The sequence below is a fragment of the Podarcis raffonei genome, chromosome 3 (genome assembly GCF_027172205.1).
Source record: "Podarcis raffonei isolate rPodRaf1 chromosome 3, rPodRaf1.pri, whole genome shotgun sequence".
Taxonomy (NCBI): Eukaryota; Metazoa; Chordata; class Lepidosauria; order Squamata; family Lacertidae; genus Podarcis; species Podarcis raffonei.
This window is the reverse complement of record NC_070604.1, coordinates 67,621,723-67,682,670: the sequence shown is the minus strand read 5'-3', so window position 1 is coordinate 67,682,670 and position 60,948 is coordinate 67,621,723. Positions and strand designations below refer to the sequence as shown.

At 41.4% G+C, this 60,948-nt stretch overlaps 3 protein-coding genes across 4 annotated transcripts in view; 2 read left to right on the top strand and 1 right to left on the bottom strand.

The window, feature by feature from the left end:
* Positions 1-769: 769 nt before the first annotated feature.
* LATS1 (large tumor suppressor kinase 1) lies at positions 770-18,489 on the top strand. 2 transcript variants are annotated; one of them, XM_053382145.1, is made up of 8 exons: positions 770-980; positions 5,543-6,020; positions 8,628-8,778; positions 10,296-11,770; positions 15,160-15,742; positions 16,080-16,262; positions 17,080-17,186; positions 17,315-18,489. In XM_053382145.1, the coding sequence occupies exons 2-8, from the start codon at positions 5,670-5,672 to the stop codon at positions 17,819-17,821; spliced, it is 3,357 nt and encodes a 1,118-aa protein (XP_053238120.1). In that variant the 5' UTR covers positions 770-980; positions 5,543-5,669; the 3' UTR covers positions 17,822-18,489. The 2 variants fall into 2 exon arrangements, with proteins under 2 accessions (XP_053238120.1, XP_053238119.1); XM_053382144.1 differs by having other exon boundaries at positions 770-1,336.
* A 6,203-nt stretch (positions 18,490-24,692) lies between these two features.
* On the top strand, positions 24,693-43,825 carry KATNA1 (katanin catalytic subunit A1). Its single transcript, XM_053382136.1, has 12 exons — positions 24,693-24,818; positions 25,229-25,320; positions 32,277-32,450; positions 33,919-34,076; positions 34,408-34,591; positions 35,655-35,776; positions 38,374-38,479; positions 39,252-39,410; positions 40,559-40,685; positions 41,169-41,303; positions 41,757-41,883; positions 43,481-43,825. The coding sequence occupies exons 3-12, from the start codon at positions 32,280-32,282 to the stop codon at positions 43,677-43,679; spliced, it is 1,488 nt and encodes a 495-aa protein (XP_053238111.1). The 5' UTR covers positions 24,693-24,818; positions 25,229-25,320; positions 32,277-32,279; the 3' UTR covers positions 43,680-43,825.
* A 6,842-nt stretch (positions 43,826-50,667) lies between these two features.
* Positions 50,668-60,948, bottom strand: part of GINM1 (glycosylated integral membrane protein 1) — a 15,565-nt gene continuing 5,284 nt past the window's right edge. The window contains exons 4-8 of the mRNA XM_053382143.1: positions 58,667-58,818; positions 54,767-54,923; positions 54,093-54,223; positions 51,982-52,145; positions 50,668-51,570 (exon numbers count right to left, since the gene is read on the bottom strand). Of these exons, the coding sequence (XP_053238118.1) occupies positions 51,468-51,570; positions 51,982-52,145; positions 54,093-54,223; positions 54,767-54,923; positions 58,667-58,818 (707 nt within the window). The 3' untranslated portion in view covers positions 50,668-51,467. The remainder of the gene's footprint in view (positions 51,571-51,981; positions 52,146-54,092; positions 54,224-54,766; positions 54,924-58,666; positions 58,819-60,948) is intronic.

Here is a 60,948-nt window from a genome sequence, read left to right as displayed (position 1 = left end):
TAAACAACTACCTGACATTCAGAAGACATCTTAAGGCAGCCCTGTTCAGGGAAGTTTTTAACGTGTGATATTTTACTGTATTTTTGGTTTTTATGGAAGCCGCCCAGAGTGGCTGGGGAGGCCCAGCCAGATGGGCGGGGTATAAATAATAAATTATTATTATTATTACTTAGTTCCACCCAATGGGCGCAATCCGCTCCCCTCGACATCGAGAGCAGGCGAGGAAAGTGACCCATGAATAGAGACTGCAGCTGTTCCTTGCAGCCACCTACTGCTCGCCGGCAACCGAGCAACGAAACTAGTTGCAAGAAACAGCTGCCGCAGTCATCTCTCGCTCTCTCAGCGGCACGCTCATATCATTGCCCAGGCCCTACTGTTTGGCCCGGCTTGCTCGCCCGGCTGAGCAGCCGCTTTCCCTCGCTTGCGCTGCGTGCTCCTCCCTGGCAGAAGCAAGCGGAGACTGAGGCTGCTGCTGCTGCTCCTTCGGTGAGAGGGAGCCGTCTACCCGCAGCAGCCTCTCCTAGAAGCAGCAGCAGTTCACAGGCACTGCGAGAGAGGCACGCGCCTGCCTTCTCCCCACTGCTCGCCTGGCCCAGCTTCCCTCGCCAGTTGCATCACCCGCCTCGCCCCCCCCCCAAGAAGGCGGAGGCTTCTGACTCCTCGCATTCCAAAGCGAGGGGAGAAGAGGAGGAGGAGGCCAAAAGCCGGCGAAACACGCAAAGGAAGACGGGAAAAGGTTTTACATCCGGGAACCTTGGGCGACAGGCCCTCCGACAAAATGGCGGCCCGGAACTGAACCCCGGAAAAAAGGGGGTGGGTGGGAGATATTGCAGGGGGGAGGGGACGAGCAACTGCTGCCATCAGCACCGGCGACCGAAGCCTTGCTGGCCGCTGCAGAGACGCGCCGCTCCCGCCCCTCTGGGAATCGCTCGCCTTGAGGCGCTGCCGTCTCCTCCTCCTCCTCCTTCTCCCTCAGGCAGGTGGGTAGGAAGGCTTGGCTGTAGTTCCGCCTCAGGGAAGAAAACTCGGTGGCTAGTTAATGGGGAAGGCCCTGCGCACCGCACGCCTTGGCCTGGGGTGTTATAACGGGTCCTTCGCTGCCACGGCAAGAACGTCGCTGCCTCCCTGGCGTGGTGAGCGTCTCACCTCCTTCCTCCCCCCGCATTCCTCCGTCTCCGTACAGCTTCTCTCAGGCAGGTTTCTGGCCTTTTTGGTGTTGTGGGCGTTCCTTGTTAGACCATCCGTCCCATTCAACCTTAGACACCCGCTTGCAGCCACCTTATTTATTTCCTGCTCTCCATCCGTTCCCCACTTTTTCATGCCGTGCTGACGAGAAGTAAGTGCAACGTCTTAACGAAGTAGCTGTTCTCTTTTATTTCTCCATTTGGTATTTTGTTTTCCTGTCAGATCTCTCTATCTTGCTGACTGGTTTTTTAAAAAATGATAATTAAAGAAGGGTAGTAGTTAACATTCTCCAAGGGCAGATCAAAATTGTTTGGAAACCTGCCTACTATTTCTCCACAGCCAGATCTGTATTATAATTTTTTTTATGTTTCATCTTACTGCTTGGAATAATGATTAGATGAAAAAGAATGTCTGTTCAAAGTATAACACCAATGTGAATCTGAGATTAATCTGCAAGATCAAATCACTTAACAGAGAACATTATCTAACTGATATGATGCTGATAGCCTTTTCTTTTTCTGGTTTACAGTACTGTATAGTACTTTGCTTAGGTACAAGTTTGAGTTGAACTGATCTATAGTCATAAATAGCCTAATTGTGAAGAAAAACCTGCAGTTGGAGTTTTTTTCTCTTTAAACCACAGCTCCACTTCAAAGTATTTTGGTATTGATTGTCATTATTAAATATTAGGTGCTTAACATTCTGCTGTATGCTATACAAATAATAAAACAGGCAAACCTTTGCCTAGATGGCTTACTATATTGAGCCCAGGGTGGAGAGAGGGAATATTGTAAACAAAAAACACAGAACCTCAGATATATAAATTTTACTTAAGGGGGGAGGAATGAAAAGATTATTGTGCTTTATTTTCTTTTGTTTTAAAAGTGTGCCTCAATGTGGTGTTTTTGAGACATAATGATTGTAGGTATTAACAGTTATAAAAGTTAGCTGTGTCTTTTGTCCTCATAGTTTATAGCATGGGTAGGCAAATTAAGGCCCGGGGGCCGGATATGGCCCAATCACCTTCTAAATCCAGCCCCCGGATGGTCTGGGAATCAGCATGTTTTTACATGATTAGAATGTGTCCTTTTATTTAAAATGCATCTCTGGGTTATTTGTGAGGCATAGGAATTTGTTCATATTCCAACACCCCCAAATATAGTCCGGCCCCCCACAAGGTCTGAGGGACAATGGACCTGAAAAGGTTTGCTGACCCCTGGTTTATAGTATTGCATTGGCATTTATGAGCTATTGGACTTTTGCTTCATTGTTATAGGTCTCCTAACAGCTTGATCTTACACATGTTTATTCAAGTTTAATTTATTTAAATTGGGCGTACTCCCAAGTGTGTTTGTGATCTAAGGTAGTGGTTCCCAAACTTGTTATCTCCTGGACCACCTGAAAATTGCTGAATGTCTTGGCTGACCACTTAATGATTTTCTATTTGTTTAGCAATTGTAATGTGCTGTGCTAGATACTGAAGTATTTCTTTAAAATTATATGGAATTCAAATTTTAATACAATAACTTGGCACTCGGGACTCGATAAGTGGAATCAGCAAATACTGCATCTCCCATCCCTCCATTCTACCTGCGAGAATGTTCAGTTTGCAGAGCAGCAGCTTCCTTTAATCAACACATTTCCATTAGAGAAGCCTTTTCATTTGTAACATGGCAGGTCTGAATCCAGCTCTTTGTGAATTAAAACATGACTAGTGATGGACGCGGGTGGCGCTGTGTGTTAAACCACAGAGCCTGGGACTTGCCGATCAGAAGGTTGACAGTTCAAATGCCCGCGACGGGGTGAGCTCCCGTTGCTTGGTCCCTGCTCCTACCAACCTGGCAGTTCAAAAGCACATCAAAGTGCAAGTAGATAAATAGGTACCGCTCCGGTGGGAAGGTAAACGGCGTTTCCATGCGCTGCTCTGGTTCGCCAGAAGCAGCTTAGTCATGCTGGCCACATGCCCTGGAAGCTGTCTGCGGACAAACGCCAGCTCCCTCAGCCAATAAAGCAAGATGAGCGCCACAACCCCAGAGTTGTCTGCGACTGGACCTCATGGTCAGGGGTCCTTTTACCTTTACCTTTAGTGATATTTAGCAGGAAGAGAAAAATAGTTTTAAACTTTAATATATTGAAAGAAAACAGAAGGGACACAAGCCAATTCCTATCAGCTTTTAAAAAATAAGTTAATACAACATGTAATATTTTAGTGCACATATAGTGTTGAGCATTTCTAGTTGATTCCTATTCAAAGAGGTATTTTCATATTGGCCATCCCAGTAGGATTTCCTTCTTTCTTTATTACAGGTGTGGCTCCCACATTCTTACACTACTGCATTTGAAAGTACTATGCTTCAAAAGCAAATTGCAGTGTAGCTGATACTTTGGTGGGTTTTTTAAGCCCACACCTCATTTGAAATGTGGAACTAAATGTGCCATTGGTAAACTGTGGACAAAAACTTTAGAAGCTGTTCTTTTTTTCCATTGAGGACTGTTCAGGCTCATTGAAATCAAAGTTTGATTTTCCATTGACTTAAGTGGGAAGTAGATCATTTTGTTGAAAATGCAGACTTTAAGTAGGTAGTCCTTTTTAAAAGGTGAGTGGATAGTACTACAGGTCTTTGCCTCTTGTGCACCTACTATCTTTGCAGTATTTTAACTGGATTGATGGCCTATGTTCTTAGCACTACCTTGAACATCCTTCATTGAAAGCAAATATATAGGACAACATCCAGTGATGTCTGCCTGATTGTGCAGCAGATTTCTGTGTATGCCATGGGACTCCCCTTCCTTTGCTCCCTTAGCTCCCCAGAGGTGACTAGGGGGACAGAGGATAGGGCAGCTATTGGGAGGTGGGGCCAGGTACATCGAGATGGAACTAAAGATAGGGGAAATACTACAGTTTTGTGAGACACACTTATTTTAGGGTAAACCTCATTGAACAAAGTGGGACTTCTGAGTAAGATTGTGTTAGTAATCTTGACTATGTCCTACTTCAGAAATATAATTAGTCATTACATAGTGACACTACATCATTCCTATAGAGGAACCAGCAAAATGTTACCTTCAGGAACAGTTATTTTACCACATGCAGCTCAATCCAATGCATGATTACTTATTGAATGGAATATGACTGGCTCCCAAAGTAGTGTATATTGAATTGCATTCCTGTGCCTTTGACAGTAGCTTAACATGCTGAAAGTAAACAGGTGAAGCTCTTCATAACATGGCTATATCAATTGTGGGGAAAGCAGTTTCCAGCCAGTGTACTTAGAAGTGGCCTTATTCCTAAGTGCATTGGAGTACAGCCTTCATAGAAACCCTGCTTTTCATATCAGGCTACTGCTAAACTGACGGAAGCAGGAAAATAAAGTTGGTAATCCTGCTGCTAGTCTAGAAAGATGCCTTGGGGGACAAGTAGAATTACCATCTTTTCCGCACTGGATTATTGTGCCTTTACAGCTGCAAGGAGAAGCAGATTTTCAGTAGCTGTAACTTACCTAGGAATGGAAAATCCAGTTTTGGAGCCTGATCTGGGTATCAAAATGAACTTTCATTAAATTTGCAATAGGAATAAAAGTTTCAAGTATCCATTTCACTGAGGATTGGTAAGGCTCAGAGACCAATAACATACTTGTCCATTTCAGAGAGTGTAAAACTCAACAAAGCAGTTGCAAAAGCCTATTGTAGAGCAGAGAAAATGGTAGTTATGTTGTGTTTTATAAATCCAGATGTGCACCAGATGAGTTAGCTTCACTTAAAATTTTCAGAGGGGAAAAATGGACTACTGCTACTGAAAGTATACCTCCAACAAAGCTTTTCTAAAAGTGCATTTCAGGGACACCCCACCCCCATTTTAAAAGCAGTTTAAAATATTTCTTTCTCCACAAACTAGACATACATTTAATTTTCTCCAACAGAAATGACTTCTTGCAAAAAGAGGTCTGAATTTTTTTGCATAATAGTCTTGGACTTGGTTAGTTTGTTTTGAGAGTCTGCAGACAATGCGAGCAGTATCCCTAGTCTTTGACAGCACACAGAACACTTATGTTGGGTGAGTTATACATGCATATCTTTGAAGTTGTGTCTTCTTTATAGAGTCTCTCCATGCCTGCTTCCCTCAATTCAGTCTAGGTAATAAAGAATAAAGCATTTTGCTAAAGCTGTCAGATCAAATCATTTGGAAACAAACATGTAAATAAAACTCTGGCTGCAATCCTATGCACGCTTAATTGAGAGTAAAACCAAATGATCCCAGCAGGAGTTATTTTTTACTAAGCATGCATAGGATTTTGCTGTTGGCAGGAAAACAACAATTAGAAAATGTTATAACAATGACATTCATTTATTTATTTAGGTTGGCTGACCTAGGTTTGAATGAATGGTTATCCTCCTGGAATCAAGGTCAACCGTCAATTTTGAAGTTGCCATACAACTTGTTGAATATATTGAAGGTGAATCTTCGTTAGAGGTTATACAGTTTCATGAAGAGAAGTGAGAAGCCAGAAGGTTATAGACAAATGAGGCCTAAAACTTTTCCTGCCAGTAATTACACTGGTAGCAGCCGGCAAATGTTGCAAGAAATACGAGAAAGCCTTAGAAATTTGCCTAAGCCCTCTGAAGCTGCAAAAGTTGAGCAAAATGTGGGTAAAATATCAACTGATGATCCCAGACAGGGTCGAAATCCCCCTAAATTTGTGACCTACCATAAAGCATTACAAGAAATTCGGAATTCTCTGCTTCCCTTTGCAAATGAAACAAGTTCTTCAACAAGAGGAACATCAGAAGTTAATCGGCAGATGTTACAAGATCTACAAGCTGCTGGATTTGATGAGGTAAAATAACAAATTTAAGTGGTTACTTATATTAATGATAGTGCAAAAGCCATATGAAATCATTGTGAATGTTTTGCTTGTAATTTGTTATTGGGGACTCAGAAAACAGTGTTGCTGGTAATATTTTGCTGCTTCCTATGCACATTCCTAGTATAAGCTTAATGTTCCTGTCTAGAATTCAGTCCAAAATACAATGTATAACTTTGGCTTTCTAGTTAGTTCTATTGGTTTTCAAAAGGATTTGTTTTTCTTTATTGATTGTGGTTCAGGTCTTTTCCACAAGCATTTCAGATTGCTAGCAACCTCTTATTTGATTAAAGTTAATACCATAAGTAATGTTAATGAGATGATTATTTTATACACTGTTGCTCTTTTTGTGTTTTCTATTTCTTGTATTTTATTATTTTTGGGATTTCATTAGTGCATAAAATTCAAGTGCTTTAGATGTTGCAACAAATCAGCCCAAGTACCCAACTCTTTCAGTGTAACTTGTATACTTTTAAGATGCATCTTGTTTTTGAGGCTGCATTCCTAACTTGCTTACCAGAGGAAGTCCCTTTCCCATATTTCTCTCTTCTCTGGAGTCTGTCAATCATCTGCTTTGGATCATTTTCTCTTTATCTCTTTCCTCACAATCCTGTTATTTTGTTTTATGCTGAACCTGCAGCTTCACTTCTATATTTATTTCCATTTCTGATAACTCTGCTTGAGTTTTTGCTATTTCTGGCTAGATGTGTTTCCATTCGCTTTCTCTTAAAGTTTCCCAAACTGGGCTATTGGTCTTTTCTACTTCTCAACGTACACTATATTTATTTTCTTTTACTTCGCATCATTCTTCTCTTTTATGTTAAAGTTGTTTTTGATTCCTCTCTTTATTCAAGCTGTTTCAAAAAAATTGTTCAAACATTAATATAACTAAGATGTATTTTTTGTTGTCTTCTTCCACTGCCAAGGCACTGGTGTAGTAATAATTATTAATTTATAGCTTTATACCTTTCCTCTTCTCAGCTTCCTCTGGTCTCTTCCATCCTTTTAACTCTGCTGCCAATTTAGTTCATTTTGGCCACTGTATTTGTTGTTGTTTCAATTACCTTCATTGGGTTCCTTATCAGAGACAGTTTAACCTGTCACTTCCTTTTCTTAAACCTCTTCTTTATCTATCTATCTTCTTATCTATCTTTTATTTGTCTTCTCATAGTCTTCACCTCTTGCTTTACTTCCTCTCACACCCAGTGCTTTTTTGTTGCCACTGGTGAAAGGAATATGTAATGAGCTAGGGAGTAGGAATTTCAAGGGAAAGTGGCAGGATATCCCCTTGCAGCTATTTCTGCTGCCTGCAACATACATCACTGAATTGACAAACTTACTGCATGATGTAAGGGAGAGTTTTCCCTCTGTTTTCTTTCCCACTCCCTTGCAGCTGGGAAGCATCCCTTTGTCTGGGTGGCAGGAATGGATTTGGTGGATAAATATATCCTCAGTTGGGTTGCTGCTCCTGTTTATTCCAGAAAGTGAGCTATTGAAATCAGGCACAACTACCCTCTAAAGGAGAGCACCTTCCCTCAGTCTTCTGACGCGTCAGGAGACAGCTCAGACATTAGCTCTTTACCTTTCCCCCTTCACTCTCTTTTTTTTGTCTGCCTTGAGTTTTTCTTTAAGACCACTCTCTTATGTATTCTAAAGAGAGAGAAAGAAGCAGCTCAGTGTGCTTTTGATCCCACCCGGCCATCAGTCTAATCCCCACACTCACTCTTTCCTCCTAATCCCGCATCACACTTTCTCCCACACTGCTAATCCTCAACCTTAAAATACATTGTACCAGGAAGAATAAATGTTAAATTCTAATAGAGCTTGGGGGAAGTTTTCCTCAAGTTTAATAGCTAATTGTACAACACTATGCACTAAGAAGCCTAAGGCTACAATCCTGTACCTGCTTATTGAAAGTAAGCCAAATTGAATTTAATGGAACTTACTTCTGAATAGGATAGTATTGCATTTTCAACTTCACAGTGTTATCGGTATTGGAGTTAGATAAAATGTCATTTAAAAGTCTTAAGCAGTGACAAAAAAAGAAGCACCAAGCTAGATAGAAATATAGTAAGGCACTTCCGTGCATAAGAAAAAGGATAGATTGCAAAGAATACATCAGCCTTTCCAAGAGAGTTGATAATAACTTAAACTGTAAGTTCAATCATATACTGTACAGAAGTGGACTCATTGTGTCCATTGGGGCTTACTCCCAGAAAAGGATTGCAGTCTTAAAATTCTTACAATATATTGAATTTTTATTTAGTCTTTGAGCCTTCAATTATATTCTCCATGGAAAAGTATATAAGAAGCCCTGCCATCTGGAACGTGTAATTTGGAGGGAGATACCAGCAGGAGAGGGTTGATACATCCTTTCCCAACTGCCCACATGATTTGCATAATTAGCAAATACTTTGCATAGTATGCAAATTAGGCCACATTTGGGGAACTGAAATCTAGATCTTAATCTAGTCATCATCATGATGCATTAAAGGTTTGAATGTGTTCCTTCCACCCTTTTTTGTTGTGAGTTATTGGAGGTTTTATTTTAAACCCTTTCTCCTCCCACTCCCCAAATAGGATATGGTTGTACAAGCTCTAAGACAAACCAACAGCCGCAGTATAGAAGCAGCAATTGAATTCATAAGTAAAATGAGCTACCAAGATTCTCGGCGAGAACAAATGGCAGCGGCAGCAGCTAGACCTGTTAACGCTGGCACAAAACCACCAGGTAGGTGTAAAGAAAAAAAGGTAAAGTACCGCTGGATGGTTAAGTCCAGTCAAAGGCAACTATGGGGTGTGGCGCTCATCTTGCTTCAGGCCAAGGGAGCCGGCGTTTGTCCACAGATAAATTTCTGGATAATGTGGCTAGCATGACTAAACCATTTCTAATATATGGCCTTGGAAACAAGAAATGAAATTGGCCACTTCCGCCATGATTGGAAATCTTGTGGCAGAGGACAGAGAGATAAGCTTTGGAAGTTCAACATCCAAACAATAAAGACAAGACTTTTTAAAAAGTAGCATTTTCATTTATATATGCTATAAAATTTTATGTTCAGTGTTACACAATCTTACAGCAAACTACTGCAGCTCAATTAATTTTGTGTATTCAGTTCATTTTGACATCGGGTTGGATGGAGATGGTGTTATTTAACTTCTGAAGTGGATATTTAATTAAAGGCCTGTTGAAACAGGGTGCGTGTGTCTTTTTGCTATTGCTTTCATTCTAACTCAATACACCAGGAAGCCCCAGGGAAGTAAATTGAGAATGCTTCCTCATCTCATCTGGCTAGCTCCAGCCCCATTTCTCTCCCACCTTTGGGTTGGCATCTGGAGAACTGGGTATAGCCAGAGAAAGGCAATACATAGAGATCTGGACCAAGTTTTACAGCAATGGGTCACTTAACATACTATATTCCAATGTGCATAACTAGCCCTTTTTTAAAAAAATGAAAAGCTGCCTCAGGAAAGGAGTGTTCAGAGTGAAAGAGGGAGGGATGCTTAGTCCATTCTCCACCTGCCATGTCTGTGCTGAAAATCAAATGCCTCCTTCCCCCAGAGACTTTCTTGTGGAGTTCCACAAGTTTCTTTGTCCTATCATACTCAGAAATTAACCAGAAAAGAGAGAAAAGCCTCTTGAGCATAGGAATAATTTGGTGCAAATAAATAGCTGGATAGAAAAAATAGTGTCCTCCTGTTGCTGCTTTCCTTTTGGGGAAAAAATCTGTTTGGGCTCAGTTACATGCAGTTGTTTGTAATATGTAGTTACACAAAATATCCATTTCACAGAAGAAACACCTGTGATGTTTCGAGTCCTCCCCACCCCAGACAGGTCTCTTAATTCCTCAAATAAGAAATAAAACAAACAAAGTAGGCAATACCCCCTAAAAAAATGGACAATGCCTCCCAACAAAACAACCAAGAGAGGGAAAATAAACTTAACTTTTAAAAATAAAAAATTGGTTGGGAAAAGCATGCCTGAGGGTATAAACCCTTTAGGATCTTCCAGTCTTTTTCTGTGCATATATTTGAATTCATGCCCCTTATTCCTAGAAGTAAGTTCTTTTAAATTAATGTTTTTAAACTCAAATGAATCATTCATATTGTTTTTTCAAAGTTATATTTGAACTTTGCTTCTGTTTCCATGAAACATCACATTTATTAATCCTATGAAATTCCTGTTCTGAAATAACAGTGCACTGTGTAATAAAAAGCATACTGTTGTTTTCTTTTTAAAACAAATAGGGGGAGTGCAGCAGTCAGTCAACCGCAGGCAGAGCTGGAAAGGTTCTAAAGAATCCTTGGTGCCTCAGAGACATGGTCCTGCATTGGTAGATGGCCTGGCATTTCATTCCGAGAATCCCATTTCTCAGCCTGATGGAGGCAGACCCTTGTCTGGCTCTGGAATAACAGGATTTGCTCAGGCTCATCCTGGTAATGGACAAAGAGCAAATCCGCCACCTCCACCTCAAGTAAGGAGTGTAACCCCTCCTCCTCCACCTCCCCGAGGAACAACTCCACCTCCTCCTTCCTGGGAAACAAATTCTCAGACAAAACGGTATTCTGGTAGCATGGAATATATGATCTCTCGCATTTCTCCAGTGCCACCAGGGGCATGGCAAGATGGCTATCCTCCGCAACCTATAAATCCATCATCGATGAATCCTTCCACACAGGGACAAAGAGGTATTAATTCTGTTCCTGTTGGCAGGCAACCAATAATCATGCAAAGTTCAGTTAACAATAAATTTAGTTTTTCATCTGGAAGGGCTGGAATGCAAAATGGCAATTGTCAGACTGATTATATTGTTCATCAGAATATTGTGCCTGGTAACTCAGCGAATCGTCAACCACCACCACCTTACCCCATGTCTCCGGCAAGCCAGCAAAGCCCCACACCTTTGCAAATGCAAGCAGGAGGCTCTGCAGCCCCATCATATCCTAACGGGAACATTCCTCAGTCTATGATGGTTCCAAACAGAAACAGCCACAATATGGAGCTGTACAATATAAATGTTCCTGGAATCCCAACATCCTGGCCCCAGTCGTCCTCTGGGCACGAAATTCCAACTTGGCAACCGAATATTCCAGTAAGGTCAAATTCCTTCAATAACCCTCTTGGAAGCAGACAAAGCCATGCTACCAATTCACAGACTTCTGCCACCACAGTAACTGCTGTTACTCCAGCTCCTATACAGCAGCCAGTAAAAAGCATGCGTGTACTGAAACCAGAGCTGCAAACTGCCTTAGCTCCTACTCACCCTTCTTGGATGTCACAACCAATGCAGGCTGTCCAACCCATCTCCTTTTCTGAGGGACCATGTACAAATATGGCAGTCCTGTCACCTGCGCCAGAGGCTCCAACATATCAAGGTCCTCCACCACCGTACCCAAAGCATTTATTACACCCAAATCCACCTGTCACTTCTTACGAGTCTGTTGCAAAGCCTGGCAAAGAGGATCAGCCCAGTTTCCCTAAAGAAGAAGAAAGTGAAAAGAATGAGAACAGCGAGGGAATGGATAGAGAAAAGAAGCAAATAACAACTTCACCAGTCCCTGTTAGGAAAAACAAAAGAGATGAAGAAAGAAGGGAGTCCCGCATTCAGAGCTATTCTCCTCAGGCTTTTAAGTTCTTTATGGAGCAGCATGTCGAAAACATACTGAAATCTCACCAGCAGCGACTCCATCGTAAGAAACAACTGGAAAATGAAATGATGCGGGTAAAGCCTTTTAATTATTTAATTCCTATTTCCGTGTTGCTTCTGTGCGGAATATTTTTCAAGCCTTCTGATTGTATCATTGTGTCAAATCTCTGAGGTGAACTAGGCTGACCTTCAGTGATTTACTCATGGCCAAACACTCTGAATCTGAGATCTTTCATACCCAAATGCCAGGAGCAGCTGGTGTGATGGGTTAGAACTGTGGAGCCATCTTCCTGGCAGCACCCGTGCTGCAGCTTACCAGGGCAGTGCTTGGGTGGAGCATCAGCAAGGTTGGGGCTCCATGAATGCACCAATGGGAGTACCAGATTGACTTTTTGACACTCCAGTCCAATGACATCCAGGTAAGCTGCAGCAGAGTTGGTTTCTGAAGGACAAGTCTGTGGCTCTAGCGTACCACATCAGCCATTACTGTTAGATGCAATACTATCATTTGCCACAGCCCCCCCAAATTCATACTTAGATAATTGTTGAATCTGAGTTGCTTCCCTTATATGTATTATATCATGCAACAGTATCAAGGTAGATGTGTTGGGTATTTTGTGTCTAGGAAGAAAAGTTATAAAAAATTGTTTCTGAAGTAATGTTGCATGAGCAAAATATACTTAAGCTCCTGCAAGGAGCTGTTTCAGGTTTTTTGGTCATTTCCATAGCAGGCGTTTGTGACATATGCTACTAACTTACCTCTTCCATGTGCGCAGTTGATGATAGTCTAGCTCTGTAGGAATGCAGCATTTGTTATAGTTCTACATTTACTCTCTTTTGAAAACTATAAATAAATAATTAAATATTATACCTAGCAGATAAATGGCTTTGATCCTGAGTTGCTGTTTGACTACCAGAAATGACTCTGAGCCTAAGATCCAAGCCTGTATCTGTACAATCTCAAATTCAGTTCCAGAATATATTTGCAGAATTTATACTTTCACCTTCAATTAAAGTCCCAGGGCAGCATTTCCAGGATACTGTTTTGTCCTATGGATTTTTGTTGTTCACTCTGTTTCTCTCTTTACTGTAGTAGTGGTAGAATCCAGCCTCAGACCACAGGTGTTGTTACATATCTCTTTATGTAAGCAGTAAGCATCAAGTTCTGATGTGAGATGTAGCAATTAGCTTTGTCCAAGCAATTAGCTTTGTTTCAAGCACAAGAGAATTCTAATAAGAATGGCTTAAAGATCCTAATGCAGACTTCTTCAACCTCGGCCCTCCAGATATTTTTTGACCTACAACTCCCATGATCCCTAGCTAGCAGGACCAGTCGTCCGGGATGATGGGAATTGTAGTCGCAAAACATCTGGAGCTGCCGAGGTTGAGGAAGCCTGTCCTAATGGAAGGAATCTCATTTGCAGGGGGGGAACCCTGAAAAATCGAAAGCTCTTCTAACAATCAGCAATAATGCTGCTCTAGTCAGGGTATCAGGCTGGAATCACAGGAGAGCTTGAAGCTCTCTAGCCATTGTCTATACCTTTGTAGGAAAGGCCTACCTTACTTTTTGAAAACAGGATTCTTGGTCAAAAAAAGAACCTATCTCCTTATGTCTGCTGAAGCCAAGTTGGTGCATTCAAGAAACTATAAAAGGAATGCATGCAATCAGGAAGCACTGGAAAATGGGTAGAAACAAGTGATCTAAAAATGCAGTATGCCGACTTTCAACTTTATTGCTCAGAAGAGAAACAAATTGTTGATGCCATGAGAGTTGGGAATGGGGAAGTCGGAAACTTATTTATATGTGCCCAACCAAGAATATACACAACTGTAGTCAGAAGCAGGCAGCTTCCCTAGGAATGTGCCAAAGAGATTAAGTATTATTTTCCCCAAACTCTAGCAACACTGATTCTGCTAGGACCATTCCTTCTGAATCTGAGCTTTGCAGCTATTTTTTGTGGCAGACATGGGCCTAGAAGTAAGTGACTCAGTAGACTGAGAGATTTAATAAATCCTGTGATGAATACAGGCTAACAAGATATAAGGGTTTTCCTTAATCTTGCTAATTTTATGTTAAGCTATTTGATGGAATGTAAAAGGCCTCTTTGAAAGAAAACAACAACTGTATACGCTCCAAAATTATGTGACGTAGGAAGGAACTGTTTTAATCAGTTGTGAGTTCTTTTGATTTGTTACAGACAGATATATTTTGACAAAGCAGTGGAATTGCCTTTATTACCTGTGTTAAAAATAAGCATTGGAATTTCAGCTGCATGTTATTAATTTCTAGTTTACACTTTCACTGGAATCAAGGGTGAACCACCTTTCTCTGCTTCTGTGACATTCTTTAGAAGTGCAGTTTTGTTTTCAAAAAATATCCCTGTTAAATTGTATCTTTATGTAATAGTAAGCTAACTGATGTGTAAATCAAATTCCAGTTCTTGCTTTTTCTACATGTTCATTCTTAGTCTCTTTCCTTTTCACTTTCACTAACAGCTGATTTAACTATTAAGGTGTTGGAACCTTTCCTGACATCTCTACCCTTCGTTACTGGGTAGGCAAGTAATATTTTGGAGACAAGTGTTGCATTTACAGAATAGCATGGACTCTTTCTTAGGGACCCTGCATGCTTACTTGCATTTGAATTAAGCATGTATTCTTTCACCGTACTTGAATGTATTTATATCAGATTACTAATCTTCCTTCCTTTTCCTGTTTTATAAAATTATTTATGGTCTGCAGTAGCACAGGGATAATGATGCAATTATACTTTTGTATTTTACTTAATTCTGTATACTTAAAAGTGGCTGGTTTATTTAGTACTTTCATTACTTATTTTGCCAGACACTTATTTGTATAACTTTCCACCCTCCTTTTCTTCTAAAGATTGTGTTCAACACAATTATAAATTGAGTCCTTTAACAGTGAAGGGTAGAAAGTCACATGGGAAGAAATAGTGCAGTTTCTTTAGTAAGATTTGAATCCTGACAGGAGACGACTACTTTTCTTGTCATGTAAATAGAAGAAATGTGAATGAGATCTGGCTTTAGCTGACTATTAAGAACATTTCTATGAAGGAAAGTAGTCATAGCCATCCTCTCCCCCAAACTCTTAGCAGTAACAGAATGTTGTGTTCAGCTTGCCTATTTTCATCAGTCAAGACCCTCATCAAACCAATTGTCCTTAAATCCTGAGCCTCATTGTGCATGGCTCTTAGTGTATGGCTTTGTTATAATCACTCCTTTTAACCATCCCTGAATACTACATTTTGTGTCATATTTGTTCTGAAGTGTTTTCATTGACTCCTAACATATTGCAATACAGAAATTAAAACAATAAAAATGGAGGCATTATTCCCTATTTAAGGACTGGTGCTTTGCTTGTCCTAAACCTGAGTTTGTAGACATTTTCCATGAGCAATTCTTCATTTTTTTCACTTGTCAAATTTCATGTTTGTTGCATAGGTTGGGTTATCCCAAGAAGCCCAGGATCAAATGAGGAAAATGTTATGCCAAAAGGAATCTAACTACATCCGTCTGAAACGGGCAAAAATGGATAAATCAATGTTTGTTAAGATTAAGACCCTTGGAATTGGGGCATTTGGAGAGGTGTGCTTAGCAAGAAAGGTGGATACAAATGCCTTATATGCAACAAAAACTCTACGTAAAAAGGATGTGTTACTTCGGAATCAGGTTGCTCATGTTAAAGCTGAACGGGATATTCTTGCAGAAGCTGATAATGAGTGGGTAGTTCGTTTGTACTATTCATTCCAAGATAAAGACAATTTGTACTTCGTTATGGACTATATTCCAGGAGGAGATATGATGAGTCTGTTAATTCGAATGGGGGTCTTCCCAGAAAATATGGCCCGGTTCTACATAGCAGAACTGATCTGCGCAGTTGAAAGTGTCCATAAGATGGGATTCATTCATAGGGACATAAAACCAGATAATATTCTGATAGATCGTGATGGCCACATCAAATTGACTGACTTTGGGCTTTGTACTGGCTTTCGGTGGACACATGATTCCAAATACTACCAGAGTGGTAAGAGAAATGTTTGCAATAATGGCATTTTGTTACTGCATATTAGCATATATAGTAGCAGCGTTTACTTGTATTTACTGGCAGGTTTTCCGCATTGCTGCCTGATTGAGCACCATAACATTTTGTGAAGTCATTATCAAAGCAGAGATAGTCTCAATCACCCATTATATAATATTAGATGTCTTTTGTAATCTTGTCCCACTTCAAAAAATATTAATGACTATTGTGAAATGACATCATTTTAAATATATTTACAGCAAAGATGAGCAAGATTTTGCTTTCCAGTCACCCCCTTCACAATTGCTTCTATTGGTTTGCAAAATGTTTTCTGTTGCAGGTGACCACCCACGTCAGGACAGCATGGATTTCAGTAATGAATGGGGAGATCCAGCAAGCTGTAGATGTGGAGACAGGCTGAAGCCACTTGAACGTAGAGCAGCACGTCAGCACCAGCGCTGTCTGGCACACTCATTAGTTGGGACACCAAATTATATTGCACCAGAAGTATTGCTGCGGACAGGTAAATGTTTCCTGTTGTTCCTTTCCTTGGCAAAGTAATTTGGTGCTTGTTTCTGAAAATGATTACCCAAAAACGCAAACTGGTATAATAAGGAAGCACCGCTATAATACAGGACTGTATACGGTGATACAAATGACAATTTATGGTGCTATATTTTGTAACACAACATAGTGTATCAATGTGAAGAACTCTTCATCCTAATAGGGGAAGATTACAGTTATTCAACATTGTATAGATTCCTCCGCTTGTGGTAAAGTACACCTGGATAGAAAAAGCACCTATTTTTAAGGTAGCTTCTCATTTCAACTACAAATGCAAACATGAACAATGAAGGTTTTCCCCTGTTTGGTGAGCCTACCATTTTTTTCAAAATGTTTTTATCATACAGGTAACATTGTAATAGGACTGTACTGTGACACTTTATGATCTTAAATTTTGTATTATTGTGCTACGTGTGATAGAGCTCCTGGCTTTTAACAGTCCTGCTACATTAGACTTCTGTTTGTATGCTGCCTTTCCACAAAACAAATTATGTTCAATAACATTTCATCAATAATTTATATAAGCATTGAATATAGCAACATTTCTGAAATTGAATCAAGCCAAACTGCATACACATTAAAGTGCCACATGCAAAAGCATCACTAACCATCAGCCCATTTTTAAGACCTGAAAATAAAGTTACCGGTACATGCAGTAGAAAATTGAAAAACATGATGGAAAAAAATGAAATGAAAAAAAAATAGCTGGTGTATTCTCAAATTAAATCTAGAATTTTTATTGAAATACTGAATTACTGAGTTTTCTTTTGTTTCAGGATATACACAGCTGTGTGACTGGTGGAGTGTTGGGGTGATTCTCTTTGAAATGCTTGTTGGACAACCTCCCTTTCTGGCACAAACACCATTGGAAACACAGATGAAGGTATCTGAGGAAAATCTACTTTCGAATGTGTTTCAGAAGTGTTTCTTCACTTATTGGTGAGGTTAGGTGTTTTATTACTGAAACAGTCTTCTAATTTTGTTGCACTTGTTTGTGTTTTTAATCTAAAGGTTATCAATTGGAAAACATCACTGCACATTCCACTGCAAGCAAAACTAACGCCAGAGGCATCTGACCTTATTATTAAGCTCTGCCGTGGGCCAGAAGACCGCTTAGGCAAGAATGGTGCAGATGAGATAAAAGCACATCCGTTTTTTAAATCTATTGATTTTTCAAGTGATCTGCGGCAGCAACCTGCTTCCTACATCCCTAAAATTACGCATCCCACAGACACATCAAATTTTGATCCAATTGACCCAGATAAATTATGGAGTGAGGATAAGGAAGGGAATGTAAATGACACACTTAATGGGTGGTATAAAAATGGCAAACATCCTGAACATGCTTTTTATGAATTTACATTTCGAAGGTTTTTTGATGACAATGGTTACCCTTACAGCTATCCCAAGCCTATTGAATATGAATACAGTAATTGTCATAGATTGGAGTCAGAATCAGATGAAGATGAGGAGAGGACCAGAAGAGAGGCCCAAAATCATGATCTAGTTTATATTTAGTGGAGGACTTAAACCATTCTTTGGGATTTCCAAGATGTATGCTACAAGAGAACCTGAAAAACAATTGGAAAGCTGGTTTTCTGCGCACTTGGGGTGGAGAAAAAGGATGCATGATCATTGTTGATCTAGTGGTTTTTCCTGTCTTTCTTTTCTCCCTATAAACACAGAAGTCCTTTTTCAAGCATTCATTTTTTCCAGCATTGTTAAAGAGGAATATAGGAAACAGTAATGTTAGGAAAAATAAATTGTAAAATAAATAGTTACACCTTTGTAAAGTATTCAGATTAGGAAACTGTAATTTCTTTAGGAAATTAGATACTTGTCTATTTGTATATAGACCACATACATTTATTTTCCTCCCTTAATTTTTCATTTTTTAAAATTGCCTTAGCTTGACCAAATATCATTAATACCATGTACTTACTAAACTGATAGTTGTTTTTCCTGACTATTTATCAAATTCTCACTCTAGATGAGACTGCAGAGAGTAAACTAGTAGGGATTTTCTGGCACTCTGTGGGGGTTGTGGGTTTGGAACAAAGAAGCATAGGATTATAATCCGAAACCCATTTAGAAGTAAACTGTTGAGAATGTAGTGGGACTGACTTCTGAGTAAACATGCATAGGAATGTTTGTGTTTCTTCTGACAATAAATGATGATGTCCACATATTAGTAATTATTTTAATTTTGTTTGATTGTTTTGTGAAGCATTACTGGCTTTGTGGTGCCATAACATAAAATTGAGGCGGGGTGTGTGTGTGTAGAGTGATACTGGCCTATCATAAAATGTCTTTGCTGGTTGATCTCATCCTGCATTGGAAAAGACTGAAAACACTTGAGGTCCTGTGATACATACTTACTATGAATGCTTATCCTATCCCTGTAAGAAACGCCATAACCAGGTTCCCTGCAGTTCCATTATTACTGTCCTTGTGCTGTATCATTTCAAACCAAAGGGCTTGTTTTGAAACAGGTGGTTCAGTTCCTTACTCCCAGATTCATTAACTAATTTGAACTGAACTAGTAATCCTGTTTACTGGGGATTAGGTATAATTTTATCTCTCCAGTAGACTGCTTCTGGGATACCTTTGAAGTTGCAGCCTCTTGTTTCATCATTCCAAGGATAACATGCTAAGTCCTGGTTTCCATGGTACATGTTGGCTTGAAGATATTTCTTGCTTCCTGCATAGAGGGCACATGCTGCTGTTGCAGGTAACTGTAGAAGGTAAATAGTTCTTCATCCCAGAGCTAAAGGAAACTAAAGGAAAAACGGCAGATCATACAATTTTGCTTGCTTGATTTATTTAGAAAGCAGTTCCCCCCTGCACAGATCATTCTAAACATCCTGCTCTCTAACACAGAGATGCACAAATAGTTACCCTTTCAAACCCATATGCTAGCCTTTCCACCCTTGAAGAATTAGCAGATTCAACATCCTGTAGTAGTCATACAACTACTTAAGAATATGTATATATCTCTCTGGTTGTGAAAAATAATGTGATGTGCTCTGAAGAATCTCCTTCCCTGACTAGTGCTTATTCTTTTGCAATGAGTTAATTTATTATTTATTATGATTCCTTGCTTTTCCTCTGATAATGACATAAATGGCTCATAAGAATCTTCTAGATAATCTTGTGCCTATATAGGATAACATGGTCAGGGCTGCTTGCTTTCAGCATTAGAACCAGATCTTGTGCCTTTAGACCATTCTCTGGCCTGCTTACCTCTTGAGCAATAGGCATGTTTAATATTTCTCTATTAAAAACAGTAATACTCATGGAGTATAGGCTACTGCAAAATGCATATAGATATCTGTCTTCAAGAAAAACAATTGCCCCAACACCTTTATCATTTAACATTCTGGTTTAGAATTTACCTTGTGTGGGTCCTACATATGATGGGTGTAAAAAAACCAATTCATGCACCCTCCCTTACCTGGTATATAGCTTTTAGTCTTAACTAGACAATCTTTTGAAAAGTTCTGTGGGTGGCCAGATAGTCTTGTCTTGCTCCCCTACACTACAAAACATAAGTTCTGTGTTTGAAGCTGAAGTGTGAATCAGACCTTGGAATGTCTAACTTTAGCATTATATAGGATGCAGTGTACAGTTATTGTAACTTTTGAGGTGTGTTTTTTGTAAAAATAAAAAAGTCCTATTTTAAAGAGGATTTTGAAGGTTGTCCCTTGTTTATTATTGATCGGAGTTCCAGTTAAACTGGCAAGTTATTGTTTTTTGTCCTGCAATAAAATATAATATATTCCTGGCTAAAGCCAGATAAATTTAAACTGCTATCTACAGTTAAGTACATATGTGAACTTGCTTTCTCAGTTTCAAAACAGAATATTCATCATCTAAACTCATAGAGAAAACAGAGATCTTATGTATCCCGAGTTCTCAAGTCCAGGAGATGGCCTGTTTTGGAAGAGGTTACCCTGTCCTAGGAGCAGCAGGTCCATAGCTTAGGGGTTCTGGATTCAACTGAAGTTTCAGGTAGCCTTAGTGGCTATGAGTGTCTTTTTCCAGCTATGCACCATTTGGAAAATAAATGATTTGGTCACCGTATTCCAGACCCTGGCAACTTCCCAATTGGATCATTGCAATGCACTCTCCATTGGTCTGCCCTTAAAGATAACTTAGAAAGCTCAGTTGATCAGGATTACTGGCTGGGATTCCATTTTCAATCATATAATCCCTTTTCTTAAACAGCTGCATTGGTTGTCTGTTCATTTCTGGGCCCAGTTTAAGGTGTTCATGTTAGTGTTTAAAGTAAATGGTGCTTCCATCACGGTGTTGCGTTGCACCAGAAGTGGTTTAGTCCTGCTGGCCACATGACCCGGAAAGCTGTCTGTGGACAAACGCCAGCTCCCTTGGCCTGAAGCGAGATGAGTGCCGCACCCCATAGTCACCTTTCACTGGACTTAACCATCCAGGGGTCCTTTACTGTTTACCTTTAAAGCCCTAAACTACTTAGGCCTCATATACCTGAAGGACCATCTCCTTCCCTGCAGACCCTCTCAGGTGTTAAGATCGGCAGAGGAGGCCTCTCTTTATAGTTTTGTTGCCCCCAAGAACTTTGGCTTAGAGGCTTAGAGAGGGCATTCTTGGTGGCAGCCCCTAAACTGGAACTCCCACCCCACAGAGGTGTGTCTGGGACCCTCACTACAAAGTTTTTGAAGAATGCTGAAGATAACACCTCTTTATCCAGGCCTTTGACACTTGAGATGTATATTTGTAGAACCTACCCTACTTTTGTCATTAAAAAGTTTACAACAAACTACAGAGTTGTATTCTAAATTGTTGTGACCCACCCTGAGACCTTAGGTTGAAGGGCAAGTGATAAATAAAAATTAACCATAATAATAATCCAAATGTTAACATATCAAAAGTTTTAGGTGCACAAATAAGGCCTGTTAAGTTTTCTAAATTTTGCCCATTACTGTTTTCAGCTAAGGAGTGTTGATGTAACATTCACAAATGTAGACCCCAAATTAATTATTTTAATTAAGCTTGTTAATATTTATATGCAGAGAAATTAGGAATGTGATGTGTGACACTGCATTTTGGAACATTATAAAAATAATATTCTGCCTCATTTGTTTCCTACTGTCCATCCAAAACATTCCTACAAATGCTACTTTTTCTTGGGGAAGGAGAGTGCTAAATTAGGATAACTGGTGTTTGTGTGAGTCCTCATATAAACAGAATGTCATGCTTTCCCACTCTTTGTGACTTATAGTCTTGGTGGACCTATTATTTATCAGTAGTCAGGCTGGATTTATTGTAGCATCAGTTTTTATTACCAATGTACTTCATCAGTTTGTGTGTCTTTATTACCAAGTTGTGCCCTTGGAAAAACAGAAGATATGCTCATAAGCAATTGTGATGTTATAGTTGCCTTGTGTCCATGTGTAGATTTTCTCATACTTTTTTCAAAATAGTCTCTGGTGTGAATTTCGAATATTTTATAGACTGCACAATTTACATTTTTCTTCGTAGAAGAAATTCTATTTTTTTAGTTTTGTAGTATTTTCAACAAAAAAGTTTGTGACGGGACTGAACAAAAGAGAGAGAGAAAACATAAACTTGTTCCACACTTGGTTTCTAAATAAACTTTTCAGTTAAAACGTTAAAAATGTCATTGCTTTGCTTTTCCACATACACATATGACCTGTATTTATATAAAATGTTCTATAATCATGTAATTGTATTGTAAATACGGTTGTACTATTTGCTTACATTCTTTCCTTGGGCGGGCCCTCTTGCTGATTCTTTTCTACCTTATTCGTAACCAACCCTGCAGAATGTTTGACTAAAACTTTTCTCTCTTTTTTGGAGACTTAAAAAAAAATCTGTTGTTGCAGTATGCAAAGCTGTGATGGAGAACCAGTTTTTTTTGGATTTTGTTGATATTGTACATCTGCTAGAGAATGCAGTGTGAGTGGGTTCATAGATGCTGCTGCTGTTACCCAAAGTACCTGTTAATTTTTGGCTGTAGATCTCTGGTATTTTAAACAAGACATTAGTATTTGCTGTAATGCAGCCAAAGGAAAGCAATGGTATATTTGGGTAAACATCTGATAGTAAAACTTTAAAATGCCTTACTATACCCTCCAGTGAAAGGCACTATTCAAGTTTACTTTTATATTGCATTTTGTATATATTCCTTTTGTATTGTAAACACTGCTGGTAAACATTACACTTTTATTAAGAAAATTCTGTAGTGTGAGAGAAGTGCCTTGACGGACAGTGTAACAATCATCTTTACATATTTCTGCATGTAATAACTATTTGGTAATCCATTAAATTCCTTGAGTGTCTTATGGATCTCTTTCCACTTTTTAAATCGGTTTTCTCTAATGTACCATTTGCTGAGGTAATACAATTTAAATTCAATGAATAAGCTGCTAATCAAATATAAGTTTATATTGATAAAAAGTGTTGGTTTGGTCTTCCTCCTCTTTGTTGAATGGAGATATTGAAATCCTGTTCATTCAGATGTTACGCTGTATTTGTTTATACTGGCCATGATTACCTGGCTCACAGAGCAATTCAAATCCTTAACAGGGAGCAACACACGGATGGATCCATCAGCTCATCCAAAACTCTGCCACATGGGTGAAGGGTGGTTTTCATACATTTTCCCTTGCACTAGCATTAGGCTTGTATAGCTGTCAGGGACCTACGGGTCTTTGGATCTCGGAGCTCCAATGCCTCTAATGTCCTGGGGGTTTGGGGGAGGGGGCTTCTCTGGGTACCAGCAGCAGTATCTTCACACCTGCCCTCACAGAACTTGGAGCCACTGGTACACGCACCCCCACCAGTGGTGCTCTTCATCAGCTGATAGGCCTGCACACCATCCCACTACCATTTGACATGAGCATCCAGGAGTTAAGATTTTGCCCCCAGTTGTTATTTACTGTATTTCTAAATGGGGTCCGAGGACAGTGTACAAATAGAGTATAAATCTTACCGTGTAATGGAATTCCCCCCCCCCCCCAAATACAGGTATTTTGAAAACCACAGTTCATAAGACTTGTAATTTCTTCCCAACTTGGGTACAAATCTAAGACCCTATCCTATTGGTCTTTATTCTAAAGTAACATGAAGTAGCATTCCAAAGTACCAATATAATAAACTATAAAATCAAACCTAAAAAAATTAAATACACAGCACTTTATTCTGCTTTTCTATACACACCTGAAAGTAAGCCCAGTTTAACTGTGAGGTTTACTAATTGGTAGATGCTCTGGACTGTTGCATTGCTATGATACTGCAGTTTGTGAAACGTATGAGGCTCTGTGAAATGCTATGAGTGTAGCATGATCCTACTGCTGCTGGTAAAGTAAGGTAAAAAGGTATTTCCTTGGCTTTGCTATGCCACTAAGCCAAAGAAGGAATCTACCCTCCACATGTCACCTCCCATCAGGCAGCAGAGCCAATGATCAAGGATAATGGAAGATAGCAACCAAAACATCTGGAGGACCCCTTCTCAATATCATATAGTCTTTAATTTCATGAAAACAGAGGGCAACACCAAACCTGCTGCCTCAATGCCTTCCACATGTGCTGAGTCAGAAATATTTTGGGCAGCAGGTTGCAGGACAGCCTCAAAGATGCGCTCTCCCAAGCCCACATTCCCAGCATGTTCGCACTCCTGTTTCGGTGACGTCTGTGCTGACTTGGTCATATTCACGAAATGGAAGATGGCAGGATCCTCTCAGGGTCATAGTTACAGGCACCAACCAACCTGTTCGCAGACCAACTCTGCCTTACAAAGACGTCTGCAAACATGACAGCCAGGCTGGCAACATCAGCCCTGCCCTGTGGGAGTCCCTTGCAGATGACTGCAGTGCCTGAAGGCAGACAGGCAGGTCCACTAAGCTAGTTTGTACACACTCAGCCCGCTCTCTATCCTACATTCAGACGTGCAAGAAGCCTTGTCAGAGATAAAGGGCACATTCCAAGCAGGCAAGAAGGCGCGGGTGCCAAGCGAGGGGTGAAGCGGCAGGGTGAGGCTGTGGCTGGGAAAAACTTCCAAGAAGGCACCTCGGCCTAGCGATCCCCGTCCCTGACATGAAGAGGTCAGGGACCACCAGCATCCCTTCCCAAAGAGAGCGAGAAGCGAAAGGCCAGCCGGATCCCTCCCCCTCGAGAAACCAAACAATGTGGCGGGTGGAGGCGGGGAAGGAAAGTAAAAAAGAAAAAGCGGGCAGAAGGGCCCGCCTAGCAGTGACGCCATGAGTTCTGATTGGAGGAGAGAATATAAATGAACGAAGGGGGGAAAGAATCCCACGCCACTCAGTTTTCTGAGGGGGAAAAAAGAACCGCCGGGGCGTGGGGACGTTAGGACGCCGTGGGGCGGGACAAGAGCTGGCGCCTGCGCGCTAGCGACAGCGCCTCCTCGCGTAGTGGGCGGGAGGCGGCGCTGAGATGAGTCGGGCCCTAGCGCCACCGCCGCGGTCGCCGCCGTTACGGAGCTGAGCGCGCCGAAGAGGTGAGTGAGCGTCCGCTTCCCCCTTCCGCCAGCCTCGCTTTCCCCGTCCGTTGAGCCCGGAGCGCCCCTCCCTCGCCGCCCGCCTCCTTCGGCGTCTTCTCTAGGCGGCTTCTGCGCCCCCCAATAGCATCCGGAGTGGGATGTCGCCCCCCGAGCGGCGTTGGCGGGAGGGCTTTGAATGGGCTTTGCTGGGCAGCCTCTCCTCGTCCAGGAGGCCCGAAAAGAGGCTGGAGGGGAGGCGCCCGCGTCCCCAGCTCCCGGTTTCCTGCGGCTCCAGACCCTGTTTCGTCTTCTCCTCCTGCTGGATACTTTCTTTGCATTCCCTTCCCTTCCCGCCCCCCAGCACCTGCCCGTGTGAGGCATCCCGCGGGTGACTGGAGAGCCCTTTGCCCAGTTACGTGTTCTCTTAGGATTTCAGGTGATGCGGGAGACGTCACTGTCGGGCTACTCGTCCTGCCATTCCTTGGACTGCTTTCCGGAGTAAACAACACCTGCTTTTGGAGTAAGTCAGTCTCTCTTTTTCTGTGGTTGGGGGCGGAGTGGGGACATCATCGTGAGTATTGGAGCGGTGGGGGGAACTTCTTTCTTCCCTGTGCCATAGGAGTGTGATTCCCAGTCCCAGCAACTGGTGCTCAGAGACATACTGCCTTTGAAAGTGGAAATAAAACCCCTGGCCATTGTAGCGAGTAGCCATTGAAAGCTTTATTCACCATGGATTTGTCTAATCCTCTTTTAAAGTTATCCAGGTTGGTGATGCTACCTCTTGTGTGAGTGAACTCCATAGTTAAACTACGTGCTGTGTGTGAAGAAGCCCTTTCTTTTACCTGTCCGGAATCTTCCTGTATTCAACTTCACTGGATGTTCCTAAGTTACGAGAGAGGAAGGAAAAATTTTCTCTGTCTGCTAGTTCTCCATACTATACTGTTATAGATTTGGGAGTGCTCCCCGCCCCACAAATCCTAGAAATTAATAAATGGTAGTATTTTGATGATTTGGGATGTGAAAGGAGAAGTGCAGACTGCAGAGGAATTTCTGGGCTAGTCTATGCAAAACAGGGCCACTAAGGAAAAATAGAGTTCCAGTGATATCTGACCAATATTTTAACAGTGGCCCACTAATTAAAATAACTTGGCAGTGCAAGAGAACTGTCCTCCCCCCCCCCTGCCCTGAGGTGTGAACAGAGACTGGGGTTTGGAAGGTTGGCAGGGTGACTGTGTGTTTGAGGTGACAGGGAAAAGGAGTCTGGGAAGGAGAAGGAGGAAGAGAGACTGGGATCCATCTTTGGGCAGGCTGGCTGAGGGAGATGCCTTGACTCCAGGGCTTCACTGCTGCAGGGACATGCCCTCTTGAAATGACCATGCTGTAAGATTTGGACTCCTCCCATGGAGACTGAAGCCACGACAGTTTCCACCATGTCTCCGTTCTTCAAAGGACCACAGTGCCTGGAACCCCATGAGCATGAGCTCTTGCCACTGCTCAGCAGAGAGTGGGAGGCACCCAGCTTTTGTAACAATACATAATTTTATGCATCTTTATAACTTCTTCTTTAGATTTGTATAATGGCATTATGATATTGAGATCTTTATTTTCCATTCCTTTGCTAATGATCTTTAGCATGGAAGTTGCCTATTTTCACAGCTGCTGCATGACTGCATTGCAGACCTTCTGAAAGTTCAGGTGTGTAGTCTGGGTTACACCTTGAACCATCATTGCTACTGGAGGCGTAGGTGGTCCCAGAGGCTAGGAGTGCCTTTTCCTAGCTTTGACTGGTGCACCAGCCATAGCCATTCTTGGACAGGGCTAATCTATACACTATTAACTTCCAGGTTGGGTTACTGCAATGTGCTCTGTGTTGTGCTTGTTGCTGCTTTAGGACCTGCGGCTAACTCAGTGGTTCAGTTACTGAATGGTGCTGCCTACCATTGAGCATGTTACACTGGGGCAGGTTCAAGGTGCATATTGACATATAAGACCCTGAACAACTTGGGGCCTGGTTACTGAGGGAGCACCTTCTCTCATATCATCCTGTCCGTTAATTGAGTTCTTTATATCGGGCCCTCCTAGTCATTCCATCACCTGCACACATGCATCCTGAAGCACCCAGGGGGAAATCTTTCCAGCTCTTGGAATTCCCTCTTTCCTTAAGTATGGCAGGTACCAACCTTGTGTTTTGGTATCTGTTTAAGACCTACCACTTTTATCAAGCATTTCCTTTATTTTAAACATCTAGCTTTCAGTGAAATATTTTTTATTTTTCCACTGTTATTGTTGCATTAATGCTTTGTGTCGTTTCTTAAATATGTTCAATATAAGCTGCCCTGAAATTTGATAATAAGGATAGTGTATAAATATTAGAAACAATGCTGGTGTTTATAGGAATAAATATTTCATTGTTTTCTTGTCCTGTAGATAATAAACCCTGGGAGTGGAGAATTCAGTATCAGGATTGTGCATTATTACTGTTGTTGTTGTTGCAAGTGAGCTAATGTAAAATGATTACTCGGGGTCTGCTCCTGAAGGTTGCAAGAATGGGCATTTGGTCTTGATAAAATTATTGCATCTATGTTGAAATTTTGTGGGTAGTCAATCTTTTGCCCTCCAGATGTTGGGCTACAGCTACATCACTCCTGACATTTGGTTATGGGGGCGGGGGTGTAGTCCAGCAATATCTGGTGGACACCTCTTTGATTATCCCTGGTTCAGCGGAAGGTCATCTTCCCAGTTACACAGGAATTGGAAAGGAGGAATATGAGCTTGATTCTTGCTGTGGTTTGTGTAAGTCCCCCTAAACCAGCGGTCACCTTGGTTTTTAGACACCTTGTTTTTTAGACCCAAGAGAGAACACCCACACTCCTCACTTTTCCAAGGGATCTGGGTATAACTTTTGTGGCTAAGGCAGTAGTGCTCAGCAGAACAGGGTAAAGCTTCACTTTTTATCTTTCCTTTCAACCCTTGGGTCACTGCTCATTACTGAGAGGGTCAGCAGAGGCAGTGGGGAGGTATGCCCTGCCTCGCCAACTACTACTAGACTAACATGTTTTTTAAAAGATGCAAAGAGGGGTATACATTTCTCAGTGAAGGCACTCAGACTCTAAAAACTGGAAACATTGTAATCAAAATGTTGTTATTTAGTCCATATTTTATTTTTGTTATTATATGTACAACTAATAATGGCAACAAAGTGTTCTGGTTCTAATAAGTGTACAGGAGCCTAATAATCTTCAAACAGGTCAGAACTGGAAGCATAGTGTAGCAAGCTGTAATACAACAACAAGCATTTTCTCTTGATTTCAGTGTTTTAATTTTCTCAAAATTGATATTGGTGGGACTTTGACTTTGGGTACACTGTGCCCATAATGCTCTGGTTTTCTAGAGCAGGGGTTGTCAACCTGGTCCCTACCGCCCACTAGTGGGCGTTTCAGGATTCGAGGTGGGCGGTAGGGGGTTCTACGGCACAAGCACTGGTGGGCGGTAAGGAAATTTTACCATCAAGAAAAATGCATTAGTGGGCAGTAGGTATAAAAAGGTTGACTTACCCCTGTTTTAGAGTAAAAGAATGAACAAAGTAACATGCATATCAGAGGGGATGAAGGTAGCAATGCTTTTGTCTATCACTGTTATCTATTTACAAATAACTTTTCAAAATTAACTGTGAAACTCTAGCAGATGGCAGAATTCTGAACTGTCATTTCAGAAGCAACACTCTCCTTATGTAGTATTGTTCAGTGCTGGATCTACAAGTTTTGTCATAGGGTGCAAAAGTCTTGTTTTTTTTGTTATAGGGTGCCACCCATTCTCCTTAAAGACAAATGCTTTAAAAAGGCCTCATATAGGTTGGTGGATTAAGTCAAGGAAAGGGAGCTTTGAAAATGAGTTGCCAGTTTCCTTTATAATGCGCTGTCAGATTTAAAATTCAATTAAAAGCAAAATTAAATAATAATAATAATGTATAGTTTAGCAGCCAGGACCATCCAACACAGGAAATCAAGTTACATACACTTCTGTCTTCTTAGATGTATGAAGCTGTCAGTGTTCCCAATTAGCCCCCACACATCCACACATAGGTTACTAACTGTAAAGCATAATGGGAGGCCAGTATATAGGGGAGTGCCTGCAAGGGGGCCACTCTCCTGGTTTGCTCTGCCCAGGGTTCATGTGCTTGCCCTGCTTGGTGCAGTGGGTACTAGGAAGCAGAAGGTGACTGGAAGGCAAAGGAGGCAGAGGCGCTTATCTGGACCCATCTCCTGTGGCGGGGTGTGTACCCTGAAAGCTGAGGATCGGGTGGGAGAAAAAAGGAGGCATTTGATTACAGCATATCTGTGGGTGCTGTTCTGGGCATTTCCAGCAAGGAGGCAGAGGGGGTCAGCTGCATCTGTTGTGGTGAAGTGGAAGGAAGAGGAAAACAAGGAGGGCTGCCCATCTGTCTGCCTTGGGACCTGCTGCATCTTGGAACAAGGGCTGCCAGGCAACAGTGAGGCAAGGCAAGGCAGAAATGGCAGGGAAGGTTCTGGGCTCTACTGCTGCTGTTGCTGCCATGCTTGCATTGTCTGGCTGCTGTTTGCCTTCTGCTGCCAGCCCAACAGACCAGACCCAATGTTGGGATCTCCGCCAGAGTGAAGTGAGAGGCTCCTCCCTGCCCTTTCGCTCCTTTCAGCATTGATGTGTGTGTGTGTGTTGAACCCAGTAATTTTGCAGCCACCCTAATGTGCCATCCAGGGGCACTTGCCTGCTTTGTCCCCACACCCGATCCGGCCCAAATATTGTTTTGGGAGAGATTCATTTAGCAGCAGAGCACGCGCACACATTAAAAAAAATATTTAAATAGATGGTTTGAATAAAAAAAATAGTGCTAAAGTATGATGTCATGACTGGAAATGCATTTTATAAGCTTCATAATTTCTCTTTGGAAGCTGAGCTTCTGTTAGTGCTATTGTTAAAAGTTACAAGTCTTGGAAAATGCTATGAAGTTTTTAGTGTACAACTTGTGTGAGAAAACATGCTTCCAAGATTTCAGCAAGCTTTCTCATAGATGTTTAGGATGGGTAAAAATGATTCTCATACCTGATACACCTGTTTCCTAGTATGAGCTGATGACTAAACTAGTTTGAAATTACAAGTTTAGCAAGATGATGAAAACAATTAAGCAAGTAATGGCAAGTCATAAAGGAGATTTGGGTTTTTTGGATTCCAAAGTTTAAAAGCATATTACAGTTCGGTTTTTGCAGTAAAGCACCAGAGATAAGAGTGCTCTGAAAAGTCATAGGCAGGCAAAAAAGAAAGGAAGTAGATAATACTGAATGAAACGGTAGTAATGGTAAGCAAGGAGAAAACCAGAGGAAGAGTATTTGAAATGAGAGAGCACTGTACACAAAGTAGATCCCATTAAAGAGTCACATACTAAACAAAGCAATGTACCGCATTTTTCGCTCTATAACACGCACCCGACCATAACACGCACATAGTTTTTAGAGGAGGAAAATCCGTAGGCATGCCACCCGTAGGCATTTCCTCCATAACACGCACAGACATTTCCCCTTACTTTCTAGGAGGAAAAAAGTGAGTGTTATGGTGCAAAAAATACGGTATTTTAGCATTAATTTAAGTGTGGTTGGTATCTTCAGTGAAATTTTGTTAAACTTTTTTTAAAACTTAAGATACTTAAAAACAGTGTAATTTTTTTTTAAAAAAAGGAGTGTACAAAATGATCAAAACATATAAAAATCAAAATTATATACCATATCATAAAATAAAATTCTAAAAATTACATGGTGATCAGTAGAACGTACAGCTAATAGCTGTTTATCAGGTCAATGTAGTTTGGGCCTCTGTGTTATCGGCAGGGGAAGCTGCAAACTTGCTGCCGCACCCTGCACTACTTACTGCCAGTTATGTCAGCGTGTTTTGAGTTTCTATTAATATAAGTTCTGTAGCCAGAAATGTTACCTATAACTAGTTTCAACATGTAGCTCTGAATGGATTGCGTACTAAATCTCATAGCAACACTTGACGCAGTGAAATGTGTTTTAAAGGGATAAAGCAGAGAGCTTTTACCAACTTCAGTGAGAGTCATTCCCTGAGTTTTAATCTTGTGTTACCTACAAACAAGCAGAAATCAAAAGAGTAAAATTTCCACTAGACACAAAATGCTGCAGAAATGATCCTGCATTTGTTTTTAAGTGTAATTCTATCGTAAATCCCTCTTCCATGGATAACCAGATTAATTTACTTAGAACATAGTGCAGAACATTTAATGTAACATTTATGGCTGCTTATTTAAGTCTCACCAGAACAATGATCTTTTATGAATGAGCCATTAAGATACATTAGGTTTTCTAAGGGTGAACTCTTGGAATGCTGGGAGTAGAGTCCAACTAACTCAATGGCACTTGCTGCTGAATAGGCTTGTATAGAGTTGCACTGTCAGGCACACAGCACTTCTGAAGTCATAGAGAGAACATTTAATAATAATTAAGAAGTCACGATGCGGTTGGGCAACTACAGTGTGTCTTCTCCTTCCATCAGCCTCCCTCTTGTTGATAGCATTTCTGTAATGCTATCATTGGGCATCATATGTAATGCTATCATATGGGCAGCCCAGGATATTTAATGTATTCTGAGAGGAAAAGTATGTTTTTCCCCCCCTTATTTGGCTTTAATGGAACATCTTCTGCCCATCATAGCCCATCTCATGTACTTCTTTGCTTTTAAAAGCCCTTGGCCACTCTGTGGACTCAGCTGTACAGCTGCAAATAAAACTTTTAAAGTGCAATATACGAAGTGACACTATATGGCAATGGTGAACATTATGGAAAATTCAATGTATTTTTAAAAATACATTTTAAAAAAGCATTTTCAGAACGTTTTTTTGTGTGTGTGTGTAGATTGCACCTGTGTCTCTCAGCCATACTGGGAAATGTCAGGGATTAAATTTCGGACCTTCTGTATGCAAGTCAGGTGCTTTAACACTGGTAGGTGAAATCTTTCAGATTCTGAATTTGAATAATACAAAGCAATGAAACCTGGGACTGGAGGGGAAGCCATGTGTCTGGTTGCTATATACCATAGAATTTAATTCTTCAGTTTATGTTCTAGTTATTCACAATTAACAGTCTCACGTAAATTATGACAAATCTACAGACTATGTGCAACTTCTATCTTTATTTAAAGTATAGTTCTTTGGAGAGGAAACTGTTTGAACATGCTGGAACTATGTATTGAGTAATGCTTGTGTCATGACTATTTGACAACAGCCATGTTCACAATAGATTCAAAGGTCTTTGAGAGAGATGGCTTTGTGACAAAATGTAGTACTAAGACTATTTCACATAATGTATGAATAATTGAAATACAGCATGAGAACCTTTCCATTCTTACACATTTCCACCTTACACATTTGACAGGTTTTCTTTATAGCCCAGCTGTTGTATATTCCAATTGCAGCATTTTTTTCCTCCCCAGCTTATGTTGACCATGAGTCTTGTCATGATAAGTGAGAATGTGAAGCTGGCCCGTGAGTACGCCTTGCTGGGAAATTATGACTCTGCAATGGTCTATTACCAGGGAGTACTTGACCAAATGAATAAATACCTCTCTTCTGTCAAAGACACATACCTCCAGCAGAAATGGCAACAGGTGGGTCATCCTTTTTCCATTGATTGGGTTCTTACTTACACTTAATTCATAAGGTCCTTAGCTTAAAAAAATTGCTTGATAATAATTTGCTTACAACAGATCAACTAAATTTTATAAACATGCACATTTCTAAAACCTCCTCTTGGTGAATTCCTGACTTACATTTACTAAAGAAAAGCTGCTACTAATTGTTAGAGAAAAGGGCACCTTTAATTTTTAAGTTACCTATTATTTTAATAATTAAAAAGCCTCAGTAATAAACTCAGCACTGATTAAAATCTGATGCCACTGCTTAATTAGAGTTCAAGCCAAACCTTGTCCACTCAGAAGCAAGTACTATATTGAATTCAATGGGGTTTTCTCCTAGGTATGTGGAGTTTGGATTTGCAGCCTTAGTTGATTAATCTAAAACTTACTGCTCTGTTGAATTGTCTTAATTAATCACTATCATGTGAACATCTGAGCCCTTCCTGGAATGTATCACTTAGGCTACTGGTGAGGAGTTGCATTTATGAATGCTCTCCCTTAATGTTTTTCAAAAACACAACTTTATGCACAAAAAATGTGATCTTTCTGGCATATCGTGGCTCTTCCATGTGAATGGTCATCTGAAATTTCCTGTCTGAGAATTTGCTCCTGCCACACTGGGAGTTGTATTCTTTCTCAGTACTAAAGGTATGTTCCAAAGGCACATGATGTGGGAACCTTGCTGAGATCAATGCCTGGATGGGAGGCCACATGGAAATCCTACATATGCCTCTGGAATATAAATATGTAAAGTGGGATATAAATAGAATAATAGTTCATCATTATGACTGGTTTATTTAGTACTGGAGTATCTTGCAGTGGCCCAAGTAACCTTGAAAGGCCTGCAGTAAACACCAGTGCGAGGGCTTCTGTGGTGCATTACCGTGCCTGCTATGAAATTTAGATTACAGAGGTCTGTTTTGGAATAACTACCTTAAAGGGCACCTAGCATATGGGCGATCCTTAAGATTAGCTATCACAGAGAAGTAATACTGTACCTTTAATATGGAATGGAACATGCAAACAAACTTCCAAGTTACTTAGCATAAGTTTGCAAACAGTACAAAGTGGACTGGAATGAACTTTAAGCATAAAAAAGTTTGAATGTAAGATCCATTGAAAAAAAAGTCAAGCATATAGTGGTGCATTTGTTCCCCATTTTGGTGCAGGATTTGGGAATCTTTGGTGGACCAGGTCAACTTCCTATAAAGTAACATATTTATCTTGAAAACTTCCAAACGGCCCCTTCATCCAAAATAAAGATAAAAATAAAAGACTGATACAATATCAGAACAAACAATCGAAAAAAGCAAAGCAAACAATTGAAGTTAAACATCTCTAGCACTTCTAATGGAGCCCTAGAAATTTTCTAAAGCTACATATGCTCAGCTAGGGACACGTTTCTACCTGTTAAAGCTATACTTTTCATGTTTTCAATCAGGTTAGGCAGGAGATAAGTGTAGAAGCGAAGCACGTGAAGGATATCATGAAAACACTAGAAAGCTTTAAATTAGACAGCACGCCTTTGAAAGCTGCACAGCAAGAATTACCGGCTCATGATGGAGAAGTTTGGTCCCTGCCTGTACCTGCCGAACGTAGGTAAGAGACGCCAAGAGTGTAAAGTGGATCAGGGAAGCCCAAAACATTACATTTAAAATGTCTGGGAGGCCCACACACTGGTTCCAGTTCCTAAGTCAGGGAAAAAGCATGCTGCGCTGTCCCCCGTGAATATGCCTTAGCAGTCCACATGGAGCCTCAGCACAGACCTCGCCGGGGAGTGGGGGGATTCCTAAGATCTATTGCCCCATAATGTAAACAATTCAGATCCTCATAGGTCCAAACAAAATGCTTATGAACTTGTCCCTATGTTGAAAGCTGCTTTAGTTTAGCTTTATTACAGTTTTCTCTTTTACATTTTCTAACTAACCAGAAGTTCACCAGGAGCCAGGAAACGTCAGTCTGCTCATTGCAGTGATTGCAGGAGCCAAAATAACCGAGCGAGTGCAGCGCCTAAAGTCTCCAGCCGTCCCTCCTCCCGAAGCTCTAACGATAAAGGCAAAATAATCCGTGGCCGGGAAAAGAAGGATCCGCAGAATAAAATGAAAGAAGAAAAAGTGAGTGTCTAAAATGTGAAGCTAACTTTTCAAGTTCTTAGAAGTGCCCCTCTCACCACTTGGATCTCTCTCATATACACTGTCAACATTCTCAAGAGGCAGGAGGTGTGAGGTTTTAGGGAAGAGTAGTTTTAAACATGTCAATTTTGAAGCCCCATTACATTCAGTAGTGCATATTTCCAGGTAAATGTGTATAGAATTGCAGCCTTAATGAAACTAAACATGGCGTTTTTGTCAAATGGTACAAAGATGAGTATTATTAGAATTTCCTTTCAGAGAGTCTGAAGGCTATAGTGTATTTAATAAGAGCATAAGTAGAGCCTGCTGGATCAGGCCAAGGGCCCATCTAGTCAAGTATCCTGTTCTCACAGTGGCTGAATAGCTGCCTGTGGGAAACCAGTGAGCAGGATTCGAGCACAAGAGCATTCCCCTCTCCTGTGGTTTCCGCAAATGGATGGAGTCATTCCATTCACGGAAGAACTTTTAATTAACTGAAGAGGCTTCAGATAATGGAAGGGGACCATTTTCACCAACACACACCATGGCACTCCAGCACTGCTCAACGCTCCAGAATATATCTTTGGGGAAGGGATCAATGGGGTTGGTAAAAATGGTTCCCCCTCTTCCACTAGCAGAGACCTCCACTATGTCCTTCCATCTGAGAAACATCCTTTGATAATATTGGGTGGAGCCATGGGTGCTTTTACAAAACATTTCCATTGTAAAATGCTATATAAATATACCTAATGCCACACACAATTCAGTAACGGAATTATTTATTATAACAAGGTGCCAGATCAGTTTATGGCTCAGCTGACTTCTGAATTAGCTAGCCTGCACTTGGGGATGATTTTAATAGTTCCATCCAGTGCCATATTTCCATCTTGAATTTGCATTATTCTGGTGCGGCTGTAAGCTGTGTAGACTATGCCCACTTTTGCCTACAGGACCCTAGCTTCTATTATAATTAAGCGGGCATTAAGCCAGGTATAGTGATTCATTGTGTGGACAATTTAAAAATAACAAATGTAGGTTTGATATGCAAACTGTGTTTGTAATGCAGAATAAGCCCTCGTCTGACATTTCAGAATCTGAGCCAAAGAAATTTGATAGCACTGGATATGACAAAGACTTAGTAGAAGCTTTGGAAAGAGACATCATTTCCCAAAATCCCAATGTTCGATGGTAAGTGTAACCCATCTCTGTAATTTTTTTTACTTGGCAAGTATGTGTGTAAGCTTAATCCTTTAAAGAGGGCAATGCCAATGCTTGGTTAAAAATTAAATTTAATCTGACAACAGATTGTAGGTCTTCCATTAATAATATTTTTCATTCAATTTATGGCAAGATATTACATTCAAGGAATTAAGTGTATCAGGCCTAGCTCAGTGCAACATATTGTCCACTTTGACCTGCCAACTTATTTGGATCGTTCAGCTGAATCTAGCACAAGGCTTCTATAGAGGGGATATCACCACATCATACCTACTGTGCAGCCAGGACCAGCAAAATAATGGTACACAACTAGATACTATACCACAACATCAGTGGTCTGAAAGAATAATAACATACTCTTAACTAATGCTGCTATAGAGACTTCCTTGCTTAGAAGCAATCCTGTTGCCACATAGCCAGATGAGTGGCCATTCACAGAATTGGTTGGCATCCTGTTTTTGCTATGAACAGGATGTAGTTTTAGTGGCTGAAGCGTAAATGACTACTGTCCCAATGTGGTATAGTCAACAGTTGTTAAGAGTTGCTAATTATCTTTAAGAGTTGTTAAGAGTTAAGAGTTGCGCAGCCTGGGAGTCATTTTGGACTCACAGCTGTCCATGGAGGCGCAGGTCAATTCTGTATCCAGGGCAGCTGTCTACCAACTCCACCTGGTACGCAGGCTGAGACCCTACCTGCCCGCGGACTGTCTCGCCAGAGTGGTGCATGCTCTAGTTATCTCCCGCTTGGACTACTGCAATGCGCTCTACGTGGGGCTACCTCTGAAGGTGACTCGGAAACTACAACTAATCCAGAATGCGGCAGCTAGACTGGTGACTGGGGGCGGCCGCCAAGACCACATAACACCGGTCTTGAAAGACGTACATTGGCTCCCAGTACGTTTCCAAGCACAATTCAAAGTGCTGGTGTTGACCTTTAAAGCCCAAAACGGCCTCGGCCCAGTATACCTGAAGGAGCATCTCCACCCCCATCGTTCTGCCCGGACGCTGAGGTCCGAGGGCCTTCTGGCGGTTCCCTCATTGCGAGAAGCAAAGCTACAGGGAACCAGGCAGAGGGCCTTCTCGGTAGTGGCGCCCGCCCTGTGGAACACCCTCCCATCAGATGTCAAAGTGATAAACAACTACCTGACATTCAGAAGACATCTTAAGGCAGCCCTGTTCAGGGAAGTTTTTAATGTGTGATATTTTAGTGTATTTTGGTTTCTATGGAAGCCGCCCAGAGTGGCTGGGGAAACCCAGCCATATGGGTGGGGTACAAATAATAAATTATTATTATTATATTATAATTAACATTTTTCTCCTTTGTTTATACATAAGGCAGGAATGTTATAAAATGAGCTAAACATATACACTTGGACCAAGAATCCCTGGAAAATACGATCAATTTGCCTCAACAGAATTTTTCTTAGAATATTACATGAGCCAGTTTTCAGTGAGGGTGGGAGAATGAGTTTGTGCATCATAAAATTAGAGCTTGTGTAGTCTATATTTGGGCCTGTTCAGTGCCTGAAAGGGGGGGGGGAGAACACTCTTCTGACTTAGAGAAGCAAATTGCCTGCTTTCCTTGGTCTTTACTTGCCATATACAACCAATGGATTGGTTTCTGTTTCTATTATGAACCTGTACTTTAAAAGCAAATTCCTTCATACTGAAACACTTCATTCTTACTAAATCCTGAGGAATGTGCCCTGCTGAGTAAACATGAATAATATTAGGCTACTTGTGCCCAAAGAAAGGGCTGGCACATACTGTACAAAATAATGTTTCTCCATAACTTAGGATGTAACGGTTGTGGTTGTGGTTGTGATTGTTTGTCTGTTACTTAATTTATATTTTGAAACTCTCTAGAGGAGGAGGTGGTTTGAGGGGCTGCAGGGGGAGGAGGAATTGCTGGAAACAGCCAGCCTGCTCAGTCTGCTAATATATTTTTTCTGTCAGCAGTGGGACACCCACTGAATACCTTTCTGTGGTTTTTGACTTCTTGAATATTTATAATTTGTATAACGAATGCACGTATTTATAAAGCTTCACCTCAAATCACTTTTGCCCTTGGTTTATATATAAAATCATATTTTAACTTGGTGTGTTAAAAAGTCAAAATTTAACTGAATGTGGTGCCTGCATTCAGAGAGCATTTTAAGCCAGGTTACTTAAAGGGATGATAAATATTACTGAAATGCTTAAATGAAAAAAACACCTGAACTTTTTATATTAAAAACAACTTTATGATAGACTTCCATGTGAAAGAACATTTTGTACAAACAACAAGTGTGTTGATGTATTGATAGTTTTCTCCTGGAACAGAATTACAGATCATGCAAATTTACTTGGAACAGAATGCTGACACCTGGGAGCAGATAAAATTAAATGGGAAACTATTTATTTGATATTCTTCTGTAGAGAGTCATAGAAGGTTTCAACTGCAGGTAGGAATGCATCTTTTAGAAGCTAACCCAAGGTCACCGTCCGACTGTGATAGGGACTCTTGAACGGAACAGTAATTAGTTGCTTCTAGTGTGTCATAATCTGTTAATTTCTTTTCTTAAACAGGGATGATATAGCTGATTTAGTGGAAGCTAAAAAGTTGCTCAAGGAAGCGGTGGTTTTACCCATGTGGATGCCAGAATTCTTTAAGGGGATTAGAAGGCCCTGGAAGGTAAAATCATGCAATTTAGTTTTGAATTAATAATTTTTTCATATGTCCTGATTGGGCACAATTTTAATAAGAGAAAATGATGCGTTAGTATTAACCTAAAATCTGAATGGAATTATTGTATGGCTAGAATTTCTCACATTTTAGCAATAGAGCAAAATATAAAGGTAAAGGTACCCCTGCCCGTACGGGCCAGTCGTGTCCGACTCTAGGTTTGTGCGCCCATCTCACTTAAGAGGCCGGGGGCCAGCGCTGTCCGGAGACACTTCCGGGTCACGTGGCCAGCGTGACGAAGCTGCTCTGGCGAGCCAGCACCAGCGCAGCACACAGAAACGCCGTTTACCTTCCCGCTAGAAAGCGGTACCTATTTATCTACTTGCACTTAGGGGTGCTTTCGGACTGCTAGGTGGGCAGGAGCTGGGACCGAAAGACGGGAGCTCACTCCGCCGCGGGGATTCGAACTGCCGACCATACGATCGGCAAGTGCTAGGCACTGAGGTTTTACCCACAGTGCCACCTGCGTCCCAAGAGCAAAATATAATACATCACAATTCCACTGAATGCAATGTGTAGTCATCTGGATACGTAAACAAGTTATGTAAGAATGCCTGCTGTTCTGATCCTCAGAGCTAGGATACCATTTTCTTAGACATGATATTAAAGCACATTTGGAGAAAAGGAAGTTCTAAAGCAATTTCCCATGGAAAATGTGTTCTAGATATCTCAAATGAGAAACTTTCTGAACATTTTTTTGGACTTCTTCTCTTTTACATAGGGTGTTTTGATGGTTGGTCCTCCTGGCACTGGAAAAACGCTTCTTGCAAAAGCTGTAGCTACTGAATGCAAGACAACCTTTTTCAACATATCATCGTCAACACTTACTTCAAAATACAGAGGAGAATCTGAAAAACTTGTTCGACTTCTATTTGAAATGGTGATTTTAGAGTTCACTGTTGGTTCTTTGATATATATTTTGGATGAATAATAGTTTCTAGAATATACAGGTGTTTCAAAAACCTGGCTACTCGTCTGAAATTTATATTTAAGCTTTTTTCAGACTTCTAGTTGTACAGCAGCTAAAGGGTATGCATGTTTGTATGTAATGGTTGTTGTGTTACATTGGTCAGTTGAGCAGGCCTGACCAGCGTTGAGCTATCGTGGACCAGACTCCTTGTACTGTCATAATTTTGTCTTAACGCAGTACCAGTCCTATCTGACTGCAATGAGTTATTCTCCTTTACCAGACAAGCATGATGCAGTTGCATCACAAAATGTAGAGTGTGTGTGTGTGTGTGTGTGTGTGTGTGTGTGTGTGTGTAGCCAGCCTCATTCCCACACCACCCCTCTCCATTAAAGTCTTACAGGTTGCTTTGCCACTTAGCAGTGAATTGCATAGTAGCACCTCCCTTGGTTTCATACCATTCAAGTTAATGTATAACTTCTATTACTTTTTTAATGAATGAATTCAGGTAGGTAGCCGTGTTGGTCTGACGCAGTCAAAAAAAATTAAAAAGTATCTGAAGAAGTGTGCATGCACACGAAAGCTTATACCCAGAACAAACTTAGTTGGTTTCTAAGGTGCTGCTGGATGATTTTTTAAATTTATTATGAAGCATTCCAAAGCCCGCTTGCATGCTGCCCAGAATATTATTTGAAAGTTTGTTGGGTCTCTGGATGTTGGATTAATGCATAACATTTGGCCATGCTGGCTAGGAATGGCAGTTGAAGTCCAGTGTCTGGGAACCCAAGATTGTTGCTTCAGGGGTAGACTTTAGTAATATGGTGCCCTGAGCAAAGGCAAAATTTGGCATTGTCCCCCCCCCCCAAAAAAAAACTTTGAGTAGGTACCCATATAAATATAGCGATGATGATGATGATGCACCCCCTTGGCTCGGCACCCTGTGCAGAGGAACTACCCGAATCACCCTAAATCTGGTGCTGGTTGCTGACTTGAGAGGGGAAAACTGTAATTGTATGGACTTTCAAGGTTATATGCCATGTTTTTTGTGAAGTAAGTTGTTAAACATAGCTCAGCGGTACTTCTGGTGATTTAATTGATGTTCCTTCATCTTGTCTCTCCAGGCTCGATTCTATGCACCAACAACAATATTTATAGATGAAATCGATTCTATCTGTAGTCGCAGAGGAACTTCTGAGGAGCATGAAGCCAGCCGAAGGGTGAAGGCAGAATTACTCGTTCAGATGGATGGTAAATAAGCTCAGTTCACATTGTGTTAAAGAGATGTGGAGCTCAAAGTAGGAACTTTGATGTGACATTAAAGTAGCAACACTGTACTAATATTTCTGCTTTGGATCAGAAATTATGTATGACTGTTTAGAGTAGTAGCTTTGTGCTATACATGGATCATGTGGATGTAGCCACTGTCTGAATTACCGTGGTTGTGGAATCATTGAACAGTCTTAATTTTGCAGACCAGTGGATAGACTTCTGAAGTGTTTTCCCTCTTTACAAAGTGTCTTAGTCGTTCTGCTCCTGTTTTCCTTTTTTAGTAATTAAATGCAGCAGCAGGGGGAGCTGCTTCAATAGCCAAGAGACACTTTATTCAAATTGTTCAGTGCAAATCTGTTGCCATTTTATGCAGGTGATTAAAATTCACATTGGCTTTAACTTTGGATAGCTTCCAGAATTTTGTGACCTCCCCTTATAACTTCCTCTTTCCTTCTGATTTAGGTGTTGGAGGGGCTTCTGAAAATGATGACCCTTCCAAAATGGTTATGGTACTAGCTGCTACTAATTTCCCATGGGATATTGATGAGGCCTTACGACGGCGGCTAGAGAAGAGAATTTATATTCCTTTACCATCAGGTAGAACAACTTCCATTTTGGGGGAAACCAACCTTTTTATTTATCCTGAATTTTGAATTCTGAACCTGAATTTGGTATAGGACTGTATTGGGAAATAGGGGTGGTGCTTCCAAGTGGCCTCCAGGGAAAATACTCCCCCAAGAAGTAGAATCCCAGGTTTGTGCTGCCTTTTATGGAAGGGACAGTGTTCCCTTCTCCCCTGGGAAAGTCTCTGAACCTCCAGAGCTGTGATTAGGGTGGCAGTTTGGGTTGCAGTGAAAATCACTTCCCTTCCTTGGTAGATTGTTGCTTGTAAACTTTGGCACACAAGATTCTCGGGTGGCAAAAAAGCAGAACTAAGTGCATGTTTAGGAACCCATTTTTGAAAGCCTCAGCATTTTGTGAAAGTTAGTAACTATACTATGTGGTTCAAACTATTTATATTGCTACTTTTTAAAAAATGTTCTGTCTTAGCCAAAGGTAGAGAAGAACTTCTAAGAATAAGCCTGCGAGAGTTGGAACTTGCTGATGATGTTGACCTTGCCAATATAGCACAAAATATGGACGGTTATTCCGGGGCTGACATTACTAATGTGTGCAGGTACGTTAAAACTGTAACACTTCTAAAATAATTAAGGCCTGTTTTAAGCATACCTACTCAGAAATTTGAATGAATAATAATTTAATTGGGGCTTCTATTGGAATCCAAAATTTGTTTATGAAACTACATTAATGTTGCCGTTTGTCCCCTGGCTTACTGCTGCTTTGATAAAAAAAATTATACTGAAACTATTTCCCAGCCAGGCAGTCTTTATTCTTCTCCCTCTTCATTCTCCTCTAGTTCAAGGAAAGCAGATAGATTCAACCTATTTGTCTGCTTTCCTTGAACTTGGGGAATGGCAGGTTTGTATACCATTTCCCCCTAGTCCCCATTCTCTGCCACAATGGGTTTTTTCCTTCTTGGTGCACACTTCTCTCGTGTATTGTTCCTCTCCACTCTACATTTTGTTTTATCCTTTTTCTCTGGCCATATTCACTTTTTCCTCATCCACATCAGTTACCTTCTCTTATTTCTTCCACTCCCCTCTACTCCCTCTCCATTATTTTTTCCCTGCCTCACTCAGTAAACCTTTCTCTAACCCCATACCTGTCTCAACTGCACTACTTGTGCCTTTTCTCAGTAGGTGAATCCGTTCAGCCCTTGCAAAATGAAGAGGGTAATGCCCATATCAGCCCCTCCAAAATGACTCCACACTCCTTGCCTTCTGTCATCTATTAGCCTAGCCAGTGTCACTGTTTGAAATACCGAAATTCCTGTCTTCCCATTGAAGGCAGTTTTGATATTTGACAGAGCTGTAGCTGTAAAGCATCTGCTCTGAATGCATAAATTCCTAGGTTGGAAACATCCCTTACCTGAAATCCTAGTGAGCCACTGCCAGTCAGTGTAGACAATACTGAACTGGATGGACCAATGCTCTGACTCTGTATAAGGCAACTTCCTGGATTCTTGTGATATTTTGCTGAAGGGAGATACCAAAAATGTGTGGCGGTTTCTGTGAGTATACAGTGGTACCTCGGGTTATGTACTTAATTTGTTCCGGAGGACTGTTCTTAACCTGAAACTGTTCTTAACCTGAAGCACCACTTTAGCTAATGGGGCCTCCTGCTGCTGCTGTGCCGCTGCTGCATGATTTCTGTTCTCATCCTGAAGCAAAGTTCTTAACCCGAGGTACTATTTCTGGGTTAGTGGAGTCTGTAACCTGAAGCGTATGTAACCTGAGATACCACTGTACAAAGGGTAAGACATGCATGATCAGAGAGAGAGAAAAGAATGATAAAAAGGTGTCTCTGTAAGCTGGGGTTTCAAACTGGGTCTCAGATTCCAAATTACTGCAATAGTTTTATGTGATCTACTGAACTGTTATTAATCCACTGTTGTAGAAGTGGGAGCCTGCATGCCTCCAGATGTTGCTGGACTGACTCCAACATCTGGAGAGCCACAGGTTCCCTAGCCATGCAGTACTGAATACAGTACAAAGTCCTCAGATGTGTTTCCGTTTGTGTGCTGAAGGTCAAACTTTCCAAGCAGTCTCTGATATTTTAAGCATGTCAGTGTTCATCTACAGCTACTATTAGCTATTTACTTAGGACCAGTGGCATTGTGTATTCTCATTAAGTCCAATCTTGGATACCAACAGGGATGCTTCACTAATGGCTATGAGAAGGCGTATTGAAGGCTTGACACCAGAAGAAATCCGGAATCTTTCCAGAGATGAAATGCACATGCCAACCACAATGGAAGATTTTGAAATGGCTTTAAAGAAAGTTTCGAAGTCAGTCTCTGCTGTGGACATTGAAAAATATGAGAAATGGATATTCGAATTTGGATCATGCTAAGCCTTCCTACCTTGAGATATCTGCCTTAAGTCTTCAAACAATTCCAGAAGTAATTAAAAAGTAGTGCAACAGGGCACTGAGTACTATTTTTTAACTTTTGTAATTACAGTTAACAGCAATATCCTTAATAAAGTTAGTTTTTTAAACTGCAGCTCATTTTTTACCTCTTGCACCAGTTGTCCCTTCTGTTCTCTGCACAAGGTATTTGCATGTAAACTAGCCTTCAATCTATGCACCCAACCAATGCAATAGTATTAGGTGGGAAGTGTTATAGGTACCTATTTACAGATAACAGTGTAAAAACTTTTTGACATAGATCCACAGTTTCAATTTTTATATTCAAATAGAGTAAACTTGTTCTGCTGTTTGCCTACACTTTAACTAATGATAAGTAAAAGTGAGCCACCTGAGCCTCAGGTGACATCAAAGAATCCAAAATAACCCCCAAGCTACATACCTGCTCCTTCAGAGTATGTAACCCCACCAAGAACAGGCAATCTCTGTTAGGATATTTCCGTTCCACCTTAAAAGGGAGCAGGATGTTTGTATAACAGCCTGCGTAAGTTCCTGTCTCACAGGATGTTTATGTTGTAAGTTCGTTTCGTTTTTGGCTGTTTTGCCTGAGCAGTCGGAGGAGACGGTCATGATTCCTTTGTTCTGACCAACGCCTAATAAACTGTAAATATGCAGTTCTGCTCTCATGCTGTGCAACTTCTGTTGTGTGAATTCTGCTGATAGAGTGTGCAGAAGTCCAAGAATGTGGCTATCTTTTCTTGAGGCTTCGTGTCACTACAATTGCTTGATATTGCCTGACTAAGGGAGGTCGATGGATCGTCCGGCACCGAGCTTGGGGCTCAGATGGATTCTATCTCCCTGGCAGTATCCCAACAACAGGTTTCGGGCCCAGATTCACGGCACTTGCAGGAGAGTAAGACAGCGACAGACTGCTGAAAGGTATGTTGGAAAAGCGAAAGCAGAGGCTTTTCTGTTTGCCGCGGAAGAAGGCCTTTGATGTCCGGCAAAGACTAATTGGCCTGGGAGCCGAGCCAGAGGCATCGTGATTTATGAGCTGCCGAGATAAGAAGTCTTAGAAGGCAATAAAGGCTCACGGCTGGCGTTAAGAGGTGGAATGGAGTTTTTCCAAGCCTCTGAAGCTGCTGAGTGTCCAAAGTTAAATCGGGACAATTATGAGAGCTGGGCAAAATGGTGTGAGAGTTTGCTGCGTCAGTTTGGAGTCTGGCATACTGTCTCTGAAGCCACTCCAGATCCTCAGACAGAGAAATGGCAGGCTCAGAATTCGAGAGCCATAGACGTAATAGTCTTGTCCGTCTCTCTGGAGGAAATTGCTACGCTAGCTGGCAACACGACTGCACGTCAGATGTGGAATGCTTTGAAGATAGCCCATCTGCCAGTCATCCCAGCCCAGAGTTTGACTGCATCGGAGGTCCTGGCTGTTTCCCAGAATGCGAGTGAATGCAGAGATGCTGAGGGCACCGGTTGCAAGCTGCAGGGGGAGCTGACTGTGATGTCATCCCAGGCAGCATTCCAGCCTCCAGGGGGAGCCAAGGAGTCGGCAGCTGAGAGCTCTGTTTCTCGTGAGAACCAAGGTCAGAGCCTTTGCAGAGGCCGGAAGACCAGATGTAAACAGAGCAAGATGCTTGCAGGTGGCCAGGAGCGGGGGGGCAAGTTGCAAAAGCCCACGCCAGTGGAAAACAAGGCTATGTTAGCTGGCACAGCTCCACCAAAGGCTAAAGGCACGTCTGATGGCCAGGAGCAGGGGGGCAAGTTGCAAAAGCCCTCGCCAGTGGAAAACAAGGCTATGTTTGCTGGCACAGCTTCACCAAAGGCTAAAGGCAAGCTGCAAAAGCCCACGCTGGTGGAAAACAAGGTTTTGTTTGCCAGCAAATCTGCTTCGAAGGGGAAGGCCAGGTTTATTGTTGACTCTGCGGCCACGCGCCATCTCACCAAAGACCGCCATCTGTTCATCTCCTTCACACCTCAAGATGGAGAGGTCCAGCTGGCTGATGGAAGGACTTTGCAAGCTACAGGAGTTGGAACTGTGAAACTTGCAAGTCTGAATACGACCATTAGCAATGTACTTTTTGTTCCAGGAGCTGCGGACAATTTGATTAGTGTACCACAGCTGACTAGGCGTGGTTTTGAGATTTCCTTCAAGAGGACTGTCTGTGTCATCAGAAAAGGCAAAGAGGACATGTGGCATGCAAAGTTGGTGGATGGTTTGTTCAGTCTAACTTATGATGATGTTGCTGTGTCTAATGCTGATACTTGTTGTGTTGCACAAACTAACAAGGTTCTTCATGCAGGATGCATTCACGATGCACATCGCAGATTTTGTCACCTCTCTTGGCAAGCGCTAGCCAAGATGCCTGAGTTGGTTGAAGGTTTGGACATCAAACCTTGTAAATATCACATGAAATGTGTATCTTGTGCAGAGAACAAGGTGAAGGTTGCTCCAAAAGGCAAGGAGTCTAGCAGGCAGGCTTCCAAACCCTACCAGCTAGTTCACGCAGACCTGGTAGGTCCTCTAGCGCCCTCTTTGGGAGGAGCAAGGTACTTCATGGTTCTAATTGATTCTTTTTCCAGGTACATTCATGTGTTTATGCTCGAGCAGAAATCGCAAGCATTTCCTAAGTTCAAGGCATTCTGTGCTTGGTTGGAGAATGCTCACGGTAAACGTATTGGTTGTCTGTTTACTGATCGAGGCGGGGAATTCACTTCTCAGCAGTTTGAAGCTTTCCTGACTGAGAAGGGAATCCAGCATGACTTGTCAACGCCTAGATCGCCATGGATGAATGGGCTTGCGGAGAGAGCAAATCAAACGTTGCTGCAAGGGATAAAAACCTTGTTGCATGATGCCAATCTCCCTGAGAAGTTTTGGGGGGAGGCTCTGGCGAATTTTGTTTATTCTTTTAACAGGAGACTGTCATCACCTATTGGCTGCACTCCCTATGAGAAGATGTTTGGTAAGAAACCTAATGTCAAGCACTTGAGAATCTTTGGTTCTGACATGTGGGTACACACCCCACAAAGCAACAAGCTTGGGAAGCGTGGGGCACATGGTTTGTTCATGGGGTACGAAAAAGGTGCATACAGAGTATGGATGACTAACTCTAAATCCATAAAGTTCACAAGGAGTGTTGAGTACAATCCTAAGTGGGGGGAAAATGTGGGAATTTTCCAGAGTTACCCAGAGGAGGATGAAGGTGATGTGAAGAAAGCAGATCATGCTGAGAAAGCTGAGGAAACTGAGGATGAGGATGATGATGATGATGATCAGAGTTCGGATTCCAGTTCAGTGGGCGGCGCTGCTGCTGCTGTCAGTGACAGTGATGACACAGCAGACTACAAGAGCGCAAAGGCCTCAGTCAGACCATCTGATGAGTCTGACAATGAACTGGAAGAACCACTGTTCACCATTGGTCGTTTTTCTCCTAAGAAGGAGGAGATGAGTCCAGAAGACTTGCGTCTGGTTCGCAGGTCTGAAAGGGCGACCAAAGGCAAACCTCCAAAGAGATTTGCTGATGAGTTTGCTAAGATGGCAACTGCTGTTCTTAGTAGCTCAGAGAAGGTGTGGGAACCTTCAAGCTTCAAAGAGGTCCAGGAGTTAACCTCTAAAGATGCTGAGCCTTGGCTTAATGCCATGAAGGCTGAAGTTGATTCCTTGAACAGGAACCAGACTTGGGAGCTGGTACCGGTAGTCCCAGGAATGAGACTGGTTGGCAGCAAATGGGTCTTCAAGGCCAAGACAGACCAGAATGGCAAGGTTGTCAGACACAAAGCCAGATTGGTTGCCAGAGGTTTTTCACAGGTACCAGGGCAGGATTACCACGAGACCTACTCACCCACGGTCAAATATGAGAGCATTCGGCTGATGCTCAAGATCGCTGCGGAGGAGAAACTGCGTGTTTCCCATCATGACATAAATACAGCTTTTTTGTACGGGATTTTGGGGAAGGAGCTGTACATGCTTCCACCTGACGGGATGCAGATACAGAAGGGAATGGTCTGTAAACTGCGGAAATCCTTATATGGTCTCAAGCAGAGTGCCAGGTGTTGGAACACAAAACTCACTGAAACGTTGCTTTCTCTAGGTTTTCACCAGGGCAAAGCTGATCCATGTGTGTTTGTCAAGGAGGAGGGGCAAAACAAACTGTATTGTTTATGTTTTGTTGATGATCTTCTGATGTTTTGGAAGAATCAGGCTTTTTACCAAAGCACCCTAGCTCAGCTGAAGGAGCACTTTGACATGAAGGATCATGGTGAGGTATCCAACTATCTTTCTCTGCAGGTGGAGAGGGACCAAGCAGGTAATTTTCTGGTACACCAAACACAGAAAATTGCTGATGTATTAACCAGGTTGAATTTGGTTGATGCAAACCCAGCAGACACACCGATGGTGACAGGTTACCAGGTAGACAGTACTGCTGAAGCGTTTTCTGACACAACGCTGTACAGATGCATTCTAGGCAAGTTGAATTTCATTGCTAGATGTTCGAGACCTGACATTGCTGTAAGCACTAACCTGCTTAGCAGACATGCTAACAATCCTACTGTTCAGGATTGGAAAGCTCTGAAGCGCATAGCCCGCTATTTAAAAGGGACTATGCACTACAGGCTGAGGTTCACCAGTCAGAAGACTGGAGGTCTTGAAATCTTTGCAGATGCAAGTTTTGGAAGTGACACCACGGATGGTACAAGCACTTCTGGAGTATGCTACATGTACAACCACTGCCTGTTTGACTGGTTGTGCAAAAAGCAGACGACAGTTAGCCTAAGTTCCTGTGAAGCAGAACTCAATGCTCTGTCATTTTCACTCATGGATTGTGAATGGTTGATGCAACTGTTTAAGGACATTGGGGTTTCTGTGAAATGTCCTATACAAGTGTATCAAGACAATAGATCTTGTTTGGCTTTGCTGAACTCGGAGAGTTGCAAGCAAAGGACCAAGTACTTGCAGATTAAGCTACATCGTGCAAGAGAGTGTATTCAGAAAGGACTTATTCAGGTGTCCTACATGCCAGGAAATGAAATTCCTGCTGATCTGTTGTCTAAGGTTGTTAACAGAGAACAACTGAAGGTTTACGCACAAAGGTTGCAATTGGGTTGAACCACAGGTACTGCAGGTTACACGGAAAGGGGGAGGATGTTAGGATATTTCCGTTCCACCTTAAAAGGGAGCAGGATGTTTGTATAACAGCCTGCGTAAGTTCCTGTCTCACAGGATGTTTATGTTGTAAGTTCGTTTCGTTTTTGGCTGTTTTGCCTGAGCAGTCGGAGGAGACGGTCATGATTCCTTTGTTCTGACCAACGCCTAATAAACTGTAAATATGCAGTTCTGCTCTCATGCTGTGCAACTTCTGTTGTGTGAATTCTGCTGATAGAGTGTGCAGAAGTCCAAGAATGTGGCTATCTTTTCTTGAGGCTTCGTGTCACTACAATTGCTTGATATTGCCTGACTAAGGGAGGTCGATGGATCGTCCGGCACCGAGCTTGGGGCTCAGATGGATTCTATCTCCCTGGCAGTATCCCAACAATCTCCCATCCATACAGCCTAAGGAGCCACTCACTAACAGTGCCCTAATTCTGTAACTTTAGTGAATTACATAAACATTCAATGGGAATCAATGCTAGGTGGTGCTGGGAAACACGAATGGCACAAGGAGAATTCACAGGAGAAAACCAATGGCAATATATAAAGGTTAACATGGTGCTGGTAAGAAAATAAATATTTTGCCTTGTCTCACACTTTGCTCTGGAGACCTTCCTTCTTCACCAAGCAGTATTATGAATATGTAGTGCTTTGTGTTCTAGCATGGCAGTTATCTCAAAAGTGGAGTACTTTTCAATATAAAATATTTGAAGGCATTCTTTTCACGTGAAGTCATAGGCTTGATAGCCACATGAACCTGCCCTCATGCTGAGATGAGGGTCCTCCCATCTCCAAAGGTAATGCAGGTAGCAGCTAGGATATGGGCTTTTTCAGTTGTTGCATCCTCCGTTATCTTTCTGGCACCAAGCAAATATATTTTTTTATTTCCCCAGGCCTTTTAGCTTTCATGTTATAAAGGCATTTAGGTGCCATCTTTCAGCTGTAGAAAGAGCCCCCAAAGTAGCATTTGATCATTCAGCTGTATTCAGTGGTGTTGCTTGGCTGAAGGTAAGGCTTTCAGCAGCAGAATAAAGGAGCAAAGCAATTTCCCTTCCTTTCTCCAAATCTGCTCTGGAAAGTCCCCAGCCCTCCAGACTAACTTAGGAGGATGTGCAGGGGAGGAGATGCTGCTTCCCTCCCTATTCTGCTGACAGACTCCTTATGGTCAGCTGAGCAACACTCAACACAATCCTAAAGGTAAAGGGACCCCTGACCATTAGGTCCAGTCACAGACGACTCTGGGGTTGTGCGCTCATCTCGCTCTATAGGCCGAGGGAGCTGGCGTTTGTCCACAGACAGCTTCTGGGTCATGTGGCCAGTAAGACTAAGCCGCTTCTGGCAAACCAGAGCAGCGCACGGAAATGCCGTTTACCTTCCCACCGGAGCGGTACCTATTTATCTACTTGCACTTAGTGCTTTCGAACTGCTAGGTTGACAGGAGCTGGGACCGAACAACGGGAGCTCACCCCGTCGCGGGGATTCAAACTGCCGACCTTCTGATCGGCAAGCCCAAGGCTCAGTGGTTTAGACCACAGCGCCACCCGCGTCCCTTCAACACAATCCTAAAGCTTTTTAAATCTGTGATTGGGTTTTTTATCTGCTGCTGAGAATTTATTTTACATTGCTGCTTTCTTCACCTCTAAGCAGTTAAATACATCTGGTGTGTTTTTGTTAGGCATGTTCGGAGCAGTAATGCTGAAGGGTAGTGTAGCAACTCTGTGAAATAAACCACCCCCTGTAAAATATACGAAGCAAACCAGTTTTGCAAGGGTCGGGCCTTGCTGTCCTTGATAGACATGAACGATACAAGGCCTCCAGTTTCTCTCAACGGATAAGGATTTATTGTAAAGCTGTGATCGTACAAATCCATATGTAAAACAATTCTTAGTAAATCGGGATCTTGAAGACATTTTCTCTTGGGTAAGAGGCATTTATACTGTACTGCAACTTCAAGAAGTACAGTTTTACAAACACAACTTTTAGTGGGAAGAGGCCTTTTTTAAAAAATGACTGAATAAAGTGCTTGTAATGTTAGATTGCCTTTCATGCACCAAAAAGCACCGCACCAATACTGAATTTGTTGTAAGAGCAGGATGAAAGCTATCTCTCGACCTCTCCCATAAGGCACGCTTAAGGACAGCAGGCCTAAATTAGCTTTCCTTTTCTCACAGGTGTGTACAATCCTGTCCACGCTGTTCCATGTTGCTGGGGTCTAATCACTTATTATTTTCATTGCTCTGTGGAGCTTAAGGCTGCAGTCTTAATTATGTTCACGTATCATTACTGAAACCTCAGGATGTTTCAAGGCAGCAGGTTTTTAGATTAGTGTGGCAGGTTCATGCAACCAGTGTTGTCGGGATGATTTTATGAGGAGATGGGAAATTACTTCATAGAAGTTAGAACTTGCTGAAGTCCTTATGGAAGGAAACTGCTATTTCCCCCCCCCTTCTGTCAATAACTTATTAAGGTGGTTGAAGTGGAGATGTAGTCTTTGGGGCCTCTTAAAACATTTTAAAACATTGATAGTTCATAGTCTGTATAGGAAAGGGTACACAATATATTAAGAATCAAGTGTCAAATACCGTGTCAACAAATTCATACAATTAAGGTAAATGTGTTTAAATACATTTTTCCTCTATATTATCTGTCTTCTCTGGAATATCTGGAAGTAAGCTGATCCCGACCACAGGGACGACACTGAGATCAACCTGAAGGACTCCCCTGAAAAAGAAGCAGGTAGTCATTAAAATCTAGACTTCAGAAATTCAAGGTTTTTCTTACCAGTTGTCATGCCCAGTTTAACAGTGTTGTTTCAGCTTCAGAACTGAAAACTGTACAACAAAAACAAGTTTACTTCAACAGATATGTAAGCATGGTAAGCTAAGACTGTTAAAAAAAAGTTTGTCTTCTACGTTTATAGTGCCTATTAGGAAGAGCAACTGTTCAAAACAGCTGCACCTGAAATATAGAAGAATGGTTTTAAAAGGGTCAATATATTATAATATTTTAGGAGAACTATATTTGTGGAACTGGACTATGCTCACAAAAAATTAAGCAGGGAAAGAAAATAAGCTCCTTTTTTTCTGAAGTAACAGTTTGGTTCTACAGAATGAAATGTAGAAAGGCATTTACCTGGGTTCACATGAGGGGCAAAACACTTTTAAGACTTTGATGATTAAAGCTGCTCCAACAACTCCAACAACAATGACCAACATTAGATCAAAGAACACTGGAAAGGACTGGAGCCAGAACCTGCAGAGCTCTTTTCTCAAGTATTCCACCCACTGGCACATCACCTGCAAATGCAACAATACTGCCAGTTAAATACCCATCACTGATGCGCACTAAACACAGAAGGTGGTATATCTGTTTCAAATCTCAGACCATAGATCCTCTTCAGAAGCCCAACTGCTCCAATTTAAATGATCTTTTTAGCTCTCAACCACTATTAATTTACTGATAAATAAACAGTGATTAAGACTAGCGGGGGCTGATCAGAGTGGTGGCTCTAGCCCTGCACTCTATCCAAAAGTGGCCAGTTTAGAGGTGAAGTTTGCAAGCCTGGTGGCAGCAGCTTTTTCCTCTTCTATGCCTTCAGCACATGATATATATGCTGTATCTACACAGATACTTAGATCTTAAGATAAGTGAACAAAAAGAAGATCATGGAAGGAAAGTTTCCCTTCCCCTCTTCCACCCCCACAGTTGCCCGAAGCTTCTCAAATTCCTTCTTTACTTGCCTCATAAACTTACACTTGTTTTGGCCGATTTTTTTTTGTTTCCCTCCTTTGTTCAAAAAGGATACTAACTCGCCTTTGACAGCTTCCTTGACGTTGCTATTTAACCACACTGCCGTTCTCTTGGACTCGTTTGCACCTGTACATTTTTATCTGACTCTGTTATAATTATTGGGTGATACTGGAACAGCTTTTGATCTAGCAGTGGGGTCTGTTTATATAAGAGAAGGAGAAGTCATTTGTGCCAATTTACTTCTCTCTATAACCCCGCCATGTCCCTCAAAAATCTGTTCCAGAGACTTGGGAGACCATTGGTGACAGTGTGGAATACAGCTCTGGGGACTGCAGCAGTAAGCAGAATTTTTTAAACTTCCTTTGTAACTAACCTCTCATTTTTAGACACTTCCTCTTCTGAAATTGAATGCCACGTTACTGCACTTTCTGGGCAAGCTTACAATGATTATGAAATGCTGAATTTGAGACACAAGTATTTATTGTAGCTAGAAATTTGTCTTTTTGTTATGGCCGGATATTTACCCAAAGTGAGGATAATTTAAGTTGTCCATTATTACAATAGTTTCTCCTTTGGCTGCCTACCCGGCTTGTCTGTCTGAAAATCATCATCAGAGTTTTGGTCAGGAGCATAATAACATGTTCATAATATATTATTTTGGAGGCCTGGTATTTCTGTGACGGGATTTCTTCTTTTATTATTTTTAATTTATTATATGTAATGTCCTCTTTTATGCAGACTAACACCACTCCAAGTGGGGCCTCTGGAATTTTTATACCCAGGAGTAGGAAATAGATTATCACCATAATGCTTCTGATATTTTACCTATGTTTTAAGTATATGCTTTTCTTTAATTCCAGGAACTTTTAATTTGCTTATCTTGGATCTGAAACTTCTAGAATTAGCATACAAATACCAATACATTTTAGCTCAAGGTATATATGTCTTTTTTTGCGCACGATTTTGACTATAATACATTTGGTTATTAGTTTGGTTTCATGTTTTCTTTTTCATGTTTAAATTAACTTTTCTATTTTGTGTTCAGTTACAGGGCAAGAAACATTCAGCTCCTTGATGAACATCACATATGTTCAATCATCTTGTAGAGCAGGAGGAAGACCAGGCCCACAGGCCATGCTCTCAACCAGTAGGAGTTCAGCTGAATGTGTAAAAAAAGACACCTGTGCTCTCATATCCCAGGAGGAAAGGAGCTGAGAACACACAAGCTTGGCCTGGGGCATTGTGAATTCTCACCTCTGAAACGTGCATGTACGCCCAGCTCTTGGCCTTCCCTACCATTGGGGTTTTGGGTTGAAGTCCCTTCTGCAATCAGAATAACTCTGATATTTTTTGGAAAGGGTAGGGAGCAGTTTCCTCTGTCCCAGCAGTACTCTGCCCTGCTGTTTTGTTGTCCCCCACATAATTTAGGCTCCTGGAATGTCTCACGAGAATGCCCCACCCTACAATAGTGGTGTAACAGTAACAGAAAAGACCTTATAGGAGGATGGAGGCTCTGTTCTGAGAGGAGTCTCTGGCAACTTGCCAGGCATTGTCTCTTCATCCACTGTAGTTTCTACTTGTCTTAGAAGGTAGTGACTGGTTGTTTGTAGTGGGCTTTCAATATCTATTTTTTAAAAAGAAAAGAAAGAGGTTAGCTTAACAAGTAGATGCCTCCCCACCTCCATAGATAATTCCAGGGGAAAGCAAGCAAGCAAAATAACAAAGTAATGCTACATTTTGAGTATATCCAAATATACTTGTGCATTTTGTTTCACAATACAACATACTAAAAAGAATGACAAACAAACAAATTTGACCTGCCTTTAAAATTGAGGAGTCAATTTCTGGCCATTTCCCATAAGACTTGAAAGACTTCTTAGCTGGCATTTTGGCTGATTCACTAGTTTGGGATTGTTTTATCATTATTTGCTGCTTTCATCTTACCAAGTTGTTCTTAAATGATGCACACCACTTAGAACATCGGAAAAGCAGCCTATAGACATTTTAAAATCAATCAACTTAAAATAGATTGGATGTTCTCCCTTTCGGTGTATGGATACTGAAAAGTAATACAGGAAAACTTAAATGAAAAGGCAAAAAATTATGGCAACACTTTCTGTAATGAAGAAGCCAAACCGGTTTGTCAGAGATCAACATCACTGCATACCTTTTCCTGCAATATTTGGAAGTGTGAACAAGATATCGTTGTCTCTGGGGATGGAATACAGCATGCTCTCCTTCAAAGGAACAGTGTAATTTGAGTGCCTAAGGACTCTTAAGTCCTTTACCAAGATGTCTATTTCAGTCACTTCATCTTGCTGAACCTGCAAAAGAGAAGTATAACTATTTATGAGTAATCCTCCTGAAACTGGAGCACTAGGTGCTTTTTTGAAATGGTGAAAATAAAAAGGCAGATGTATAAAAGATAAACAGAATGCCAAGATGAAAAGTCTGTTTGATTTAGGAACATAGGAAGTTGCCTTATACTGAGCCAGACCAATGGTCCATCTAGCGCAGTATTGTCAACACTGACCAGTAGCCACTCTTCAGGCAGGAGCCATTCCCAGCCCAAACTGGAGATGCTGGGGACTGAACCTCATACCTTTTAAAGCAATGCAGATGCTCTACCAGTGAACCATGGTTCTTCCTCGTTAAATAAAGATTCCACTCACTGTAGCCCTTTTTGGAGTCTCACTAAAGAGATACTAAGGTGAAGGGCAGAATGTGATATCGACTCTCTTCTAAAGAGCAACCCTGTTGAATTGTCTCTTGAAATTTGAAGGTTCATTGTTGTTCCACAAGATGTGTATTTCTTTAAGGGCCAGAGCAAATAACGTGACCTAGTTTTACAGCTGTGAAGCAGTATAGCAGGTGCTGTTAAGTTGTGTTAATTAAGCTGTGTCAGCAATTGGGTATAGAATATAAAGAGCAGCACCTAGCTCTCTCAGTATCCTGGTGGTTGGGTTATGCTTATTGATATATTTAATGTAAAAGGAGTTTTTGTTTTTGTTATTAAAACCTAGCTAAAGTTATTTTGTGTTCCTTGTAATGTGTGGTCTCCCCAGCAAGCTTTCTGTAGCGCAACTAATCTGCAAATAGCCAACAAACCCATGATCCTAATCTTTCATTAAAACATTACCAGGAAATGGGGCCTACTCACTACAACATAAACATGCTGAACATCTCTCTGGAATGAGGGCCAATGTGGGGAAGTATGAAAAAGCAGCAGTGTCATGTGGTATGGGAATGCTGTTTTGTTTTAAAGTAATTGAAAAAGAGAATCGCGAATAATTCTGTGCCAAATGTTAATTCCTGTATGAGCTGTCAGTTTCATCTGATGATCTCAATGCTAGTATTTCGTGCATCTGGCTAATAGAACTATCCACAGAACAGCATCTGCCAAAATCTTGGGATGGAAGGAAGCTGCCCCCTCATTCTAATCCAAACACAGGACCCTCTACCACCACGACTGCACTCAGATAAGGAAGGAATACCCCACACTTAAATAATGGCATCATTTTATTTTCAGTTCTGTGAAACTGGAAAAATATATAGTATAAGTTGCTTTATACCGAGTCAGATTATTTGTCCATCCAGCTCAATATTGTTTACAGGTATCATGGTGCCCGTCAGATCATAGCTGTCAACTTTTCCCTTTTCTTGCGAGGAATCCTATTTGGAATAAGGGAATTTCCCTTTAAAAAAGGGAAACGTTGACAGCTATGCGTCAGATGTTGTTGGGCTCCAGCATGGCCAATGGTCAGGAAAGTTGGAAATTATAGTCCATAGAGTAGCATGTTAACTGCTTAGTCGACACTGACTGGAAGCAGCTCTTCAGAGCTGCTGACACCAGTGTTTCTCCGGCCTACCTGGACTGCACCCATCTCCCTAAAATGTTTCTGTCTCTGTGTGGATTTGAACCAGTAACGTCCTGAGCTTTTCTATGGTTATGTTAACATACAGCCCCACAAAGTTCCCTTTTCTGATCACTCATAACAATGAAGTTGCCCTTTCAGCTGCCACCGAGTGTCGGGCTTATTTTCACAGGGGCTTTTTACCAAGGCCTCAAGGTGTGTCCCCCCCAAAAAAAATTGTCACTATAAAGGTGTAGGATTTTTGTTCTAATATGCCACATTCTGAACTCAATGCAGAATATAATTTACAAAAGTCCATGGGGATAAAAATGAAAAAGGCATCTTGTGAATCACATCGCCTGGAATAGTATGGTAATGAGAAATCTTTAATAAATGATGTGTAAACTCTACCAAGTGCTTAACTGGAAGTAAATGACTCTGAATCAGTAGAACTTGTTTCCAAAGTGTCTGTTGCTGTTATTTCAGCTTCAGTAATTGTACTTAATATCCTGACTGGTTCTCCCTTAAAAGGGAAGAGAAAGAGCAGGCATATGTATTCTGAAGTATTTTTACCCTACTCTTCAGCTGAAAAAATGCATTTAAACAAACTAATGGCTGCATTTATCACACTCAGAAATAAGAAGCAGACTGAGTATAGTGCATAAAACAATGGGAGTGCTAAAAATAACACAACACAGACTTACTGGGCAACAATTCCCCATTATGCATATAATGCAACTGGATGGGGAAAGTTCTCTAACGCTGGAATTCAGAAAACAAAACTTTCTAAACAAATCACCAATCTATTAACTCTTTAGCAGGAGATGGGATGCCATGAGTGCTCACTGAATAAGTCTTGGCACCAAAATTAGAGCACCGTCATATATTAATTACAGAACTGGTTTGTTGATTTTCCTGTCCTTTTGTCACTAGTAATCCAGATCATACTACCTGATACCAACATTGACATGATGAGTTGTGAAGGGGAGGGGGGAATCCAATCTGACTGTAATGTGCTAAACCCTAACAATTTAGAGACATGTGAATGAAGAGGAATGTAGCAGGATGCCGTTTGTTGATGTAAGTTTTATCGTTCAGCCCTCTGCCAGGCTTTCAGGTGCCCAAGCTGGAAGAATGCTGACATGATCAAGAATTACATATCCACACTGACACTTCTGTTGAAACTTAGACTTCAGCATTGAACAGTGGAGTTGAAGCAAACAAATACCTAGTAGTTCACTTCACACTTAGTTCATTTCACATTTCTGAGGATATGGCATAAAACAATCAGAGCACTAAACACAATACAACACAGAATTACTGTAAACAGTACTGTACTGTACACAGTGGTACACAATACTTAACTGGGTGTGGCAAGTTATCTCATGCTGAAAATTTAAAAACACCATACATTTTAAGCAAATCACCAGGCTACCAGAACTATTTGAGAGGAAGAGTTTTGTCACTTCTTTAGAACTCAGAACCATTTTTCTTCGAAAGCCCTGTTACTAAATGTGTGTGGCAACAAGAAGAGAGATTGTCTTTTGACAGTTTCTTGATTAGAATCATTAATTTCTGCAGTACAGGAGTGGATTTTACAATAAGATCAGACTACAGTTGAAAACAGCTATGTACTAGAAATTCTGTTAACAGGTATTAGGTCAATATCATTACGTGACAGCAGCAGGGCTGGCTTTCCAATGGGTCCCAGTCTAGATGAGCCCTGTCTTCTCCCTGTCCCTGGAAAGCCCTGTTTGGTGATGATATACAGTATATATTATTGTGGTGTTATGGTTTCTTTTTAAATCCTATTTGTTTTGTGGTTTTTAGTTCTTTTACTTACGTATATTTTAAGAGATATTTATTGTTGCTTATGTTACTCAAAATGTGGGGTGATTGTTGCTGCTGCTGCTGCTGTTTAGTTTTAAATGTGGAATTTGTATCGCATTTTTTTTTTAGATTGATTCCTTTAGTAAACAGCTTCAATGTTTTTGTTTAAATACGCAGCAGAATATACTTAAAGTAAATAAATAATGTACTTGGGGTCCACTGCCCAAAGTGGACATATAATAGCATAAACATCAGATACCGTTATGATATGGTGGCCCAGGGCATATCATACAACTAAACTAACCATTCATGGTGGAACCAAGTGCTCCAATGAATTTAAAAACTGGCCAACAAATACAATAATTTAAAGTGGTATGACTTACCCGCTTGTCATCAATTTCTGTCACTTCCTCTTGAACGACAATCAATCGCAAGTTGGATCTGGATGCCATCGGCCATTCGTGGACCATAATGCGAACGCTGACAATTCCTAATCGCTCCTCTTCCTGTAGTGTTTCAGAGTTACTACTCTCCACTATCAATGAAGAACTGTGTGTCATATAGTGGTTATATAGAGAGATATGATCTCTAAAAACAAGGTGCACATAAATGGGTGATCGGTGCGTTGCAGATTAGATTTGGCTCCTCACTGCACGGGAACAGAACTGCTTGCTGGATTCAAGGCAGCTTTCAAAAGAAGTGATCATGGGCCAAGAGAGTACAAAGGTTTCCCTGAATGCAAACAAGAATACTTTTTATCATCTGCATATTGGTTTTCCCAAAGAACAAGTGGAAACACAAGCAGCCGCCTTCATTCCATAGGGTTCCCAAGAACTGAGTTCAGCACTGCATTCCTACCAAAGCTGGGGCATGTTAAAATTGGTGGCAGAGAAAGGGGAGCAGGAATAGTGTTCAGATAAGTGCACACAGCACATGTCTAAGTAAAGGTAAAAAGGTAAAGTACCCCGGACGGTTAAGTCCAGTCCAAGGCGACTATAGGGTTGCGGCACTCATCTCGCTTTCAGGCCAAGGGAACTGGCATTTGTCCATGGACAGCTTTCCTGGTCATGTGGCCAGCATGACTAAACCGCTTCTGGTGCAACAGGACACCGTGATGGAAACCAGAGTGCACGGAAATGCCCTTTACCTTCCCGCCACAGCGGTACCTATTTATCTACTTGCACTGGTGTACTTTCGAACTGCTAGGTTGGCAGGAGCTGGGGCAGAGCAACAGGAGCTCACCCCATCACGGGGATTCAAACTATTGACCTTCTGATCGGCAAGCCCAAGAGTCTCAGTGGTTTAGACCACAGCGCTACCCGTGTTTCCCATGTCTACCAAGACCAATCTCCCCACGACTTTTTGGCACAAAAATGAAGGAAAGCAAATGATAGGACACTTGCATCCATTCAAACATCCAAACTCCCTGCCCCAGGGGCAAGTACGATATCCTTGCTCCTATGGACATTTCTGCCATGGAAGGAGTGGCTGTCTTGCTGGCTTTGCAGATGCATGCGTCCAACCCTGTTGGTAATATGTAGGCAGCTTCTATCCACAACACACAAGACAAAGCAGTCTTTGGAGTTTCAGACAAAAAAAATAAGGGCTTGTTCCAAGTACCACTATTTTCTTCTGCAAGGACTGGGTTATTTAGTGTCAGTTGAGACCCCCTCCTACCCTGACCTCCTTCCATCCCTCCAGTAAGGCAAACTGAATGCATTGTGGGAAGTAATAACATGCACTCTTATAATACAACCCCAGAACCACTTTATATTCTTATCTAGGAAATTTAACAGAAACTCAAACGTAAGGCTTACAGAACCAACAGCAATTAGATTTTATATTAAATCAATACAAATTTGTATTGTGACGGTTTGAGAGTTGACTGCATCTGAGTAAAGAACAATGAGAGCTCATTTCTAAATATGGTTATTGAGACATACGCCCTGCTCAGTTCAAGAGAACTTACTTCCTTTAGAAGATCTATACTAATTTTTTAAAGCATAGGAGCACTTTTGCTGCATCGAAACCATGATGAGCCACTGCCTGGTCTCCTTAAAGGAAACCATGTTTAGTTATTAATGCATAATGTTTTAGGCTTTCAAAAGCCAACGCTTAAAACACATTAGCATGCCCTTAGTGCAAGAGCTGATCATAAAGGGTAGATGATCTCAGAACTTAACCTTGAGACCACCCATAACCAGTGCATCAAGAGACTACTCTGTACATAAAATGTTCTTCCATGGAAAGTAATTGCTTTAGCTTCATTCATTATGTAAAATGTTGCCTGTATACCCAAATCAGGATGTTTCTGTCCAGGACAAAGCAGATTCGGAGGGGGTGGGGAAACAGTATTTCCATTTTCAATAACTACATTATAAAAATTACTAGGAAATCTTTTCAATCAAATCTCTAGTTCTAGCAGAGATTGAACTTAAACTAAGAAAGTCTACAGGAGAAGAAAGTGTTTTGCAAAGATTATCGGAAAGACTCTCCCAACATTCTATTATTATTCTTTCTTTTACACAACTGTATCTGGATAGATGCCAGTTCAAGAAAGGAGACAGACAGGACTTATCAGGGTGGAGTCACATCCTTGCATTTATACTGCCTAGTCTACGGCACAAATACTTTGCCTTTAACAAATAAATTAACTGAACAGGAA

Coding starts and splice junctions, on each gene's coding strand:
- LATS1 (XM_053382145.1), top strand. CDS start 5,670: ATGAAGAGAAGTGAGAAGCCAGAAGGTTATAGACAAATGAGGCCTAAA. Junction 8,779..10,295: donor CGCTGGCACAAAACCACCAG/GTAGGTGTAAAG, acceptor TAAAACAAATAG/GGGGAGTGCAGCAGTCAGTC. Junction 15,743..16,079: donor TTCCAAATACTACCAGAGTG/GTAAGAGAAATG, acceptor TTTCTGTTGCAG/GTGACCACCCACGTCAGGAC.
- KATNA1 (XM_053382136.1), top strand. CDS start 32,280: ATGTTGACCATGAGTCTTGTCATGATAAGTGAGAATGTGAAGCTGGCC. Junction 34,077..34,407: donor CCTGTACCTGCCGAACGTAG/GTAAGAGACGCC, acceptor CTAACTAACCAG/AAGTTCACCAGGAGCCAGGA. Junction 35,777..38,373: donor CAAAATCCCAATGTTCGATG/GTAAGTGTAACC, acceptor TTTCTTAAACAG/GGATGATATAGCTGATTTAG.